This window comes from Solenopsis invicta, chromosome 16, assembly GCF_016802725.1.
Source record: "Solenopsis invicta isolate M01_SB chromosome 16, UNIL_Sinv_3.0, whole genome shotgun sequence".
NCBI classification, from domain to species: Eukaryota; Metazoa; Arthropoda; class Insecta; order Hymenoptera; family Formicidae; genus Solenopsis; species Solenopsis invicta.
The window spans coordinates 9547110-9619198 of NC_052679.1; the positions used below are offsets into that span (position 1 = coordinate 9547110).

At 37.9% G+C, this 72089-nt stretch overlaps 5 protein-coding genes and 2 pseudogenes across 5 annotated transcripts; 3 read left to right on the forward strand and 4 right to left on the reverse strand.

The window, feature by feature from the left end:
* Window positions 1-7376: 7376 nt before the first annotated feature.
* On the reverse strand, window positions 7377-11010 carry LOC105201272 (annotated as a pseudogene).
* Window positions 11011-14223: 3213 nt separating this feature from the next.
* LOC105201271 (farnesyl pyrophosphate synthase) lies at window positions 14224-16863 on the forward strand. Its single transcript, XM_039459203.1, has 4 exons — window positions 14224-14513; window positions 15506-15643; window positions 16312-16515; window positions 16611-16863. Exons 1-4 carry the CDS (start codon window positions 14376-14378, stop codon window positions 16782-16784), a joined length of 654 nt encoding a protein of 217 aa, XP_039315137.1. The 5' UTR covers window positions 14224-14375; the 3' UTR covers window positions 16785-16863.
* Window positions 16860-22481, forward strand: LOC113005236 (annotated as a pseudogene).
* Window positions 22482-22510: 29 nt separating this feature from the next.
* On the reverse strand, window positions 22511-28698 carry LOC105201267. Its single transcript, XM_039458367.1, has 5 exons — window positions 24434-28698; window positions 24219-24293; window positions 23744-24000; window positions 23516-23657; window positions 22511-23193 (listed from the first exon to the last, which is right to left on the reverse strand). The coding sequence occupies exons 1-5, from the start codon at window positions 24540-24542 to the stop codon at window positions 23126-23128; spliced, it is 651 nt and encodes a 216-aa protein (XP_039314301.1). The 5' UTR covers window positions 24543-28698; the 3' UTR covers window positions 22511-23125.
* Window positions 28699-31882: 3184 nt separating this feature from the next.
* On the reverse strand, window positions 31883-32638 carry LOC105201270 (uncharacterized protein K02A2.6-like). The gene has a single exon (XM_011169221.1). The coding sequence runs from the start codon at window positions 32636-32638 to the stop codon at window positions 31883-31885; it is 756 nt and encodes a 251-aa protein (XP_011167523.1).
* A 701-nt stretch (window positions 32639-33339) lies between these two features.
* Window positions 33340-34289, reverse strand: LOC105201269 (uncharacterized protein K02A2.6-like). The gene is made up of 2 exons (XM_011169220.2): window positions 34151-34289; window positions 33340-33923 (listed from the first exon to the last, which is right to left on the reverse strand). Exons 1-2 carry the CDS (start codon window positions 34287-34289, stop codon window positions 33340-33342), a joined length of 723 nt encoding a protein of 240 aa, XP_011167522.2.
* Window positions 34290-67799: 33510 nt separating this feature from the next.
* LOC120359706 (protein GVQW3-like) lies at window positions 67800-68849 on the forward strand. Its single transcript, XM_039458368.1, has one exon. It carries the CDS (start codon window positions 67800-67802, stop codon window positions 68847-68849), a length of 1050 nt encoding a protein of 349 aa, XP_039314302.1.
* Window positions 68850-72089: the final 3240 nt, after the last annotated feature.

Genomic DNA, 72089 nt, shown 5'->3' on the forward strand with positions numbered 1-72089 from the left:
TTTTTTTTATTTTGTCCATCGTGCCGATTTTCTTTCCTATTTCCGCACGTCTCGAAAACTACACAAGTCCTGTCACCGGTCGCCACAAATGTTAAAACTGTAAACATTGATACGTGCGGTTGCTGGCAATAGAATAATTACACGCGCTTTTGATTAATAGGACGAAGAAATAGGTTTATTATTACACAGTGTCTCTTTGTTACAATGGTTCTGCTTAATACAATACAAGTATGTGTTACGGGTGTGTGTGTTCAGCAGAAATCTCGGATCGGTGCCCACAGAGGGCGTTGACTCCAGCTTTGAATTATCATTTCTAACACAGTATCTTGTTATAAAATTGGTAAATTAAACGAACTTACCAAGTGAAGTTTGATTTGAATTATGCCGGGTGTCTCGTCCGGATGGATAATAATTGTAGTCTCGTCTCTGCGTGCGCTACGTCAATAGTTTTAGATCTGCCTAAAAAATTTTTAGAAAGGCAGAGGGGTTGCTTGTCACACGGCTCTGCGCCATGCGCCGACATCGGCGCCGTTCCTAGCGCTAGTTTCATTTAGTTTAGAACTGCAAATCACCTAAAAATGTTTTAGGGAGTGGGAGAAATGAGTGGGAAAAACGGTTTCTAACTGTAGGGCGGGAAGTCCGGACGAGACACCCGGCATAATTCAAATCGAACTTCACTTGGTAAGTTTGTTTGATTTATCAATTATGCCTAGAGTGTCTCGTCCGGATGGATAATAAGTGTAGATGTTTAGATCTTGGTGATTTGCAACTTATTAAACTATATTTCCCTGTTATAAATACTTTCGTAAACCTAATGGTACAAAATTTTTATTGCTAAGATGATTTGAGTATCACACAAGTTCTTATTGAATGAATTGCGTAAGAGCCGTTGAAATAATTTTATTGAACTAACACCGTATTTAAAAAATTCCTCGAAATTTATCAAAGGGCGGTTGTAAAAAGTGGCAAAAACGCATGATTGGCCTGGCAATCCTGCCGCGCGTTTAATAATTTCTAAAGATAGGCCCTTCTCTGCCTCTGATGAAGTGGAAACATGACAAGCATGCTATGCACTAAAAAGAAATCAGACCTCATTCCACACTTCTCTAAGCTCGACCTTGACCACCGACTAACTGTCTGATAATCTATTGTCTTATGCGGCATTGACCAGGAGATGAATAACTTGATACAAGAGAATGCATAAAGGCCTTTGTAGCTTCTAAAAAAAAATTAAAAACGCACAGGCTTTTATTATTCTTAAATGGAGAAAAGATGAACAGCAGATAAAACCGTTCTGGTGCAAACTTTTAATTTTGTCTAGCATCCTAATTATGAGTTTTTCATTAATGGAAATTTGTGAATATTTAATTGATGTGAGCGTGTGTACTAGATGGCTTGTACCTAGAGCAAAGAGGACTAATCTCTTTGGGATTACGTCTGAAGATAGTGTGTGTACTGGATGGATTCAAGACAATTTATACATGTGATAGCTGACGAATTATCTACTCTGAGGAGAATCTGACGATCTCTCTGATCTGATGCAAAGCACCAAAGGGCATAAAAAAACAGCTTTAAGGTCTAAAAAATTTAAGTGGAAAATTTTGTCTTTCTCTGACCACTATCCATGGGTATGGCAAATGTCTCACGAAGGTCTCCAACCTGGTAAAGATGTATTAGAGAAGATTTCTTTGGTCGCTACGTTTGATCAGATGTTTACTTCTCCTGGTTCTAAAAATATATTGTTCCACCAATCAAGTTTTTTATTTAAGTGTGTAATTTACCGACTTTCCGCGCGCGGATCAGCTCGTCGGATTCTCGGTGCTAGACCGTGAAAATGGCTCGATGCGGGAGAAAAGAAGGTTGGCGGGGCTGTTCGAGATACTTGACGCGAGATACGATTTTAAACGTATTGACATATATTTACTAGACGATATGTACACGGTAAGCTATTTATATATATATATATATATATATATATATATATATATATATATATATAAATATATATATATTGTGACGTGGCAGTTTTATCTGCCTCGCCACTTCGTCCTCCGCCTGAGCATAGCGCAAGGAGGCGCGTAAGACCGGGTCGGGCACTCAGCGAGAGAGCGAAATCTCCGGCGGGACTGCGGCGCGTATTGATTTCATTTATTTATTCGCGGCTTATTTCATGTATCCGCGGGCACCTCGACAAACATCGCCTGAGGGCCAGCAGCAGCGAGAAGGATGGGCAGCAGCAGGACAAGGAGAAGGCGATCGTCCAGGGCCGGCGCACGGAAAGCCGACGGCGGAGAGAAGGACGAGACTCGACGTGGTGACAGATATGCGCCACGCAAAAGAGGCTCGCAATTGGCGCAGCTCAGGGACAGGCCAGGGCGGACGAACGGCCAGGACAAGGGCTGTCGAATGCAGGCTGTCCGTCGAGAAGGGTAGCGGCGAAGAATCGTCGCGGGAAATCTCTGCTGCTGTCGTCCACGAGGACGACGAGAGCAGCGAGGATATCGGATGCCGACGGGGACCGCGCGACACCTGCGGAGACCCGACACTGCGCTGCCGTGACGTCACGGCTAGATAAGGGCGGCCGCTGATAGGCCGCGCCGCTAGGCGCAAGGATATCGCGCACCCTGTAGGAGGGGTAGCGCTCATCGATCGCGATCCTCTTGGCTTTTGCGTGCGACCCGGCGAACTGAGCGCGTGCGGGACGAATCCGAGCGAGTGCTATCGGCGAGCGAGCTACCGGATCGTGGATATCGGCGAGAGTGCCCGGCCTTGGCGAGCGTCGTCGGAGCGAGAGGACACCCGAGGACCCGGAGGAGGACCGTGCGGAAGTCGAGGTGACCCTCTAACCTTCGTGTAAAGCCACGAACTGTCGGTGTCGACCGGCTCGCGCTCTGAGGTGGAGCCATTGGGTTAGTGTGCCGGTGCGTCCGCCGCGTGGCGATAGAACGCACCTTTTTAGTGTTTGGTCGGCTCTCCACCTCAAGCGTGAGACCTTGTCGAGGCACCCAGCTGTCGGCTGCTGCGTGTACGTTGGCTGTCCCGCCGTAGAAGCACGCGGACGACCGGCTTCCCGGGAAGCCGCAAAGCCCTCGCGCACGTGCGCGAGTCGTGTTACGGCCGTGATCACACGACCGCTCGCGTTATCGGTGCGTTGTCGTGTCGCGCGTCTTCGAGAGAATTGTTCATTGTGACCGCGACGACGGCATTGCCGTTACCGGGTATCTTTGATTGTATTGCGTTTAAGTTAATTACTGTCCGTTAGCGAAAGTTCGACGAGTGTGTTCTCGCCGCGCTGTTCCGAGCGCGCGTGATTGGCTGTCTCGTTCCGCGCGGGACCAACCGCCGTTGTTCGCGCCGCTAGCGTAAACATTGTAGTATTTAAGAAAATTTTCGCGTTCCGCTTATTCGTTTCGTCAGCTCTCTTCATCGTTTCCGTTCTTTGCTTACTTCGACTGATAATTCCTTCGCGTTTGGTGCTACTCTGTCTCTGTCATATGCTACAATACATGTCATTTCTGCCTGTTATATCGGCCTGATCGTGCTTGATTTCTCGCCTACCCGTCTCCTCCAGTAAGAGAGCCGCTTCGTCCCTGTCTCCGCTATCCCGCCCCTCTACCGGTTAGAGGAGCTAGCTGGCCGCGTGCGAGCGACGATTTCGTGTTTCGTTCTGAGAAGCTATCGCGTGGTGTGCATCCGCGTCTAGCGTTAAATAGTGTACCCGGCGACGCGACCGGTATAATCGCATCTGGCGCCCAAATTCGCGATTGTGGTATCTATTGGTTATATCGTCGTTCACGCGTGTCTCGCGCGTAATTCCGGTGTTTGATCGCGTATTCCGCCGCTGCTCTCCGGCGTGGGATAAAAATACGTGACAATATACAGGGTGTCAAGTAACTACCGCCCGTGGTTTCGTGGATTGATAGATCAAGTAAAACTGAACAGAAAAGTCCTTTATCATTTTTTAATATTTGCCATAGTTAACGAAAAAAAAAATTAGTAAAGTCTGCGAATAAGCGCGTATCACCGCGTGCAAGGACCGCCCGCCGGTCGCCGAGACGTAGGCAGCCGCGGTTGTAGGCGCGGCGCTGTGCGGTGAGGAGGGAAAAGTAGTAGTAGCTGCGGCCTGCGAGCGGCGCGGCAAAGAGGAAGAGGTAGCAATACTCGCGAGCGGCGAGCGGTGCTAGATCGTCGCTCTTAGCTGCTCGTTCCCTCGTTTTTTTATGAAAATTACATTTTTTAATACAATATCTAAATATGCAAAGGTATCTTTTTTCATTACAAATGTGTATATACACACATACATGCATGAACAACGCGTGACAGATACGCGCGATTTAAGAATTAATGAAAAAAGATACATTTCCATATATAGATATTGTATTAAAAAATTTTATTTTCATAAGGAAACGAGGGAACGAGTAGCTCAGAGCGACGATCTAGCACCGCTCGCCACTCGCGAGTACCCATTGCTACTTCTCCCTCCTTGCCGCGCCGCTCGCAGGCCGCAGCTATTACTGCTTTTCCCTCCTCACTGCATAGCGCCGCGCCTACAGCCACGGCTGCCTACGTCTCGGCAACCGGCGGGCGGATCTTGCGCGCGGTGAAATGCGCTTATTTGCAGACTTTATTAAATTTGTTTCTAGTTAACTATGGCAAATATTAAAAAATAGTAAAGGACTTTTCTGCTCAGTTGTACCTGATCTATCAATCTACGAAACCACGGGCGGTAGTTACCTGACACCTTGTATGTACATATATATATATATATATATACACAGGGTGAGTCATTTTAGTCTATGGACCCGAATATCTTCCAAATAACGGTATTTACAAAAAAATGGTTTAGATAAAAGTTGACCAGGACAGAGGGGGTCATTCAATTGTACCATTGGTTTTGACTTTTGGGTCAATTTTGAAGGTTATTTTAAGGTCACGATGGTTTTTTTAAATAGGACACCCTATTTTTGCCTACGGATTTCGAAAGAGCGGAAAATTTTACACCAAACTTGTCTTTTGAAAAAATTGTTTTTGCGACCTTGGAAAGGTAAAAAATGAAGGTGAAATGCCTGAAAAACTATCTGGTGTACTTTTTCTGAAATGACGTGGTTTTCTGGGTAACACAAATGTGCATAATGCTTAAACAAAGTCAATAAATTGTAAAAGTGTTAATCACTTTGACTAGCTTGACCTTGAGGTCAATTTTCAAGGTTGTTTGAGGCTCATAACGCATTTTTTGATTAGTAAACCCTATTTTTGACCGTAGAACCTGTTTCCTGATAATGGGCTCTTAAACAATGGCACTTTTTACATGAGCATGGGGATTTTTTAGTTTTTCGACCTGACCTTTTGAAGGTCATATCAAGGTCAAAAGCACTTTCATCTTACTTTTAGCGTTACCCGGAAACAACGACGTGGACGTAGTAAGTTCTGTTTCCTTTAGGGTGCTTGATTATCGTGGGTCCCCTTACCTCTCACGTCGGGATGCTTGATTATCGTGAGTCCCCTTGCCTCTCACGTCGGGGTGCTTAATTATCGTGAGTCCCCTCGCTTCGCACTGACACTGTAATTTAAATGAATTACCCACGGAGTAATTGTTCAAAATTACCTCCGTTAGCTTCGAGGCATAACTGCAATCTGTTTTGAAAACTATCTACAGTTCTAAGCAGGGTAGCTCTAGGAATGGCTGCACAAGCTCTACAAATGCGGTCCATAAAATCATCTCTTGTGGTTGGTCGTTCAGCAAAAACAACATTTTTCAAGTATCCCCATAAAAAGAAATCAGGCGACGTCAAATCTGGTGAGCAAGGAGGCCATTCAACTGGATCCCTTCGTCCAATCCATTTGTCATTGTAACTGGCATTTAAAAAGGCACGTACAATGAGTGCATAATGCGGTGCAGCACCATCTTGTTGAAGCCACATTCTTGCTCTTGTTGCTAAGTCAACATTTTCTAATAAGCCTGGTAAGTGATCTCTTAGCAACGATAAGTAACTGTGTCTATCAACGTTCTCTTCAAAAAAATAAGGTCCAATCAAATAACCATTTACAATGCCGCTCCACACCATAATACTCCATCGATTTTGATGATCTATTGGCCTATACCCTAGTGGGGATTAACATCTGACCAATAATGGCAGTTGTGTCTATTAAGTTGTCCGTCACTGTAAAATTTAGCCTCATCTGAGAAAAGCACATACCTAAAAAAATTAGGATCATCGTGCAAAACCCACTGGCAAAAAGCAATACGCATCAGATGATGATTAGGCTGTAAAGCCTGCGTAAGAGTGATGTGGAAAGGGTGATAATTTAGAGCTCTTAAAATTCTAACAACAGTTCTTTGTGGTATACCTATTTCCCTTTCAATCTGGCGAGTATTAACATGAGGATTAAGGTGAAGTATTGCTAAAATAGTTACAGCTCGCGCATCATTTTCCTCATATTCATGATGTTGACGTTGACGAACAAGATGTCCATTGCGAGCTCTTTGGACTAAACTACGTATTGACATATCAGTTGGATGTCGCCTTTCAGGAAAACGTTCAGCATAAAGCCTTGATGCTGCATTGTAATTGCTATGACACTCCCCTAAAACTAATATAATATCAACAATCTTATTAGGACTATAATCAGCCATTCTGGAAAGGTAACTTGTGAATGTAATTACCTACATACCTTGTATGTATGTTTGGAATTTTTAAATTTAAGCAACTTTAAATAGTAAATTTTTCAATTATGCAGAAGTGAGTAAGAAAGAAAAGGAATAAAACTCTATTATAACAATAATTATAAATCTTAAATCAAACGTAATTGTTTAGTTTTTTTCAATCGTTGATTATTAGCATTAGGTATCGCAGTGCTGTCAGCTACGTGCAACTTTCGGCCGGATTCTTCGACGCACGCCTATTGCTCCCACCTTGATCCCTCCCACCGCTCGCGCCTTAGCAATGGCGCCGCCGGACGGCGTAACTAAGGAGCGCGATACATCGTCTCAGGACCGTGCGTTACGCCGTCCGGCGGCGCCGTTGCTAAGGCGCGAGCGGTGGGAGTGGAGCAATAGGCGTCGAAGAATCCGGCCGAAAGTTGCAAGTAGTAATGTTTAAGCATTATGCACATTTGTGTTACCCAGAAAACCACGTCATTTTAGAAAAAGTACACCAGATCGTTTTTCAGGCATTTCACCTTCATTTTTGACCTTTCCAAGGTCGCAAAAACAATTTTTTCATAAGACAAGTTTAATGTAAAATTTTCTGCTCTTTCGAAATCCGCAGTCCAAAATATGGTGTCCCATTTAAAAAAACCATCGTGACCTTGAAACCTTCAAAATTGACCTCAAAGTCAAAACCAATGGTACAATTGAATGACCCCCTCTGTCCTGATCAACTTTTATCTAAACCATTTTTTTGTAGATACCGTTATTTGGAAGATATTCGGGTCCATAGATTAAAATGACTTACCCTGTATATACAAGTATAGGTGCGTCCCGACGCTGGATTATACAGGAGTATATTGGCGCAATCCTGTGTGGGCGCGGCCCTCGGCCTGTGCCGCGTTCGGTGACGCGATAAGCGTGATCTGCGGTACGGTTCGCGGGCTAGCCGTGGCGACGCAATTATCGCGGGCGGGCCGGATTCCCGCACGGTATGGCGGTTTTTCGACGGAATCGTCGCAGGCATATCGGACACGTGGCACCCTTGTCAAGTACTTTGACCCGAGACCCTGAACACAGCAGTCGCAGTGGGTGTTGCGAGGCGAGGGAGGTGGCCTCCGAGCAGCCAGGGGCCGGCTCGCTGACCAAGGACCTTGGTCCCGAGCGGATCTCGACTTTCGAGTGGCCGTATGTTCAGGAAGGATCGGTGTCGGAAGGCGGAGTACCCTTTCGCCGCGGCCAAGCACTCTTCGACCGGTTTTTCCGACTGCTGGGAGCGGAATGTTATAAACGCAGCAGATCGGTACCGGGTAGCTGGCTGGTGACGGAGTCGCCGTTTCTCGTCGTGACGGCCCTATTTATACCGAGCGACTTTGCTCGCCTCCGTTATCTTTTTGGCGCTTGACAGCGGAGTCGTCGGGATAGGGAGGACCGCGTGTCCTCCGAGTGCGCGTGCGCGCCGACTCAGCGGTTGCGATGGCTCGGCGAGTCTCCTCTGGCGGTGTTTGTCGCCAGGCGGTATCGCGGTATTCTAAGTCTTTAAAAACCCGAGGTACCCCCGGTTATGGCCCAGCGGCTCCTCCGGCCGATGTTCGCCAGGACGATGCTTTATACGGGGTGCATCGTCACAAGTGATCTGGGATATATACATTATGACTGAGTAAATGTCGTCATAATTCGAATAAAACCAGAAATTTTGCTTTTACAAATTTTCTAATATGTAAGAAACCATATTAGACCGCTGGGCAAACTACAACCAGTGATTTGAGCATGCGTTACAAAATCGTGAATTTTACATTTTTGTTTCATCGATATTAATATATATAGATACTTGGGGCGCTCTAGAAAAAATCGCCATTGATTGACATGTTGAATCAAAGATAAAATTTAAGTATTTGCACTTTTGTGAAGATAAAAGTTGAGATTTAAGGCAGTTGAAGAAATCCAAGCGAGGATAGCAATTTCATTAAGGCATCTAAATTAACTGAACAATCTTTCTGTAAAAAGCCAGCCCATGATCCGGAAGTTATCTAAATAAATCCTTGAACAGTAGCCATTTTGTTCTTAAATATGCAACTGAAAGTAGAATTTTGTAAAAATGAATGAAACTGATAATGATCCAAAAAGCACCATTGGAAACGGAGAAAATCATGTAATTCCTAAGCTATGGAACTAGTAGTTAAGCGCCCTCTAAGTCAATTATACTCATGCATAAGTTCGGGATCATAAGTTGGACTACAGTGCGCCATTTTTCTTGCTAGAAGTACTTACTTCAGCGGTTTGTTCAGGACTGGGATCTAGAACAGTGACCTCGGCTGTGGTTCATTGGTTGCTTTACCCCTGTCCGGCGAGCCGGAGATGACGACTGTTACACAGGGGCATTGTGGTTTGACGGCATCTGCTGGAAATGCCATAGAGTTGCACGAAGCCCATGAGGATGAACAACAAATCGGTGGCGATAGTGGTGGTAATGGCAGTGCTAAGAACCACCGTGGTAAAATCAGCGCCCATCATGTGATTTGCACCGACCACTTTATTACTGACCATGTGGATCTGTGAACGTACTACGTGGTACACGTACTTGTAGCACCGACCTAGGTTGACGCAGACGACGATGTAGATGCACTGACAGATAAGCGGCAGAATTCTTGTCTCGTCCTGATAACAAAGCATATTTGTGGACACGTGCAAGGATATGCACAGTACAATATGCAATGTGGACAAAAGTACAAGCGTGATGGACGAGAAGATGCTGTTGTTAAGTGAGGTGCTTCTGAGCACCGGGCAAGGTACAACATCATAGGGACGAACGCGTGGATAGGAGCAGTGCTAGTAGATAAATCAGCACCCTGGACAATGACTTCAGTAGGAAATGTCCGAGAACGTAAGCGTCATGGAAAAAGTGGAAGCACCTCAGCGTGCCTATTGTGGTCAACAGCAGATGAACGACTAGGAAGTACAACTGCGTAAGTTGCGTTCGTTGCCTCATTGAAACGCACGATCTTATAGATTGAGTACAAGGCCATGAGCGTAATCGCCGCAAAGTACACGTGTAGCAACCGAACCATCCTTCACGTGGATTTGAGCGGATGTGTGTCAATGTGCGGTATCAAACAATCATCGTCCTCGTCGATATACGCTGGTCGCTTCGGCGTGCTGGCGGTTGGGGCTGCGGATATGGCAGTCTTTCCTGCTGCACTATCTTGATCCTGTCAGGCTTCAGGCCGTGCTCTTCTTGCTGGCCGGTTGTCAGGGCAAAAGGTACATTTGGCAGCAACAGACTCTTCGTAACGAAGGGTATCAGCAGAATGTTGGAGATCTCCGTTCTGCCGTTACTGCTTTTACTGCCGGATAAAATCCTAGAAATACTGGGGGAAGGAAAGGTCGCGAACGATCATTCGTGCCGTGCTATGAATTGGTCTTATTGGATTCAGCAGGCCTGTACTCTCTACTGTCGGGCACGTTTATCAGTTTCCTCGAGTGAGAATAATGCCTCTCCGGCACCTGAGAGGGACTTTAAGATAGATCCGGCGCTCGGTAACGTATTGGTTGGTTACTAACCTTAATCATTTTTGTTTGGGCAAAGGCAGACTTCGATATCTGTCGCCCAGCTTTTTTACACGTTTGAATTGCTTTTAATTCTTCTGCAAAGTTAGTTCCGAAGAGCCAATTCTAAATCTTGAAGAAATCCACTGCCGATTTGTCAACAAAAATTAGACACAGTTTTACATACGTTTGCCTAGCTAAAGATAACCAAAATTGTAAATTCGTCATAAAGTCGAGTTCCTCTGCTAATTTTGAAATAACATTTTTTAACTAGTCGTTCTAAAGAGTAGTTTGACGAAGCCTCAGAAGATCGATTATGCTAGAAAGCCGGACGTTCAAGCAGGCTTCTAACTGAATTTTTCTGTTAAATTGATATCATCTCTTTTTGGAAGAGATTGTTGCTTACCTTTAGCTCATTATAGATACCGGGGCGTATCCCACAGATTCCAGGAGGAAACGAGGCAGACGTGGGCGGCAGCGCGGCGGCGGCGGAAAGTCCACTCCGCGTGATGCAGAGCGACAAGCTTGCAGATTCCAAATAGATAATGCGAGGGCCACAAGATGAAAATCTTATCAGATCCGCATAATTACCTCCTATGCGAGAAGCCGTTTACAAAAAGTTGTTACATATGCGGCGGATAGCTGTCTTACTTATGTAATTTTCACAGGCCTAGATGCCTGTGCACGCGCGTGCGTGCTACACAATGCATGATTACATGGTGTACATAACCTTTAGTAACTAGAGAGGCTATCTCACTTTTCTCTAGGCTAGTTGCCTCCTGAAGACCTTCTGAGACAAAAAACAATTCTGTGATCATCTAGCACCAGAGCTTCTAGGAAGAAGAAAGAAAAGCTATTGAGATTTAGATGAGACAATCGGTTATAATTTCTCTTTGCCTTAACAAGAAAATACACCTGTTCCAACACCCTGGCTTCCGAAAGCCGTTTGCTCATCCATTCTCTATTTAAACTTTTGAGAAATGCTTTCCTCTGAGGAAAGGATAACCTCGACCACAAGCTGTGGTACAGGGAGGAGGAATCCTGTCCCCTTTAAGTCTGTCTCGTTTTACGTGGTATGATGTTTTATGAACGCCAGGATCACTCTCAGAATCTCAGTCAAAGTTTTGCCGACGCTACTTGCCGAGGAAACGACGACGATCGCTGGAAAGAGTCCCGTGCAGTGCTTCGTAGACGTGAGCTCGGAGATCTAACCTCAATCAGTCGAACTCGTGATTTCTTCTTATGCCTATGCTTTTTCGTATAAAGGAGATGGTCTGAGTGACGCCTATAATGATGTGAATGTTTTTCTTTTGACACTATGTGGAGAAATACCAAATCTAATTAACAAAACCGATAACTTAATGTTCGTACTGATGATTTGCGCAACAGAAACAGAATGAAACTAGCGCTAGGAGCGGCGCCGATGTTGGCGCATGGCGCAGGGCCACGTGACACGTGACCCCTCTGCCTTCCTAAAAATTTTTCAGGCAGATCTAAAACTGTTGGCGTAGTGTACGCAGAGACGGGACTACAATTATTAACCATCCGGACGAGACACTCTAGGAATTAATTATATATTTTTAATTTTCCATTGTTTAGAATTTTCCTGATTTAGAATTTTCCAGCGTTCAGAAATTTTTATTTAGAAATACCATTAGAAATTTCATTAAAAATATTATTTTATTCCTATTTAACAAGCATAAAATAATGTCTCTAATATTTCTAAATACCAATCTTTAGAATGACAATAAATTTATCAAAGAAATTTTTCAATATAAAAATTTTACTTAAAAAACCATATTAACAAAATTCCATGTTATTGTTCTGACTTTGCATAACTCGAAATGTGTACAACCAAATAAAAAGTTAAATAACAGAAAAACACTCGAATATATGTACTTTCGTGTAATAAAATACATTCGAGTTTAAGAATAATGAGGAAGTGTATGTAATTAAAGGTTAAAAGTATCTTGAAAATGTTTAGAAGTGCTCAAAAGTAAAAATACCTTATAACAATTGTCAGTCATTACGTATTCGCATATTAGCATCACTAAAAAACGGCAGGCTATTAATTGAATAACTCCATAACCAATTGTTAGAATAGGTCACCTAATAACGGAAATAATAGGGGTAGCTATATTGTCGACAGTAGCCATAATACCCTTTTTTTTTCTACCACTTATATTTTTAGATTTTCAAATACTGATTAATAAATACTAATTAATGATTTTTAATATTATATAATATTTAAAAATCGAATTAAATATTTAATCAACGTCAAATCAAATATAATCAAATCAAAAATAGATTTTTCAAATTAAAATATTTCAATCACAAGATATTTCATTGTGTACATTATTATACAAAAGTAACATTATTATTGTTTTCTAATGAAAAGAAATTTGCATTTGCATTACGAAAATCTAATGGTAGTTTCCTAACTTATAAAAAATGAAAAAGTTTTGTACTCTGTTCTCGAAAAATGACACTTCTAGCATTGGTACGATAATATATATACAATACAAAACATTTTATGGTAAATTTTAATAAACACAAATGTATATATATTATGAGATACAAGTTCTTTTTCATAATGTATGCCCGGTTTGTCTCTTTCTTTTTAGTGGCTTAACAGTTTGAAAGTCGATAAGTAAAATTTTTCATTCCGACATTTCAGTCTATTGCACTGCATGAGCAATCGCGCCATAAAAACATTGAACTTTACAAAACTCTACTGAAAACGAAACTGAATATTTCAATAAGTAGAGATGGGCAATAGTAGAAAATATAGAAATATTGATATTTCTACTGTATCGTTCAAATGATTCAATGACGTTCCTTCCGCGTCTACAAAGAGAAAAAAAAGAGAACGAGCAGTGTTCTATTATTATATTTAATTGTGTTACCTTTAATGTGCGTCATGCAAATATAATCATTGCAAATACCGTACAATTTATATACTATTCTTAGATTATTCCTAGAATTCCTAGATTACACAATTTTTGGCTTTAATGCGCTTTAATGTGTTAATGGTTTTTCACAAGATGCGGAAACGTTTGTCGCACAACAACAGGAAATTACATTCCTCATGTATTGAGAATTGTGAGTTTATTACAAAGGGATTACTTTTTGACCTCAGCCAGAATCCAAAATATATAAAAATGAATTGTTTGCTCGGAAAGTGTCAAAATTAGTATGTGAACGCGAAATATTGTATAATATTAATGTTTTCCTTCAAATCTATACAGCATAAAAGGCATCGCTTCTTACATTCGATAATCATTACCCGTCTTCGTTTGTGAAGTTTATGTTTATATGTCGTATAATAACTTGCGAATGTGTTTAAACACGAAAAATGCTCTCAAAAAATTTTTGATTTAAGTTGTAATATTATTTTTTCATCAAATTTACAAATAAATACTACAAAACGTGATGTTACATAAGAATCAAGAATAAACAAAAAATCAAACTTTTAAACCAATAAGAGAATTGTCTCAAACTTTGCATAGTTGCTCAAACATAATATATAAAACAATTTATGACATTTTAATATTTCTAGTAATGTTTGAATTCAAACAAATAATTTATTTAAAAAAATTATGTTGTTTAAAATTCAAACAATAGTATATATTGATTCAAGCATTAGTTTGTTTGGACTATTCTAAATAAATTTGTTAAGATACAATTTGTAGATAAAACAACAGACAATTTTTAAATAAAATTTACTAAAGTTATGTCATCTCAAAGCATTACTAAAAATATTAAACTTTCTTAAATTATTTTATTATTATGTTTGAGCATCTGTGTAAAAAGTGAGAACAATTCTCTTATCGATTTAAAAGTTGTTTGATTTTTTGTTTATTCTTGATTCTTACGTAAAATCGCATTTCGTAATACTTATTTGTAAATTTGATGAGAAAATAGCACATAACAAATTAAACCAAAAATTTTTTTAGAAGATTTTTTGTGTCTACCTTTTTATCTACCTTATCCAGTGAGAGTTGAAATTTTATTTGGCATAAATGAAAAAATATAAAAAATTATAAATTTGACAAAAAAAGCTTTTAATTTATTGCTTTTATTATTAAATAGTTAATTTGTGATTTATCACAATTTTATTCATAATACGACTGAATCATTGCTACCAATTGTTGATGTTTTAGAACACTGTAATACAACAAAAATGGCCTTTTCCTTAACTCAAACGTGGATGGAGGAGGAAACTCAGAATATGAGGGTAGTGTGGTCAGAAATTATTAATGATGTGACAAAACATGTCAGGAATTTAAACGTTCCTGATATTGATAAGTGGTTGGAAAAGGTAAGTCATTATGTACTGAGTAAATTATTATACGATAGCTAATGTGGAAAAAGAAAAACAATTACAAATCATTTCATAGATTGATCCATATGCATTACAATAAATTCTTTCAGAACAATTAACCCAGCGAATATGTGATGAAAAAAGATTACTTTAAGTATGTGGCGGAGTGTAACATACCCCAACACAGTAGTGTTTGTAAAATTTTGTTTACGCCAGAATCACGTCAAATAACAATTATAAAAAGAGATAATACAAAAAACAGCTTCAATAAAAAGCCAATAATATTAATTGTATTTTAATACAAATACTTGAAATAGCAATGGCACTGGTTTTTGATTACAAAAACTTATTATACTAAGATTAATAAGCTTTTACTTAAACTTAAAAAACTCTAGAAACATAAACAACATGAAATTTTAAACAAACTAAACATATAAAATCTTATTATATTACTCAGAAACATCTTAAGAACTGGAATTGAAATTAGTACAGTCTTTGCAAGAAACCCCATAAACGTTTACACGCGTGTATCGTGAGCGTCGGTTAACGTAACACTGCGATCTCGCCACTATCCCCTTCCACACTTCCTTAGTTTCAACTATTAGAAGTTGTTAAAATGTCGCAATAAAAAATAAAAAAATATACCAATGTAAACAATAGGTGGGGTATGTCACACCACGCCACGGACTCGCCGGGTTAATAACGTATATAAAATTTCTCAGAAAGCTATAAACAATACATCTAAAACATTTAATCAAGATTTTATTGATAGCAATAATGTAAAATTTTATAAAAACATTAAGCAGTTTAAAAAAAAAAAAAAATGTATAAATAAATAAGAATAGTAATATTTAAAAGAAAAAAAAACATTAAATGTTTAATAACATGTAAGTAAATCTATACTGATAGAATCAATGTAAAAGAAAAAAAACTTAATTTCCCATAAATTTGAATAAACATGAAAATTGATGCATCTTTATATAACACAGGTATTACAATATAATGTCTCAGAAAAAAATCTTCATGGCTTAATAGTAATTTATGCCTACAAGTCGATATCACCTAATGAACAACAGACAGAAAATAACATTCACTTAGCAAGGATTTTAGCATGGTGTATGGAAATGGTGCGTAATTCTTCTTTTCAAAATTTGAAATTTCTTTCATAAACAAATTTAAGTTAATTAAATATGGTTAAACACCATTAAACACGAGGTGTATTATTTTAATATACAGGGTGTCAGATAAAGTTTGCCCGTAGTCTCGTGGGTTGATAGAGCAAGTAAAACTGAACAAAAAAATTCTGTACCATTTTTCAATATTCGCAATAGTTACCGAAATAAAAATTAATAAATTTGGCAAATGAGCGCGTACATTCCCTGCCTTTCGCATGCGAGGACCGTCTGTCGGTCGCCAAACAATGGGCAGCCGTGGCAGGCAGCGCGGTAAGAAAGGTTAGGTTAGACAGCCATTGCTGCTTTTCCCTTCTCACCGCGCCGCCTGCCGCGTCAGCCAAAGGCCGACAGGCGGTCCCCGCGTGCGGTGGGTAGGAAATGTACGTGCTTATTTGCCGACTGTATTAATTTTTATTTCAGTAACTATTGCAAATATTGAAAAATGATACAGGATTTTACTGCTTAGTTTTACTTGCTCTATCAACCTACGAGACCACGGATAAACTTTATCTGACACCCTGTATAACATCTATTTAAATGAGAGTATAATGAGAGCGATTTTAATAAAAAATGTATATTATTGTGACTATATATTATGATATTAATACATTACTACATAGGCGATAGCCTATATAGTTACGCTCGACGACATTGTGGATCAGTCATTATTTCGCCGAGGCCAACCATGTTGGTATAGACGCAATGATACAGGTTTAATGGCAATCAATGATGGGTCATTAGTACAAAGCACTGTGTATTATTTAATTGAGAAACACTTTGAAGGAAAAGAATGTTATAATAATTTAGTGAAAACATTTCAACAGGTATGTATTATGTGCAGATATATATAATATATGCACAATGTCAGTATAATTTTTTTTTAATAATTGAAAAAAATTTTTTTTTAATATATTTGCAGGCTATATTTAAGACACAAATAGGCCAGTTTTTGGATTTGACCTCGACATTCAAGAAATGTAATCTGGACCAATTTACAATGGAACGATTTAATGCCATTGCTAAATGCAAAACAGAGCATGGGATATATTTCTTACCAACGCTTTTAGCAATGCATTTTGTAAGTTTACTTTAGTTTTTTTCTTTAAAAAGAACTGTTATTTTGAGATGATGAGAAATTGTGCTGTAGGCTGAAATAAAAAATCCAGAGATGTTCAAACAAGCAGAAACTATCTTGGTACAATTGGGATATTTTTATCAAGTTCAAGGTGATTATTAAGATTGTTTTGGAGATTTGAAAGTTCTTGGCAAAGATGATACTGACATAAAAGAAGGAAAATGTACCTGGCTATTTGTTAAAGCCCTTCAACGCGTCACGCCGGAGCAGCGTAATATTTTAAAAGTAAATATTGTTGATTAAATGTGTTTTTGTCGCTAAGGTTTACTCAAACAAATTTGCGTATGGTTACGTAGCTATGCAAGTTTGTCTGGATAGGTCCTTAATTTATTCTTATTTTTTCTTTTTGTTTTTACGCAGGAATGCTACGAAGTTTCAGATCCAGAAAAAACAATACGCGTAAAACAGCTCTACATTGATTTGGATTTACCAAACATTTATTTGAAAAACGAAAAAGAAACATATAATAATATAAAAGTAAAAATACAAGAAATATCATGTGGGTTTCCACAAGGTTTTTTCTTAGATTTGTTAAGAAAATCATATCGCAGACGGGAATGTCTTCATTAAAACATATCTTAAACAATGATTTAACTAAGCATTTATTTTAACATCCGCACATGTATACGTTTATAATAAAGCTATGTATTTATACATATCAAACCGATTCTCTTTATATATCCCAACAATATTGATCTCAATAGTTTAAATTTAAATAAATAAATGAGCATCTCTCCACTTTTAATCACACTGAAAAAGTTTATTAATAATAATTTAGCCTAAATGATGATTAGTAAAATATTAAATAATTTCAATAAAATATTCAATTAATATAATCGAAAATAAGTTAAATGCTAATTTTACTTTTCTAATTATTTATCAAACGGTTGGTTACTATTATCATGTTTAGTTATATTGTTGTGTCCGTTCGGCCAAGCTTGAGAAGCTGGCCGAAGGAAGATTTATCAATGAGACAGAAGAAGCGCGGCCAGCTTTTGTTCTGTTTCGGGACGCGGAACTGTCAAGCGATATTTGAATAATTCCGCTACCAATTAATTATATATAGTCATTTAATTAAAGTCAGTGTTCTTTTTTATAAAAGAAAGTGTCTAATTATTTTGTGCTGTGTGTTTGTTCTTTTCTTTGCGAGTGTTTTGTGTGCTCGTCTTGTCGAGTATAACATTTTGGGGGCTTGTCCGATTTCGGACCACGAAAGATCATAGATATCTCTGAAGATTTAATGACAGTGACTCCTGCGAGAGTGGAGGGACGTCCTTTTTGAAAGAGGATGCGTATTTGTACACCTGCTAGACCTTGACTCTCAACCAAGGCGAATTCTCTTCGGGCGGCCGCCGTAGAATTACATCAGCTTTGTGCTGAGAGGCAAAAGCAGCGGCAACGTGATAAGGAAATGCAAACGTTGCTTCAGGACCGTGACAAGAGACTACAGTGTCTAGAGAAGCGGCTACAACAATTTTCAGGCCAGTCGTTACCCTTTTTTTTTATCCTCCAGCTGTGGAGATTCCTCGGGATTTGAGAAACACGAGTTTCATTTTAAATTAAAGCCAGATATTTTTGACAGAAGTGTTACCCTGCGCGAATATTTTACACAATTTGAATTGATTGCGCAGGCGAGTAACTGGGAAGATTCTATGAAGGCAGTCGCGTTAGTTCCAAGTTTGCGGAGGAAAACGCGTTCAGTTCTAAACGGAATAACGGAATTAGAAGATAAATAATTTGGAAAGAGAGTTTAATTTTTCCAAAGAGGGGAAATAAAGAAGTAGAGAATGTTTCAGTTTAAGTTTTGTAATTTAAAATAGAGCATGTTGAAGAGAGTTACAGTTTTAGGTTTAAGATTTCTTCTTTTCAAAATTGAAATTTTGTCTCAAGGGGGAAGGGAGACGTTCTCTCGTTCCTTTTTCTTCCTGGAGGGCATTGGATTGGGAATAACACGGACAACGCTTGGTAACCGGTGGCAGGAGCCCGGGATAGAGCAGGAAGTCGTCGTGCTTCCCTGGAAGTCCACGCCTTGGAGGACGGATTCGAAGAATCATTCTTTCTTTGGAAACTGTGAAGGAGTTTTAATTCTTTTTTTAGAATTTCTTGAATTGACACAAGGGAATAGATTTGCAACAAACTGTTCAATTTCTCGAAGCAGAGGCCCGGGTGAGAACAGAAAATCGTTATTTTTGTTTGATATTGTTCGAGACGACGCTCGGTAACCTGTGGCAGGAGTCCAGGGTAGAGCAGAAAGACGTCGAGTGGATTGTGATTGCAGACGCAGACAACGCTCGGTAACCAGTAACAGGAGTCCAGAGTAAAGCAGTAGGTCGTCATTTTGGTCTGAATCGCGAAGGACGATGCTTGGTTACCCGTGGCAAAAGCTGGGAATGGAACGGTAGAGTCTAAGATTTCTTATTCTGCCAGAAAGGTGTTAGTTTGGGAGTGACGCTGGCGACGCTCGGTAACTTGTGGTAGGAGCCCGGGGTAGAGCAGGAAGTCGTCGAGTCTTCCTAGAAATCTTTGCCTTGGAGGATGAGTTCTAAAGATTGTTCTTTTGTCAGGAGCTGAGAGTGAAATTCGATTCTTTTTCTTCTGGATCGCAGAGGACGGACTTGGGACAAGAGCTCAGGGTAGAGCGGAAAGTCGTCAGATTTGAGTCTTTTGCGGAAAAATTTTATCTTAGAATTTTGTTTAAGATATAGGGGAAAAGAATTATTGATTTTAAAGTTTTTCTTTGCAAGGTTTTGTTATTTAGAATTGAGTATTCGTTGGATTTTGTTTTTTCGTTTCAGTTATAAGAATCTTTTGAGACGACGTTCTTCGTGCAGAGGATCGCTATAGTACTTTTTTTAAAGAAGATTGCCTTGCCCCTGGTTTTTGAGCCGTGGTTTTTTCCGTGTGACTGAAGGCAAATGCCAAGGCAGGAGCTTGGTGAGTCTTTCAAGACGTTGGGTCCACGGTAAATACCCCCACCTTGCTCGAAATTTTTGAAAAAAGAAGATTCCTCAAGAGTCAATTTTTTGGAGAGGATTTCTTTTATTTTATTTATTTTGTGTTTTACATTACATTTTATATTTGTTTTTATTTTAGATCAATAATTGAGCGATTCAATGTACGAAAAGCTACAGTCATAGACCTGTCAAGAACTGTGCGTCGTGTGGCAAAAGCATTTTGCAACTTATCGCCAAGATATATAGTATGGCCAACTAACGACAAAATACAAGATATTGTGAATGGATTTTCTTCAAAATGTGATTTTCCTGATACAATAGGAGCTATAGACGGTACCCATATATGCATTCCTGCGTCAACCGAAAATGCAGAGGCTTATGTTAACCGCAAAGGTCGTCACTCTATTCATCTGCAGGTAATAATATTGTGTTATTAGTTGTATTCAGCAATAATCAAAACGAGTCTCTGTCTAAAGAAGATGGAGGAAATACTTATATTAAAAAAAGCCACGTTCATATACATTCAACATTCTCATGACTTTTTTAAAACAAGAAGAATATACTTACATTGAAAAGTATACTCTTCGTTTGCTTTTCTTAATCGTGCTTGATTCTGACATCACTGCTTGTATTATTTATTACAAAATATTATTGTTTTTGTTCATGCGGATATATGTATATGAATGAACTGTCTCATAATTATAACTAAAAAATTAAAATTTTATCTAAATTTCTGCTAACTGTATATAATGCAGTACTTTTTGTTAGTAATAAATAATAGTTGAATAATTAATATACAAAGATTTGGTATTGCATTTTGCGGAGGCGGTATGCGATCATACAATGCAATTTACACACGTTTATGTGGGAAATGTGGGCTCAGTCCACGATGCTCGGATTTTTTGTTTATCAGCTTTTCAAGAATATATGAATGATCCGATAAAATTTCCAAATAATACTCATTTGATCGGAGACGCAGCGTATGGATTGCATCAACATCTTTTAGTTCCATATACGAGGTGTGTTCAAAAAGTATCGCGAATTTTGTGTTTTTTCAAAAATTATTTATTTATTCATGAATATCTATTTTGTCCCCTTCAAAGTAATCCCCATGAGATATTATACACTTGTGCCAGCGGTTTTTCCAATCTTCGAAGCACTTCAAAAAATCATTTTTTTTATCTTGTTCAGCTCCTCCTTCGATGCCGTCTTTATCTCGTCAAGCGTAGCGTAACGTCGTCCTTTCATGGGCCTCTTCAGTTTAGGGAACAAGAAAAAGTCACAGGGGGCCAGATCTGGGGAATACGGTGGCTGCGGCATCATTAGTGTGTTGTTTTTGGCCAAAAAGTCGCGCACAAGCAACGATGTGTGAGCAGGGGCGTTATCGTGGTGCAAAAGCCAATTTTTGTTCTTCCACACATCCGGGCGTTTCTGGCGGATTGCTTCGCGCAAATTGCGCATAACTTGCAGGTAATATTCCTTATTGACCGTTCTACCCTGTGGCAGGAACTCATGATGCACCACGCCCCTGCAATCGAAGAAAACTGTCAGCAAAACTTTCACATTCGACCGAACTTGGCGCGCTTTTTTCGGTCTTGGTTCGTGCGGCAGCTTCCATTGAGATGATTGAGCTTTGGTTTCCACGTCATAACCATAAACCCACGATTCGTCACCAGTTATGACCCTCTGGAGCAAATTTGGGTCGTCGCGGACAGAGTCCAACATCTCATTAGCAATGTTCATGCGATGCTGTTTTTGGTCGCAATTGAGCAATTTTGGTACGAATTTCGCGGCGACCCGTCTCATGCCCAAATCATTGATAAAAATCGAATGGCACGAGCCAATCGATATGTTTAGGTCCTCAGCAACTTCTCTAACGGTGATTCGACGATTGGCCAATACCATTTTCTCCATTTCATTAATTTTTTCGTCTGTTGTTGAAGTGCTCGGGCGTCCGGCATGCTCTTCGTCGTTCACATCTTCTCGGCCTTCTGAGAACATTTTGTACCACCGATAAACGTTGCTTCGGTCCAAGGTAGCTTCTCCGTATGCCACAGTCAACATTCGGAATGCATCCGCGCACTTAATTTCGTTTTTCACACAAAATTTGATACAGGTCCTTTGATCCATTTTTTTGAATAGGTAAAAATCGAAGACGATCCAAAACACGTGCAAGCAAAGCAGCTGTCAACAATTAAGAGAACATTCAAAATGGCCGAGCTTGTCGGCATAAGTGAGAGACATGAGTACCAACATAACGCCACAAAAAGATCGAAATTCGAATATACGTAACCCGCGAAAATTCAAAATTCGCGATACTTTTTGAACACACCTCGTACAGACAACGGACATCTCACAGAACGATAGAAGAATTGCAATTATTGCCTCTCTTCCACGAGAATGGTTATAGAGAGATCATTTGTTCTTCTAAAAGGACGCTGGAGGAGCTTATTGCACGTTCTAGCAATCAAACGTTTATTTTACATCATATCACATATTAGCATGCTGCGTGCTTCATAACATTTATTTGTTAAAAAAAGACGAATTGATATTAGAAAATGTCATTGTTCTTGATGTAGAAGACATAGAATTGAGAAGAGAAAGAATGAGACATAATGATAGAATCATAGCAGAAGCTAAAAGACTCAACATATTTAATAATTTATGTATAAGAAATATTCAAAATGTTCAGAACAGATAAAGGTTTTTTTAAATAACTCACATATAGAATGAAATGTTTATAAATCATTTTTATTTTTATTCTTGTATTTTTGTATCACATTGTAATTATATAAAAAGCTTCTTAGATATATGTAATAGTAATAACTATTGCTGTATTATAAATGTTAATCTTTACAAAACATCTTATTTTTCTATTCAGTCTTAAAAATTAGTTTATGCAGGCAACATATCGAGACTCGATAAACAGAAGCATTGAAATTCTAATATTGAACTTTACCGGTTCCGGCATAAGTTAATGGTTATTGCCCGCATAAACTAGTTTTAAATAATCTTAAGTAATTAACAAAAAAAATATTATTTTATAATATTAACATTTTTAATAATTTGCTTTAATCAATTTGACACAGCCCGAAAAACTAAATCATAACTCGTATATAATAATAAAAAGAAATTACAATGAAACTGTTAAATACTGTATTAATCTGTACCGCGGTATATAGAAAAAGAAATAAAATCCGTTAATAATTTAATAAAATAAATATTACCTTCAAAAAATTTATTAAAATTATTTGTATATTAATAAAATCTTATTGTTGAGAGCAAATAATTTTTAAACTATTTTTAATGATTTCAGAGTAATTTAACTTGTCAAACATTCATGGTTTACTTATCAGCAATTTTTTCAAGAATACTGAGCAATTTATCTTGACGAGACATCGCTTCTTCATTTTTTTTTGGTCAATGCTACTTTGTTCTGTAACAGCAACTATAGTTTATCCAACATAGATAATTTATTTGGGCCTGTAATTTTAATATCATAAAATGTCCATATTTTGTAAAAATTAATATACACTTTATTACAATGATTTATTATAATGAATTATAATAAATCATTGTAATACAGTGTATATTAATTTAGTAGTATAAATTAATAACTATTAATTCAGTAATAGTCACAAATACAATATAGTAACACCAATTGGTAATATTTTACATTGACTACAACAAAATAAGAATGTATTTGATGTTATGAAGTTCGGTAATAATACTTACGTGTAGAACGTTTTTTAGTTTTACATGAAGATCGTTCTTTATCTCCACTATCATTGTACTCTGAAGATGATGAAAGATTATTACTATCTAATGTACGAATTGGTGTTATCCACGGCTTTGTATTGAATATTTCGTCCATTACCTGTAACACAAAAAATTAATATTTTTATAATTTACACTTAATATAATTGATATATACGAAATATATTTTTTTTCTTGTATATTTACATCAAAATAGCGCCACGTTTTATGATCATTGCCACTTTTTGAATTATGATCTTTCACATTTTTATAGGTATTTTTCAGACCAGCCATTTTATTTTTACATTGAGAACTTGTAACGTTATATCCTTTTTGAAATAAATGTGAAGCAATCATGTTCCAAAATTTTTTCATAGTCATTTTTCGCAATTTGATTTCATTTTCGTGTTCTGTATACAATGTAAGTAATAAAAGAACTGCCTCGTGCGGCCAACGAAAGTTATCTATAAAAAATAACATACGGTTTATTGTACATATACTATATATTTTTTACATCCTTTACAGTCCAGTGTTTATACTAAATTCTTATTTTAAGATTGTCTTAAGTAATGTCTTAAGGTGTTAATGCAGTTCTCTGATTGTTTGACATCTTGAGATGGTACTTAACACAATCTTAAATATAAGAATCGAATACTAGTCTTGGATTTATTATTATATATACCTTTTCCTTGAAAATCTTCTTGAGTACACTCTTGACTTGATTGAGCTGTATCTTCCGATAAAGAATATGTATCATCTAGAAAAAATATGGAAAATTTTATAATGAACAAAATATATATAAAAATATAAAATTTGATTTAGACACAGACACACGCACTTACTCATGCGTTTATATGCGTATACGTGTGCATAAATCCTAAAAAAAAATAAATTTACCTGAATCAATGACTTGCAGATCTTCAGGGTCTTTGACAATTTCCATATTTTTGTCTTGTATTTTTTGATTATTTTTGTAAGCTTCTAATATTTTAGTTGAAAATAGCATCTATTACACAAAAAAATGTAAGACTACTTTACTTCTGTTTTTCTAAATTATAAAACAAAACTGCTTATAAATATAGAATTTATAGCGTTATTACCTTGATTAATCTTAATTACGTCCTCTTCGGAAACTTCGATATTATAAATACGTCCTGCACTTTTGTCATGAAGCCTTACAGCGGCATTATTTTTAATTTTCTCGATTCAATATACGAACAACACACGAACCAACACAGCACAGAAGATAGCAACGAAGTAATCGTGTGCGACAGTAAACTTAACCTGTACACAACAGGCGGCTTGTCATTATACTTTCCCGCGTTGTTCAAATAACGCTTCAATTGTACTATCTCTCCAAGCTGTAGCTTTGGAAGCGAGATGGAAAGGGAAATCTGTGACGTTTTAATGACGTCATAGATACTTTTGGGAGAGTTGGTAGTATCAAGTGGACCGGTTAAAACAACGCTCCAAATAATTCGAAACATTTGTAGCGCTAAGTGGACCGCACCCAATGAGACAGAAGAAGCACGGCCGGCTTTTGTCCTGTTTCGGAACGCGGAGCTGTCAAGCGATATTTGAATAATTCCGCTACCAATTAATTGTATATAGTCATTCAATTAAAGTCAGTGTTCTTTTTTCAGTAAAAGAGAGTATCTAATTATTTTGTGCTGTGTGTTTGTTCTTCTCTTCGTGAGTGTTTTGTGTGCTCGTCTCGTCGAGTATAACAATGTTTATAAAATGTTACATTATAGTATGCAAAATAAATTACTTTGGCAGTTATTACCAAAATTATCCTAGTATATTATAATTAAACAATCTTTTATCACTCTTTTACATTTTATAGATGAAAAGATATTACATTTTATTAAATGATCTCTGAACAGTAATTTAACATTTTTATAAATCGCATTTTATATGCAAATTATCATAATCCTCAATAATGCTATTTGCGCTTTGATTGATCTTACAAACATAACGTCACTTAATTATTTTTGAATCCACCAAGTGATTACGTGTGTAACTATGTACCACGTAATCCGAATAACTTGTAAAAATAATTCATTATCCGAGTGACACGTATCGTGCGTTCGAGCTCTTTTTCTGAGTCCTAAATCACACAACATTTCACGCATTACGACGACAATTAATACGCGATTGTGGCTACAGAAACGTAAGCGAGGTAATGGCGAGATGCAGATTTACCGTCGTCTTCGCGGCTGTCATTAAGACGCGTTATCATTTTTTTTTCCAGCAACGCGTGCGGAATCGCGAGGGACTTTGACAATACGACGCGACAAAGCTGCGAAGTCGTGCGTTGCAATTATTTCTTATAAATTGCATTTTTACTGCGCCTCTGACGGATTACGCGGCACCATTAGGCCCTTTGATGGATTTCAACTCGTACGCGGTTGCGTTTATGCAAATAACACGTACTGCCGCCGAGTATAATGCAGAGTCAATCCGTTATCGCTTTATTACTATTCCCTAATAGCACAAGACGTCCTCGAGATGATCCTGAATTCGTTCTGAATGTCCCGGGACAATAATGGGACGGACATAGGACATTATACTAGGATGAAAATTTGAGGACTTCCCAAAGAATGTTAAATAAACTAAAGGAATTCTATATATAGCCTACGTTATACCCACTGGACGTAGTTTTAAGTTGCCCACACAGCACACTGTATCCAAAGGACGTTCTCGGGACGTCTAAGTCCCAAGCCGAGCCTAAAGATGTCCTTAGATTATTCAAATCCTAAGTCGATCTTAAGGACGTCTTTTGACCGTCTCTCTGAGTCATATGGCACAAACTAAGAAAGTTAAGGGAAAATAGGAAAATTCACGGCTATAATCATTTTCCACATTCCTACATTATCAAATAACTAACTCCTTTAATGTTAAAACTTTTATTTAATAAAAATTTGAATTTGAGCAAAGAAATTTGAGAGATTAAGAATTTTGCTTCAAACAAAAAAGACCGAAACTGCCTACGGAGGGTTAATCCAAAATATATATAATATGCAAGTATGTATATAAAAAATTTAAGAAAGTTTTTATTATAAATCATTTTTATACATATTAAATTATTCTAATAAAAAAAAACGTTTGTATTGTATCAAGAAATTAAGTATATGTAGGATTTGTTTTTATTGCTGCATTGGACTGCATTAGCTTTTTCTTCTTGCTTTCATAAAATTTCAAACATATGTCTAAATATTATTTTTAACGCAGAATGTGCACTACTTTAGCAATAAAAAACAGGCCTATAATACATACAACTACTCTGAATCATAAAGATCAATAAAATTAAAATTATACATTGTTTTTAAATAATTAATCTCATATTTATCACATACTTAATCCCTTATGAATAAAAATAAAATAAAAAAATTTCTTTGACATATTATATAATATAATTAAATGTTAATTTTACAATTTCAAACATATAAAGATTTAGAAACGCTGCTCATATATCATCCAAAATTGGGTGCGTTTAGCGGAAAATACTGCTTTGCAATTGTTGTAAAATTCTTTAATATAAATGGTTATACATTCAGACAAGAAAAGTAAGGGCAAATATTAATCGTATCAAAGAATTTTACAACGGTATCGATAGACAAAATAGATCTATGAATGAAGAAACCTTAATCTACATCCCAATGAACAGACAATATTTTTTAAATGTTTTTTAAATGTTTTTTTAATAAAAATTTTTTTGCACTTAATTTAATTATTGTATTATATTGACATATTTTTTAGTTGCATTCTTATTTAAACAAATTGTTAAGGCACTTGCCGAATACGGCTCGGAATCGTATATTATTCGCGAGTTGGAATCGTATTATTTGCGAGCAAACAGCGCGTACTAAAGGCCGCATTCATTCGTAAACAAAGGCGCTTGCCTTCTTTCGCCTCCTTTTTTCCTATTTTCCTGGCCAAGCGGCAAAATTCAGCAGATTCGCTCGAGTGCTCGAAACGATAACACGCTATTTCTAAAACCGATTTTTCATTGCAAACCGTCGTGCGATCCGCTCCGAACGCGTACGTTACCATAGAGCGTCCGATGAACGCATTGTACAGTGCTTGTGGTAATAAAAAAAAAACTATAACTCTTATTAAGTACAGTGCTTTAGTGCTCCAATCAGTTATTCTCCCGCGCTCCTCATATCCTCTCCTCTCCACGCCCGCAAGTCGCGAGTCAGCAAGCCGTTAATTGTAACATTTCGCAATACTACAAACATTGGTCTTTTGAGCTGGTTGGAGGGAATGCAGCCTCGTGAGACAGTGGTGCTCCGTTCGCGAGGCTAGACGAAGCGCATTTTCTAGGCGAGAATTGCTCTCGCCCCGTGCACATTCTTTGGAACGCGCAGTGCCGTGACTTGGAACTCGTGCTCCCCGCCGTCTTCACACATTGGAGACGCCCCTCGCTCGACGAGCGTTACGCATTTTTTGCGCGTTGACTTCTTGTCTGCTTTTTGGCACGACTTTCTTGAACGCTTTCATCAATCCTGCCCTTATTTTCTTGTCGAACAGTGACGTGAGCCGGTTAGGATATCCTTGGTCGAGTCGGACACGAATTTGTTATGAGGGCGATCGTTTCGTTAATGCGTCTTCATGGAATGTGCCATTGTGCTGTGACTTTAATTTCGCGCCGTTTCTTCGGACAGTTTCTCGGACTGTTAACGAAGTATTAATTAAAACAGAGCGGTTTAGTAATTATGCATGGCGTTCTCACCTGCGTAGAAAAAGTTATTTCTGCGCAACGTTTATTTGCACACTAGCATATTTGGACAGTGAATTTTGTGTCACACGCCTACGTGCGATCTTCGACGCATTGAGTGCGCAAATCAATGCGACTTACTCGGGTTTCGTGAGTTTTTCGACCGTATCCGTGATCAGGTTTGCGCGCTCCATTTAACATGTCTAAGAAGGGTCCAAGTAACATGGAGCGGGAGTTTGAAATATTCAATTGGAATGCTCGCTTGATCGCTAACGCAACGCTAAATTATGGCAAACTGGGGCGAGAGAAATCCTTGCGATCATTCCAGGATGCATCCAGCTTCTCGACTTCTACTGAGAACGAGCTCAGGACTCAGCCGCTTGCCTCGAGAGAGGGACATCCCAGGAGGAACGCGAATCCATGCAGTACTTCACTGAAAACGTCTTTGACCTCTGCGAAGAGCAGTATTTTGTCAGCTACGATTTCTTCCAGGAGGAACTGGACGCCGCTCCTACCATGAATACGACAGTGGCATCCGACTCGAGTTTCAGCGTAAGTCCGTTCCAAATAGAACTATCGCCCATTCAGTTGCCGACATTTCCTGGCGAGGCAACCAAATGGGTTTCATTTCAAGATTTGTTCACCTTGTTGATAATTACCCCGATGCATTTATCCGATACACAACACCTTCATTACTTGCTAAATTGCGTCCGGGATGAGGCTACGAAACTCATTTCTTATATTCGAATAAACGATGCAAATTTCAAGGTCGCGTAGGACCTTCTTCTTACTCATTGTAAGTCAGTCAGTCAGTCTCTCTCTCTCTCTCTCTCTCTCTCTCTCTTTCTCTGATCATGTGAGTACCGATTGACGTGTTCTTGTATTGTTCCGTATTTCGATCACATTTTCTGCCATTTACTGCCTCTTGAGGCAGACTTCTTCCAGGATTCTTGTCAAGGGTTTTATAGCTTGACGCTTAGTTGTTTTGACAAGGACCTCCGCTGACCCATAGAGGTACTTTACGCAGTTTTTAGCTATCCGATAAAAACTTCTCGAACGATTGACAGCCGCCGGCCAGCGCGCATGTGCGGCTCGCCGTAACCAGGTACGCGTTCCCGAATCCCAGCGGCTGCCGCTTCACTGTTAATTTGGTGCTGCGCCGTGCGTTCCTAACGCATTGGTCACTGGCTTTTTTTCTGTTGGCCATCCCGATCCTCTGGTCCATCCTTTGAGTAGCTATGATGTTTTCGTGCGAAATTTGCAAACATTTTATTTTGGCTGCCAATGCGCTGCAGTACGAGGAAACCATTAAGCATTATTTTTACCAAGAATGCGTCTTCGCTTTCACCAGCTTGACCAGCAGTTCTCTGCCCGGCGCCTTTCACTGCACTGTGTGCAAGAGAGCCGCTCTCTTGAGGCAAACGGCCGGCTTGGTCCTTCCGAGGGAAGCAACGGCTCCTCCAACGTTTGAGGCTGAGTCCGTTAAGGGGATGGTGGCCAGTTTTCTAGGAAAGATGTCCGCCATCGAGGCGCAACTGTGGGATCTTCCTATAATTAGAATGCAACTCCAGGATCTCTTGACGATTATTCCGCAGCTGGCGTCATTTGAGTCTAAACTAATCGCTACATCGGAGACGCTCACCTCGTCTCTGACTGAGTTGAGAGGACAGCACGCCGCGCTTGACAGGCGTATCGCCGCTCTAGAGTCGGGACCTAAATCTAGAAATGCGCAAGTCAAGCTGAATAAACTTGCCTCGAAACTTTAGAGCGCGAAAAGCGCAGCTCGGAACTAATATTATTTGTAATAAAGGAAAATCCCTCCGAAAACTTAAAAAATGTTATATTAAAGATAGCGCGCGCTTTGGGCGTCGAGATCGGACTCGATCATATTGTTGCGTGCTTTCGAATACCGGCTAAAAGAGACCGTCCCCGCCTTTTAATAGTTAAGTTCTTCTCGATCAAGTTTAGGAATCGTCTGCTGGGGAAGGGGGGGGGGAAGCGTGCAAGTGGAACGCTCGACAGATTGTCGATTTTGGGTTTGCAGCCGGGAACCATCAAGATTAACGAACGTCTTGCGTCCTCCACTCGTGGAGTCTTTGCCGCGGCAAGAGGCGCGGCTAGAGAGGGACGTCTGAGCTGGGCTTGGGTCCGGAGCGGGCAAGTCAGAAGACACTCCGATACTTCGCCCATTCGACTACGCGGTAGCAAGCATCTCTCCACCTTGACTGCTCCCATTCCGGCGGTCTCTTTTGGACAATTTTCCGGTCACGCGCAAAAACATTGTGAAATACCCCACAGATTACCGACCTCTTGCTGACGGGGGAGAGAGGGGTGGGGTACTGGGAGCACTGCTCTCGCTGCGAGTTCGACTGATAACCGTTCAACTGAGGACCGCCCGGTAAACCACGGGCCCATCCCCAAAGTCTCCTCGAAGCGTCACAAGTGAAGTTTGGCCGCCACCCCTTCCTGCTTCAACGGAACTCTGCGTGGAACACGTCAACTGCCAGTCCCTCCTTCCACACCTCTCTGAATTTGTTAACTTTTTTGGTTGCAGAACATTTGACATTATTGCACTATCAAAAACTTGGCTTAAGTTTCACATTTTCGATATCATGATAAAATCTGGTATCCTTTCAGGATACCAGATTATCAAAAAAGACAGAGAGAGGAGAAGGGGGTGGCGTGGGCTTTGTAGTGTTTTTTTTCACTAAAGAAACAACTCAGGGTTTTTTACTGATGGTAATTGGTATATTTTAGTTCTCAAAATACAAAGGAATAAGCTGTTGACTGTTAAGCGTTACCGCAAGTGTGTCTTCAAAAAATCTCTCCTCTCTAACCTGACATGTGTGTCTATATCTCGATATCTCGATATCGAGATCTCTCGATCCAGTGACGCGCTAAGTCCCTAGATACTACATTTTCCTCCCTCTTTTATTTTGTGTACCTAAACCCATGTATTCCAAACGATCTAGAGAGTGTGTATTCCGCTTTGGACGTGAAGAATTCTCTGTTGCTTCAGCATTGGTACTAGGTTCTGGTTCCGTTTATTGTACCTCAATGATTCTTGGTTCCAACGAACTCGACAATTCCTCCGGATTAATAATAATATCACCTTTACTAGATAATCCCTGAACAATTGTCAAAATGATGTGCTCTACATGTCGTTTTAGAGTACGACTATCTACTTGAACAATATATGATCCTGGACCAACAGACTTCATAATGGTTCCAAGGCTCCATTTGGGATCGTTTTTTCCAAATGTTTGGACCTAAACTTTATCTCTTGGATTGAATTCACAAACGGGAATACTGTTATTGAACTGTTGTCGTTGCTTCTCTTGTTTGCTCCTCACTGTAGAGTTTACATTAGGATGTAGCAAGTCAAAACGACTTTTTAACTATCTTCTCATCATAAGCTCGGACGGCGAAGCACCTGTAGTTGCATGTACTGTGACCCGATAATTAAATAAGAAATTGCACAATTCAACATTATCTTTTTGTGCATTCTTACTAGTACCATTCTTGAACGTCCTGACAAATTGCTCAGCTTTCTCATTACTTCTAGGATGATAGGCACTTGATGTCGTATGGCGAATACCATTTTTCTTACAAAACTCCTCAAACTACTGTGACACGAATTGAGGACCATTATCGGAGACTATTGTATTTGGAATGCCATAACGTGCGATGCTTTCTTGAATGCCTTGGATCACATGAGCTGATAATAAATCTTTTCCAAGTTTATATATCTCTGGCCACTTACTGTATGCGTCAATCATTATTAACCACATATTGTTTAGGAAAGGACCCGCTAAATCAATATGCAAACGTTGCCAGGCTCTTTCAGGTATTGACCATGGATGTAATGGAGCCACAGCAGGATTATCACGATTGACAGTACATGATGTACACGATTTTACAAGTGAATCAATTCCGCTATCGATTCCTGGCCACCATACATGACTTCTTGCTAAGGATTTCATTCGGACGACTCCAGGATGTGTCTCATGCAATTGTATTAAAACTTGATCTCGTAATGACTTCGGTATTACAACTTGGACACCCCACGTGATTATTCCTTGTTCTATCGTTAACTCTTCACGATGAATGAAGGGTTTATCCGGTAACTGGGACTGTTTATTAAGCCAATCTTTCTTAATAAATTGTATAACACTAGACAATTCTGGATCTCGACTAGTTTTTTGTCTTACCCAGTTTGAAGTTATTGGATGTTCTTCTGCGATGGCTTTCACCTCGTCATCTACTACGGTGTCCACTGATTGATTATCTTCAAGAGGTAGACGTGATAACGCATCTGCATTACCATGACGATGAGTATTACGATATTTAATATTGTACAGGAAACTTGACAGGAACATAGCCTAACGATGTAATCTAGTTGCAGCAAGTGATGGTAAATCACGATTTGGTTCAAATATTGCTAGCAACAGATTACGGTCTGTAACTAATATGAAACAACGTCCATATAGGTACTGAATGAAACGTTTTACTCCAAATACGATGCTCAAAGCTTTTTTCTCAACTTGAGAATAGTTACGTTCTGCCGATGATAATATCTTAGAAGCAAACGCGATTGATTGTTCACTTTCATGTTCATAACGATGAAATAAGACTACTCCAACTCCAACTGAAGATGCGTCACATGCTATACCAACAGGAACAGACTGTTGATAATAAGCTAGTATCGGAGCGCTGGATACAGCTTTCTTGATCTTGTCAATACTTTTCTTACATTGGCTATTCCAGTTCCAATTAATTCCATCACGTGTTAATTCACGTGTTAATAATTTAGCGGTTTACAGAAATGTAATAAATTATTAATAAATTTGCTGTAAAAGTTAACTAATCCCAGGAAGGACTTCACTTTATTTTTATTCTTCGGTTCTTTCATGGACATGATCGACTCGACTTTACTGGGATCTGTGCAGATATCTTCCGTACATAAGATTTGTCCAAAGAATTTAATTGAAGGTTGCATAAAAATATATTTCTTTCTTGACAATTGAAAATTCTACTCTCTCATACGCTGAAGTACCAACTTCAAGTTTTGTAAATGACTCTAATCATTTTTTCCTGTAGAAATAGTGTCGTTTACGAATGATCCTGTCATTGGAATTTCCTTGAGCATTCGATCTATTAATTCTTGAAAAATCGCTGGCGATAATGCTATGCCCTCTGGTAATACATTGTACTGATAAAGGCCACGATGAGTATTTATGACTAAATACTTTTTGCATGATTCGTCTACTTCCACTTGATGAAATGCATCCAGACCATCCAATTTGGTAAAATTTTGACCTCCTGAAACTTTCTCGAATAATTCGTCAGTTCTTGCGAGAGGATACTGTTGAATATGTAACTGATTATTTATAGTGCGTTTAAAATCTCCAGTGATGCAAATGGATCCGTTGAGTTTCGGTACTACTACTAGCGGTGAAGCCCATTCTGATGTCTCAATACGGCTAATGGCACCAGATTTTTCCATTTTATCAAGCTCTTTATCGGCTTTATCCCGCAATGAAAATGGAATAGGTCGTGGCTTAAAAAAACAAGGAACTGCGTTTTCTTTAAGTACCAATTTAGCTTTGAATCCTCGGATGACTCCAACAGGTTGATCGAAAACATCACTGTATTCTTTCAATACTGATTTAATGATAATTCATTGGCAATACGACATACTTGAGAACATTGTTTCTTAATTGACGTCCAATCCATCTGAATCTTTCTCAATTGGTCACGACCAAAAAGACAAGATCCCTCTGAGACATGAATCGGATGTTTAACCGTTTGCTTATTGTATTCAGTAGTACAAAGAAACGTTCCTTTCGACTCAAATTTTTATCCTGTGTATGTTCAAAATTTTTTGTTACTTGGATGAAACTTGGGGCAACCTAATTTTCTCCATATATTAGGCGTAATAAAACTCGTGCTCGAAGCAGTGTCAAATTCCATATCCGTTGAACTTCCGTTTAGACAAACGATGATCATGATAGGACTATCATGTGGCATTTGCTTGATACTGTTAATTTGATTGGTTTTCTGTTTAGCTTCTCCTCCGCTTTTTGATTGTGATAGACATCGTGTAAAATAATGACGTGCAAATGCAGATTTTTGACAATTATGACAGACAACATTTTTATGTGGGCAATCCTTTTTTTGATGTTTTTCTCTGCATCCAGAACACGCTAAATTGCTCTGATTTGACTTATGAAAATTCTTGCTTGGATGCTGAGATGGTTTTGATGACGGCGACTTTATTAGTCTAATTAGTGGCAGTAACGAGACTACTACTATGTCGTATTAGCTGAGTACTACTATCTGCAGCTTCCTGACTCGCGGCAATCTTGACAGCATTGTCCAAGGTCAGACTATCATTTTCGAGAAACAGACGTTTTTGTTCTATTTCAGAACGAATATCTACAATGAGTTGGTCTCTTAATGACATATTTAAATCTGTAAACTTACATGTTACACCTATTTTGCAAAGCTCTGATAAATAAACGTTTATTGACTCCCCTGGCTGTTGGACACGTTTGAAGAATTTATATCTCTTTGCAATTGCCTTTGATGCAGGTTTATAATGACCCTTGAGCACTGTGATAAGCTCGTTGAACGTTTTCTCTTCAGGTTTAGCTGACGCAACAAGACTTTGGAGAAGGCTGTACGTGGACACGCCTATTGAAGATAGCAGGATTGCTATTGCCTTCTTTTTTGTAGCTGCGTCGTCTCTCGTACCATCGATGTCATTTGCGAGTAAATAATTTGTGAAAACGCTTGCCCACAACTCGAAATCCTCGGTATCCAGCTTGAATTCAGGTATTTTTCCGACCGGCATCGTGACGAACAAAGGATAACCTCACTTTTTAACAGTTCTCTGCACGCGAGTTTCTGTGCGATAAAAATACTCGTCGCCAAGCGTTTTCTTTCACTAAAGGAACAACTCAGGGTTTTTTACTCTGATAGTAATTGGTATATTTTAGTTTTCAAAATACAAAGGAATAAGCTGTTGACTGTTAGGCATTACCGCGAGTGTGTCCTCCAAAAATCTCTCCTCTCTAACCTAATATGTGTGTCTATATCTCGATATCTCGATATTGAGATCTCTTGATCTAGTGAGGCGCTAAGTCTCTAGATACTACAGGCGTTTTCGTGCCTTACGGGATCGGAACCGTAATTTTTGCATTGTCTTCGGCTGGGTACCGCGGTCAACCTAAGTATTTACTATTAAAAATCTCTCCAACAGGTACTTCTCCTTCTCGCAGTAGTCTATCGACTTCCTAAACTAGGACACCTCTTAATCTTCAGAACCGAATTCGAAAGATTGCACCCATCTTTCGCAGCTGCCGTTATACTCGGTGACTTCAACATCGATTTCAACTGGTCCACGCATGATACCGACTTTTTACTCAACGTCATCTCCTCACCTTTACTTAATGCCTTTCGCAGAAACGTATCACACCCCGCTATCTCACTCAAAGATCGACCACTGCTTAGTTAGTGACGCAAACCTCGTAAAATTTTGGCATCAACAGGCAGTTCCATTTCTTTCAAACCACGACTTGATAGAAGTGACTCTCGATTTTTTTGATAATAGAGCTCTACCCCGCACTATCCAAATTAGCGTTTAACTTTGATCAGGACGGTTTCTACTCTTCTCTACTTTCCCACGACTGGCTTGCTTTGGGCTGCGTCGATGACATTGATCATAAGATTGATTGTTTCTATCTCTTCTTAAATCTACTTATCGAATCCTTTTTTCCGTTTAAAGTCTTCGTCGCCAACAAGCCCCCGGCTCCCTGGCTTAACCATTTAATCAAAGCCCTGCTGCGCCATAGAAATGCCGCAAGAAAAGCCTTTCTTCCGCGTCTTTCTCCCGAATGTAGGGAGGCTTTTCGGGTATTGAAAAACGAGGCGAAGTCGCGCATCAAAGTTAGCAGAAATCTCTCTACAAAACCGACTAGGTGGCAGGATGAGCCCTGCCAGATTTTGGTCGGAGCTTCACTAATTTGGTCTGGCCAAGCAGAGATCCTCCGATCCGCTCTTCAACATCCTCCTAGACAAACTTAACGTCTTCTTTACCTCTATTCACCCTTTCTTCTCTTCCAGATCCTATTATCTTTCCGGAACCCCTCTCTCAATTTTCTACTGTTTTTTCTCCCTCGTCTTTTCCCGCGAGTGCAAGTCCTGACTCCACACTGTTTTACTTTCCGTACATTTTACCTACTGCTGAGGACTTTTACATCAAGCATCAAATTCTGGCGGTCCGGATGGTCTGAATCGTTGTCTCATTAACCTTTGTCTCTCCGTCATTTTTCCGATAGTCCTAGATCTTTTCAACGCTTCTTTTAGCTTCTCTACCTTCTCCTTAACCTGGAAACTATCTCACGTCCTTTCCCTCCCAAAAACTAACAATCTTACTTCTTTTCCTGATTTCTGACCCATCTCCATACTCTGTATCCTGTTCAAGATTCTTGAGCGAATCGCTTTCGATCATCTGTTTGATCATATTTCCCGACACAATCTTTTCGATCCTTTTCCAACAGGCTTTCAGAGAAACCATAGCACACAAACCGCTTTCATTAAAGTGGTTAATGATATTTGACAGGATATCGACAAGCGGAAGGTTAATCTTCTTGTTATGTTTAACTTCAGCAAGGCCTTCGATTTGGTCTTGCATGCTTTCCTGTTGCACAAAATGCGTGATTTTCACATTTTGCTTTCAGTGTTGGACTGGTTTAGCTCCTAATTATCGGAGAGATTCCAACGAGTCCGAAGGTCTGAGGGTACATTCTCTTCTTGGTCGTGCATCCGGGCTGAGGTACCTCAGAGTTCTGTTCTCGGTTGTCTACTGTTTTCCATGTTTGTTAATGATCTTAGGCGCTTGCTTCGGCATTTCAACCATCTGCTTTATGCAGATGACCTGCAAATCTACATTCAGTTTTCCTTTCACAACAAAAGGGCAATCGCAATAATCGGCGAGGATATCGTCGCGATTGAACGTTGGGTAGCCTTAAACGACCTACGGCTTAACGCAAAGAAACCCAAGGCCATGCTTCTTGGCAGCGCCAGATATGTTAATGCCATCTCAACAGCAAATATTGCACTCTATCTACACAACGCGCAAGTGAAGTTCACGGACACAGTTTGCAACTTAGGGCTGAACATCACCAGCAATCTTAATTGGACTGACCAAGTCCGTTCTATCTAGAATATGATTAACGGAGTTCTCTGGCGCCTAAAGTACTACAAAAAAACAATCTTTCGCGTTCTTTAAGGTTGGAGTTTCATGGATGCTGAACGTGCGCAATGCCGAATTGGCGGAACACTCGTGATTGTTCCGATCAGTTTTATGTCCATTCCGCCGAATTTTATCCGTAAGTTTTTATTTTATACGCAACGCTTGTCGGTTACGCCGGTTACTTGTTGTGTGTATTTGTGTATGTGTAATAAAAACAACCTTCAACAAAAATTCGTGAGAATAAAAATTATTAGAATTTTTAATGACACACACACACACACACACACACACACATACACATTTTTTTTTTTTCTTTGACACTAAGCATCATTTCTAGTGAGAACTGATAATAGAATTTTTAGTTAATTTGACGTTGATTCTATTATCATTCTCCCTAGGCTATTTCTAAACTGAACAATAAGTAAATTTTAATTATATTTCGTGCGAAAAGTTAACCTAAATAGGTTCGGGAATAATGTTTTGTTTAGCAATAATAGGTCCAACTAATGCCAATAGTGTTTCAAATAATTGATGTGGCATTCTAAAATAATCTATATATTTTTCTACGTCTTCGGCCACCATTTCCTTAACAAGATTGCTCCTTGTTGCAATCTCCATTTAGCGTTAAGTATAGGTCGCACCCAAAATTGTCGTTTTCTTTCATTTCTAATTGCAATGTTGTATATATATAATTTTGAAATCTTGCGGCGTAGCTCCTGCTCTTTAAACGCACACGTACATTTATTTAAAAAGTTTATTAATAAACCAATAATTAAATAAAACTTTTCAGACTTCATAATTAATAATAATTGTTTTTTTATGAAGTGTAAATTGACACGGTTATTTGCCGTAGTTATTTGTCAATTGTGATCGGTATATGATGGAGTTTTTCAACTTTGATGTGCGATTCCGATTCGCAGAAGTTTGAATCCCTATGCCCAATGCTACGGAAAATGCAGAAGCGTAATCTGCGCAAGCCAATAATATACACTGATTTTGATAGATACAACGGAAAGATCTATGGGAAAAATATTGCGATTGGCAGGTGACAATTACGCATCCGCGAGTTCCGCTCCATGGGACTCCAGCCTAAGAGTATGGCTCATCACTTCGTTCGCTTTCCTCCTCTTTGATTATTGCGCGGCCGTTCTAACGGATCTCACTAGACAATAAAAACTGAAACTTAAGCGCTTAATGAATGCATGCTTTCATTTCATACTTGATCTCCGTCGGGACGAGCATGTGTCCCCGTTCTACAAACGTCTCGGATGGCTGATCGCCGGTGATCGGAAAGAGCATTTAACCTGTACTCTAGTTTACACCATCATCCACTCGAGCTCTCCTCTTTTTCACCAGTAATTTCCAGCCTTCCCTCCGTTCCCTTTCCTCCGCTTCACCATCTCACCCATGGACCTCGCCTTACCTTCCTGTCGTACTTCCACTTTTCAACATTCATTCATTCACACCAGTTGCAAGTGGTGGAACTCCCTCCCACCTTGTGTTAGGGAGGCAAATTCATTAAAATCATTCAGGCGTCTTCTCTTTGGTTATCTGCGGAGGAGGGGTGTACCGGCCAATCTCAAACTCAAATACAACTCAATTAAGTAAAAACGCGATTACTGTAAAGCACTCGTTACTTACACTTATCCATTCAACGCTACTGAATCTTAAATCTTAATTTTGTATATTATTGTTTTTCTTTTTCTTTTCTTTAATTATGTCAACTTGTTTAATTCTGCATTACTCTCTATTCTTTCTTCTTTTCTTTCAATTATTGTACACATTGTTTTGTTCTGTTTTGTTTTACATTTTTATTTAAGGTAATTAATTACGTTATAGTTAAAAGTCTGCATCATTTTTCTATGCATTTTCATTATTGTACACACTATTCTGTTCTGTTTTATATTTTAAATTAAGTTTCTCTGTTAATTTTTTCTTGTATATCTTGTTTTTACTTTACTATATATATTCTTAGAGGGCAGATCCCTAGAATATTAATAAAGCCAAGTCAGTCAGTCAGTCAGTCAATCAGTCAGTCTCTCTCTCTCTCTCTCTCTCTCTCTCTCTCTCTTTCTTTCTCTCTCATTACGAAAAAAAATTAAATAATCCGCGTCACTTTTTTTGACAACGTATCATTAACGTTTTACATATTATAGTATAATGCACCTTTATTTCATAACTTCAAGCATTTAAAATTTACATAACATATAAGTCCCATATATACCCAATATAACTTGTAATCATAGAATTAAAAGCGAAGTAAAATAAAATTTTATCATGAGAAGCGTATCAAAATTTCTCCGAACCATTGTTATCACTATATTGCAGATTAGATATTTTTGTCACTTCTTTAAAATCGCATCTATTCACAGCAAAAAGCGATCAAAAAATTAAAAAAAAAAATTTATTATTTAAGAAATTCCATGAAGCAACGCCACGTATTTGTATTATTACATAAAAAATTAGCTTGCTACAGTGACGTAACTAGTGTTATTAAACACGTGCAATTATTAAATATTATTGATGCAACATTAATATCAGTTTTCACTGTTTTAACGTTTTATTCTATAATAAAGTTTTGTTTAATTGTCTCCTTGTTGCATTATTTTCAGTATTCCGTTTTTGGTGCTGATAATTTTGTTCTCTCTTTCTCTCTCTCTTTCTCTCTGTGTTAACTTTATTATTATTATTATTATTATTAAAATGGAAAAAAAGTAACTGTAAACAGTTTTTTGTTCAAGTTTAAACTAAGCTCTAAAGCAGTGGAAAAACAAGTTAAAAAATTAATGAAGCTTTCTTAGTGAAAAAAATTTCAATGAATTCAAAACTCTACCAAAAAAAATATTTCAAAACTTATTTTTATAGAAATACTTATTTTTTTAAATGTCTATGCAATAATATCATAAATAACAATTACTTTTAAATCAAAAAATTGATGAAAGTAGTGTTATAAAAATTTATAATATTTTAGGAAACAGTATAAAAATCTAAAAATCTTTTAAATTTGATTATCAACAAAATTTTAAGTCATAAAACATCAATTTATTTATAGAATACTACAATTATTTATAAAAAACTATGAAAATTTATCAAAATTGACTTATTATTATAAAACTATGGAATTTTGAAACCAGATCTATTTTTAGTTTTCCATACAAAATACTATAATTTTCTAAGTGTAGAAACAAAAACCGATTTGTTTTAATAAATTTAATTTTCTTGTAATTATTATTTTTTCTGCAATTGTATTTAAAATCCACGATGTACAAAAGAAAGAGAAAGAAAAAGAATGATGTCCAAGTTACATCACTGAGTGAGCAAATTTAATTAATATTACTTGAGATTCGATCTCACGATTACAATAACACAAATAAGTCATAATCCGCAAAGAATAATTTTTATCTCAAATGCTTCTATGCGAAAAACATTTTGCATCTCCTGTCGAACCTGTAATAGCGTACGTTATATATGAATGCGTTAAAAGATGGATCAACATGTATGCATGTCAACAAAGTTTTCCTTGTTTTTAAAAATTGGTCCCCAAGAGCCATATTTCTCATCTTTTCTTGATGATTCTTGCTGGCGATATTGTTGCTGCTGCTGCTGTTGTTGTCTTAGCGATATATGTGTTTCCTTCTTTTTCCTTAAACATTTATAAATAAGTATTACTATTTAATGTTTTCTACAGTTTATGTTTTATAATATATTTTCTAATATTCTCTCTCTCTTAATAAAACACATAATGTAAATTTTATATATTATAGGGGAGAAGGTTGTAATATGGTAGAGATAGGGCTAATATGACACCCATTTTTATTTTATTGACTAATTTTGTTAATAATTAATTCATTTTTAATTGAAACATTAACAAGTATATTTATTAAACTGTTTTTCAATAAATTCTAGATTCAAAGTTATGAAATATTGATTATTTAGAACGTTATTTATAAAAATGTAATGCACTGCTTAATCGGTAGAAAAGGGAAAAGAGTGATAATACTCAGTAAAGAAGCTTGTAACAATCATATTTTTCGTGCACGTATGAGTTTATCAGGGCGGAGAGAAGTAGTTCGTGCAAAAAAGAAGGAAGAATTGCGAATGTGAGTGCGGTTTAATTGAAAATAGTTATTTTATTAATAAACTAGAGTACTTAATACATTTGTGGTAGTGTGAAATAATGCAAGAAAAGAAATAATTTGGCTATTTATAATGCAAATAACGTGAGAACATTTGATATATGGCGCAAGATTCGATATTCATAAGATCGGATATAAGACGCAGTATATGTATGAAGCGGTATTGACAATATGCCTTTTTGCACGCGTTTCTAACGCGATATTGCCATGTCGTGGGAGCAGTGCTAGTCATGCAATGCGCGCGTGTCTCTTGGTTAGTCCGAATCGATCCCTGGCTCGATGAGTAGGATGAATTACACTCGACCTAGCCCAAAATGCTCGATAAGCGGATAATTTAATTGTTGGATCTGAAATGGTGCTATGCGCAAGTAAGCGGATATTCGCAGTGGCTATTCAGAACTCTAGCAGGTAACCTCGGCGATTATCACTTTGATGTAAATACGGGATGTTTGAGCGGAGTGGAAGATCTTAAGAGATGGAGGGGGCTCAAGACTGCTGAGATACAGCTAACTGTAAGACTCTTGGACTGTGTGTTTCCGTTTGTCAGAATTAAAAAGTCGAAACGAAGCGGAGGCTTGATCAAAAGGTTAAAACTTAACGGAATGAATTCCGGCATGCAAATTCTGTGTATTTATATTTGGTAATTAACAGGCTTACATTTCTTCGGTAAGATCCGGGATTGCTTAAATCGGATTGTTATTTGTTAAATATCGTATTAAGTCGATAGAGAAATTTAGCTATCGTACTAAAGAGAAATAGCATGCAATCCAGAAGTTGCTCCAGACTGCAAGTGATTCGCATGATGCATGAAGCTCCTGCATGGTACGCGATTGATTAGATTAGAGCTCGCAACGATCTGCACATTTCGGGCCGATTCCTGAAGCGACGCCCACTGCCCCCCCTCCCCCCCCGCCCACTACCGCTCGAGGCTCGTCGGCCGAGCTACCGATCGCGCGCCGAGCGCTGTGGCCTCAGGGGTGTCCCCATCTCAGAAGTATGTTGAATATATGCCCTTCTACTAAAGTACCTCAAGGTAATGTAGAAAGCTATTGTTTAAATTCTAATTACCGTACATTATTTTTATTATAAAAATTAAGTTAAAAAAATTTTTTTTCTTGAAAAGTACGCTACTAGCGTATTTTTAACTTAGGGACGCTCCTGAGGCAGAGCGCCGCTCGTATGTTCGCGAGCTCGACCTTTGAACGGCGAGCGGTAGCGAGGGGAGAAGTGGGCGTCGCTTCAGGAATTGGCCCGAAATGTGCAGATCGTTGCGAGCTCTGGATTAGATCACAAGCCCACGATCCTTTGATCATGCGCCGGTGTGATCGATGAGAAATCTATACTGACGTGGCCCATCTATCCCGGCGCTGTGGCTAGTTTTCCAAAAAGCATAGGGTCGCGATCTCTCTTTCTCTCTCTCTCTTTCGCTATATCGATGCAAGGCAGACCGGTCTGGATGCTTGCGACCGTGCCTTGGAGGCACGACCTTCTGATGGCCTCGGCACGTCTGCGAGTCACCTTGAGGAGCGTCTCGAGGCTCTTGAGCGCGCTAAGCTCAACTCCGAGCTTATCATGTTTGGCGTAAGGGAGCTCCCCTCCGAGGATATTTGCGTCGTCACTGCTGGCATCGCCTCCGCGCTGGGGGTCGCGGTTTCGCCTGCCGAGATTGCGTCTTGTGTATGGATCCCATCTAGGGGGGACTGTCCGCGCCCCATCATCGTCAGGTTGTCCTCCAATGACGCTCGTAATCGGTGGATTGACGGGAAGATGGCCAAGGGGGTTCTCGAGAGCGCCGAGGTGTCCGCGGAGCTTTCTGGTTCAAGGATTGACATCAACGAGAGGCTGCCGGCTGCTGCGAGGTCCACCCTCAGCGAGGCAAGACGTGCGGTTCGAGATGGCAAGTTTCATCGGGCCTGGGTCCGTAACGGCCTCATCTTTGTTAGGCGCCACTCTGACACTTCGCCCATCAGAGTACGACATCGGGAGCATCTGAACAGCCTCACCGCCGGCCCCCGCCTCTGATCTCTGCGCCGGCCACCAGTACCCCTGGAGCCTCTACCTCCGCGACGACCTCGACCGACTTCGCGCACGTTGCCGTACCCGCACTCTTATCAACTTAGTCAACGGGTGCCGCCTCTGCGACGACTGGCCTCCAGCGGGCGCCTATAGTCAGACCCCGTGCGCCCCCTGCTGCATCCTTCGGTGCCCCCGAAGCCGGCCATGCGACAGTTGCCCGCTCCTCATCTGCTGGCGGAGCCTGACTCTCATCGGTCTCCCTCCTCTCTGCCCCCTCGAGTCCACTAAGACTATGCCATGTGAACTGTCAGTCCCTTCTCCCCCACTTTGATGAATTCGCTCATTATTTCTCCGGCCGCGGCTATGACCTAGTTGCCATGTCTGAGACGTGGCTCAAGCCTGCAGTGCAGACAGGGTAGGCAAAGGGGGAGGAGGAATTGGCGTTTATGTTCGCGACGAACTATCCGCTAAGTTACTTGCTACCTCGCTTGCACAGTATTGCAGCCAACCAGAATATACGAGGTGTGTTCAAAAAGTATCGCGAATTTTGAATTTTCGCGGGTTACGTATATTCGAATTTCGATCTTTTTGTGGCGTTATGTTGGTACTCATGTCTCTCACTTATGCCGACAAGCTCGGCCATTTTGAATGTTCACTTAATTGTTGACAGCTGCTTTGCTTGCACGTGTTTTGGATCGTCTTCGATTTTTACCTATTCAAAAAAATGGATCAAAGAACCTGTATCAAATTTTGTGTGAAAAACGAAATTAAGTGCGCGGATGCATTCCGAATGTTGACTGTGGCATACGGAGAAGCTACCTTGGACCGAAGCAACGTTTATCGGTGGTACAAAATGTTCTCAGAAGGCCGAGAAGATGTGAACGACGAAGAGCGTGCCGGACGCCCGAGCACTTCAACAACAGACGAAAAAATTAATGAAGTGGAGAAAATGGTATTGGCCAATCGTCGAATCACCGTTAGAGAAGTTGCTGAGGACCTAAACATATCGATTGGCTCGTGCCATTCGATTTTTATCAATGATTTGGGCATGAGACGGGTCGCCGCGAAATTCGTACCAAACGCCCCTGCTCACACATCGTTGCTTGTGCGCGACTTTTTGGCCAAAAACAACACACTAATGATGCCGCAGCCACCGTATTCCCCAGATCTGGCCCCTTGTGACTTTTTCTTGTTCCCTAAACTGAAGAGGCCCATGAAAGGACGACGTTACGCTACGCTTGACGAGATAAAGACGGCATCGAAGGAGGAGCTGAACAAGATAAAAAAAAATGATTTTTTGAAGTGCTTCGAAGATTGGAAAAACCGTTGGCACAAGTGTATAATATCTCATGGGGATTACTTTGAAGGGGACAAAATAGATATTCATGAATAAATAAATAATTTTTGAAAAAACACAAAATTCGCGATACTTTTTGAACACACCTCGTATGCTTGTAAGCATCTCCGCGACGAGACGCAGGCCTTTTCTACTGGCCAGCATTTATCGTCCTCCCAAATTAGGTCATCTTGCCTTGTTTCAAGTAGACTTTGAAAAGCTACTACCCTCCTTCCCGTCTGCCGTGATAATAGGCGACTTCAACATAGATCTAAATCGCCAGTCCTTTGACGCTTCTTCGCTGCGAGATTTTTGCGACAGTAATCGTCTCCACATTGTCCCGTTTTCTGACACACACCACACAGCCACCTCGCACACCCGCATAGATCATTGCTTGGTCAGTAATAGTGCCTTTGTGCTGTCCCAGCTTGTGCTGCCCCGCTGTCCCCCCTCATCGCCAATGTGCTCTATCCTTCCTCTCATCACACGATCTTATTAAGGTCACTCTTAATAGTCACTTTAATTGCCTCCCGCCTCGTCTTATCTCCGCTCGCGATTTCTCCAAATATAGCCTCGAGACACTACATAGTCATCTAGCCACTCTCGACTGGACCACCATATACCACTCCGTCTCGATCGACGATAAGATCGCTACCTTCACTAACCTTCCGCACTCAACTTTTGACGCTCTGGCCCCGCGCCGCACTTTCTCCGCTAGAAGGCCGCCTGCCCCGTGGATTCGGCGTGAACTGCGCTTAGCCATGCGCGAAAGAGACTCGGCCAGAAGAGCCTTTCGCAGGCGTTCTTCTTCCTCCACCCTAGTCACTTTTCGCATACTGCGTAACAAGGTGAACATCCTATTGGACAGGGCCAACGATTACCTCGCGCAGCGTCTCGACTCTGCCTCTTCTCCCGCTCAGCTCTGGTCCGAGCTTCGATCAATGGGACTTGCTAAGTCTCGCTCGCCCACCTTGTCTTCCAATACATCTCTTGATCAGCTCAACCTTTTCTTCACGGCAAGACATTACTCCCAGCCACCTCCCTCACTGTCCTCACCCTTCCTTACTACTCCCTCCTTCCCTGTACCAACCACAGATCCTTGCTTTTCTTCCTTCTACTTCAAGCATGTCACAACTGATATTCTCTCGACAACTCTCGCTAGGCGGTCATTCAACGCCTCTGGCCCCAATGACCTCAATCGTCGCTTCATATTTGACTGCCTTCCCTACGTGTTTCATATCATTCTCGACCTCCTAAACCTCTCTCTTAACTCCTCTACCTTTCCTATCCTGTGGAAGCGCTCCCACGTGATCCCTCTTCTTAAAATTAAAGCCCCTTCCTCTCCTTCAGACTACCGACCTATCTCACTCTTATGCTTCCTTTCCAAGATCCTTGAGCGCATCGTTTATGATCAACTATCCTCTCACCTCTCCTCTCATCATCTCCTCGATCCTCTACAGTATGGTTTTCGGCGCGGTTACAGTCGCAGACTGCGCTCGTGAAGCTGGCGGACGACGTAAGGCGGGCCATTGATCAGAGAATGGTCACCCTGCTCATCCTATTTGACTTCTCCAAAGCTTTTGACTCCGTCTGCCACAACCTACTCCTGAGCAAGCTTGCCAACTTCGGCATCTCCTCTCCTGTGCTTGGCTGGTTTAAGTCGTATCTCTCTAACAGAACACAGCGTGTTCGTGAGCACTGCGACTTCTCCTCATGGTCCACTGTCCAGGCGGGAGTCCCTCAGGGTTCCGTTCTTGGCCCCTTGCTCTTTTCCTTTTTCATAAACGACCTAAGAGCAGTTTTCCGTCATTGCCATCACATACTATATGCCGATGACCTGCAAATTTATCTACATTTCCGTCCATCCGACCTTGCTGACGCCCTTGGAAAAATCAGCGAGGATATTTCTGCTATCGAGAGGTGGGCAAACAACAACCGCCTCATGCTGAATGCCTCCAAAACCAAGGCTATTCTCATGGGTAGTGCCCGCTACATTAACGCCATCAACACTAACCATGCCATAGTCCTTACGCTCAATGGCACACCCATAGAAATAACTGATCGCGTAACCAACCTCGGCTTGACCTTTACTAGCGTGCTCAGCTGGAATGAACAGGTTAAGACAATCTCCCTGCGGGTAAACGGAGTGCTCTGGCGTCTAAAATATTACAAGCACTGCCTGTCGCGTCCTCTGCAAGTGCGTCTGGTATCCTCCCTGATTTTCCCTTTTTTTGATTATTGTTCTGCTGTCCTAACTGATCTAACTGGTCAGCAAAGTCTTAAGCTCAGGCGACTGATGAATGCTTGCGTGCGCTTCATTTTCGACCTTCGCTGGGACGATCATGTTTCCCATCACTATCCTCAACTCGGCTGGCTGAGCGCGGAGAACAGGAGGTCTTATCTCCTCGGCTGCCTGATCTACTCTGTCAGCAGTACCGGGACACCCCCCTACCTTGCATCCTCTCTTGTATCCTCGCTCCCAATCACGCGCTGCCTCTAGGACTTCTCCTCTTGACCTCACCGTTCCCACTAGTCGTACAGCAACTTTCCAGCGTTCTTTTTCTGTAGCTGCACCAACGCTTTGGAACTCACTTCCCGCACCCATTCGCGGTGCAGTTTCCATTGGCGCCTTTAAGCGTGATCTTCATAGTTTTCTGCTTCATAGTGACGCTTCTCATTCCCAGGCCTAACTGCGTTCTAGCTTATGTCTAATTGAATTGTCACCTTCTTTTACCTTTCTAGCTCTCGTTCTAGTTTTCTTTGCTTAGCATATAAATACTCTTTCTGTTAGTACTATATAAAGATATATCATATTTCTTGTTCTGTTTTATTTTACTATTATGTCTATATATTATATTCACTGTACGTTTGCGCTAGTCAAATTATTAGGCACGTTTTCATTTTCGTTTTCATCTCTATTCTAATTATTGTTTTCATTTATTTTTTACTATTATTTTTATCTGTTGTTACTAGTTTTAAGTTGAACCGCTCTCAGACCTGTATCATTTGTATATTCTTTCTGTCCTTTGAGGGTTTACCCTAGGACAGTAATAAACGTCCAGTCAATCAATCAATCTCTCTCTCTCCCCCTCTCTCTCTGAATCTAAGTGAATGCCATGCAGAAATAGTTCAGAGTAATCACAATCCTTCTGAGATATCAAAATCTCAATCGCGTTTGCGACCATGACACTGCACGTGACAAGATTTTCGTCTATGCGGTGAAGATATCCGATCTCGCTGGATCGAGCGAAAATTTATTTATTAGAAGATTTTTGTCTGCGACTGTACCAGCAGTATAAGAGTCACGGCTCAAGATGTCCGTTCGAGTCATACTTTCATACGCTCTGGCTATGGTATATTAAGATAAAATTTTGTACTTCTCCATTGTTTCAATTTTCTCACTTTAATAAAGCTTAACATTTATTTGAATTTACAATCATTTCACTGAATTTAATAAGCACCTCCGCAATCATTTTTTCCTACTCCAATCGGAGTAAAATGAGCCATTCTCGTAACACTATTACTTTAACTTGGATTTTGGGTGTTTTCGGTTTTCGGTCGGATAATCTGGTTCCTATATTCCCTATACGGAGTGCGTGTTGTGTTTTCTCTAACGGCTGGGCGGGCCGTTAGGCAATGTTTTTTTTGGGACAGATTAAAAGTAGCACACTACACCATTTTTATTCTTTTAGTTGGGCTAGTTTCTGGTTGATGTTTGTCAGAAACAATACATACTTTTTTTGAGGATGCATTGTTACATCACCCCCCCCTCTTTTTGGTAAATGCATTTTGAAGCATTTACTTCCACATTTTGACAAAATTTATCAAATCTTGTTAAAACTTGGAACAAATGCCACCTCTTTACACTTGCGAGACACATGAATGGAGAAGGGCGGGATCACGATAATATAACCTCGTCCTATTTTGACTGGTATCAGGAGTAACAAAAGCGAGTCTATTACTTATGCCAATTCCAGCGTTGGCCTTGATGGCTTTAGTTGCAATGGAGGCAGTCGATGTTGCAGCCTTATTTTTGGAGGTTTTATTAACCACTCTATTTTGGCACTGGTCTAGACGGTTGAACAATTTGGTTTTTCAGATGTCTGACAATGGGGACCGTCGACAGCCTTTCCATGGTTGCAGTCGTTGGCGGTGGCATGGCTGATCTGGAAGTTGTGATCTTAGCTAAACTTTGAAAAATGTCTCATATGAGATTTTTCCCGGAGTCGTATTGTTTCTTTGGCTCATCTAAGATAGCGTTGATTATATGATATTGTTATGATATCGTTCTCCACGATTTCCATCTTTTACAGTTGGTTTGCACGTGACGCACTTCATGACTTTTTACCCTGCTACAGGTTATTTTCACGTTTCTGTTACTTGTCGTTTGGTCGTTGTCGTATTTTTCCCCAGTCTTATACGGATACTTGATATTGATGTCCAATTCATTGTTTATTTTCCTCCTCCTGTCATTTGATGCGCGGTGCCGATTTTAAATTTTCTTCATGGACGTGACGGACCCATTTTCCGCGTCGTTGCTTACATTGACATTCATTGGCGATATTATTTTGTGTACCTTGAGGAGGCCTCGGAATTTCAATACGTTAAATACATTGGCCTTGAAGAGCGAGTATTTGTGTTTTCATACTCACTCTTTCACCTGTGACAGTCAGATTTGTTAACATAAATAAATCGTAATTATTAAAAAAATGTTCGTGTACGTTACTTCTATTCGAATCATTTAAATTTAATCAGTTACTCATAGAATTATTAGGAGTACAAATTGAAAACTGCCGTTTTCTAGTAGATGGCGCCAGCGGTAAATGCTGGCGCCAAACGTTAGATCAAAATATTTAAATGTAAGGTTGGGCATCTGGCAACAATTCCTTATCATTGCAGTTGTGAATTTTTATCGGCGTTATATATTTTTTTGTGATCGAAAATGTCGAAATTTGTGCCCAATAAGCGTCATTTGCGGGAAGTTTTGCTTTTTGCCTTCAATTCGAAAAAATCTGCGGCTGAGGCGCGTCGAATGATTGTAAAAACTTATGGTGAGGCTTCCTTAGTGAAAGAACGTGTCGAGAATGGTTCCAACGCTTCAAAAGTGGTGATTTCAGCGTAGAAGACAAGGAGCGTCCCGGACAGGTGAAAAAGTTTGAAGACGCACAATTGGAAACGTTACTGAATGAAAATTCATCTCAAACGCAATAGGAGCTTGCAGATTCATTGGGCGTGACTCAACAAGCTATTTCACATCGTTTGAAAATCATAGGAATGATCCAAAAGCATGGACACTGGGTGCTATACGAATTAAAGCCGAGAGACGTCGAACGGCGTTTTTTCGCGTGCGAACAGCTGCTCCAACGGCAAAAACGGAAGGGTTTTCTGCATCGTATTGTAACCGGCGATGAAAAGTGGATCCATTATGATAATCCAAAGCAAAAAAATCGTGGGGCTACCGCGGCCATGCATCAACATCGACGGCCAAGCCAAACATCCATGGCTCGAAGCTCATGCTGTGTATTTGGTGGGACCAGCTCGGCGTGATTTATTATGAGCTGTTGCAACCGGGTGAAACCATCACAGGAGCTCGCTACCGAACACAACTAATGCGTTTGAGCCGAGCATTGCAGGAGAAACGGCCACAATACGAGCAAAGATACGAAAAAGTGATGTTGCTGCACGACAACGCTCGGCCACATGTTGCTCAGATCGTTAAAACCTATCTGGAAACATTGAAATGGGACGTCTTACCTCATCCGCCGTATTCTCCTGACATCGCCCTTTCAGATTACCACTTGTTCCGATCAATGGCGCATGGCCTGGATGAGCAGCACTTCCATTATTACGAAGAGGCCAAAAACTGGGTCGATTCGTGGATCGCCGCAAAAGACGAGCAGTTTTTTCGACGCGGGATTCGTGTGCCCGAATGCTGCCCGAAAGGTGGGAGAAAGTAGTGGCCAGCGATGGACAATACTTTCAAGAATAAGTATGTAACCATTTTTCAACAATCAATCCTCAAATTTTGACAAAAAACGGCGGTTTTCAATTTGTACTCCTAATATTTTATTTTGATTTTCCGTGATTTCCGTTCGTTAAATAAATTCACCATGATTTGAAATCCTTGTAAATTTAACAAGAAACCTTTCGGAAGAATCCGTCTCAGGTTTAGACGAGCTTTTAATAAATTGTAGTACAGATAAAAATGAGGAACACGTATTTTTTTATACGTGCTCAATCTCACTTTTGGGGGGTAAAACACCCCTTTGAAGAAAATCGGTTTTTTCTCGAAGCCTATATCGTCGAAACTATAAAAAAGATAAAGAAAAATGTTCTAAATAGAAGTTAAATGTGTTATTTATTAAATGTATAAGAAGTTATAGCTAAAATAATACACTTGATTTTTTCAGTGTATGCACTACACGCAGTGCGGCGAATTTAGACCGTCATGCCAATTCAGACAACGACGCGTCACCTTTCCCGCCGCGCGTCGCTGTCTACGAGCAAGGCGCGATGGCGCGGCGTCACCGCACATTGGCTCAGACGTTTTATTTTATAACTTGATAATTATAGCGAATATTGCAAAATGTTATAAAACTTTATTGTCCCTTTTCATCTCCTCTATGTCCTCAAAGCGGTAGGTTTCCTAGTTCTTGAACACTCTGTATATTGTGATAAAAAGTGTATCTTTATTAGGAACCTGTCTAAGTTGCTGCTGTCTCATGAGTTCCAACTCTTTGGGCAAAAGTAAATCGCGAACAAATATATTTAGTGTTGTGCTTTCCACATACCAACTTGGGCATAACAATTTTCCTCCACCACCTATTTATTTTTTTCAAAACTTATTTTTTTTTTATAAGGAAAATAAAGCTTATTTGATTACAAATTAGCAGACAGGCACGCGCTACGCGCGCGATACACACCTTTTATAATTTACAAATTATAAATTTACTCGGTACATACATTAACCCTTGATACATATAATTGTCAAAATCTCCGCAATGACAGTAGCACACAAAGTGAGCATAGCGGAAGAACCAATCAGCATTACGAAAAAGCGTCAAGAATAAACTTCAAAAGATGTAACTATCGATTTAACATAGACTTTTTCAGGTAAGATTGTGAACCGATCCTGCATGGTGAGGAGCTTAGAACGTATAATACTGAAAGGAGTATAAACCTATTAGCTTCGTGCATTTGCTTGTCTGAGAGTAGATTAACAAGGATGGAGAGATGAAATAATCCTAACTTGTAATGTGCATGCTTTATACAAACAGATGCGTGTGCAGTGGACGTTCAAGCTAACATGAGCATGCGGATTACAAGTTATTGGATGTACAATTTAGTTTGGTCTGTTTTTAAAAGATGGCTCTAGGTATAAATCTGCTATAAATGATTGACGGCGACAGCTGACTTTTGCTGTATCGTGAAGTGTCAACATCTGTCAACTAAATATTGTTTACAAGCCTTTGAGTTTTGCACAATAAGTTTAATTTTTACTGCGTTGGAAATGTCGAGTTTTATTCCACATAAGCACCATTTGCGGGAAGTTTTGAATTTCTGTTTCAATTGGAAGAAAAGTGCAGCTGAAGCATCAAATGTTTGTGGAAGTGTATAATGAATCTGCACCATTGTATAAATCTTGCAGAGAATGGTTTTGACGATTTAAAAGTGGTAATTTTAGTGATAAAGATAAAGTTTGGGTCAACCAAAAAAGTTTGAAGATAAAGAATTAGAAACATTACTCGATGAAGATTCGTGTCAAACGCAAGAAGAGCTCGCAAAAACATTAGAAATTACTCAACAAGCTATTTTGAAACAATTCAAAGCCGCGGGATACATTTAAAAGCAAAGAAATTGGGTCCTATACGAATTGAAAACGAGAGACATCGGACGATTTTGCATGTCCAAAATGTTGCTTGAACGGTACAAAAAGAAGTCTTTTATGCATTTAATCATTACTAGGGACGAAAAATGGATTCACTACGACAACCCAAAACGCAAAAAATCGTACGTAAAGCCCGGCCAACCGGGAACATCAACGCCGAAGCCGAATATCCATGGTGTCAAGGTAATGCTTTGTAATTGGAGGGAGCAGAAGAGTGTAATCAACAATAAGCTGCTAAAACCTAGCCAATCATCACGGGAGACTTCTACAGGCAACAATTGATCCGTTTAAAGCGAGCTATAGCCAAAAAACGTCGAGAATATGCGACCAGACACAAGTCCATAATCTTTTACCATGGAAACGCTCGGCCTTATGTTGCTATTTTGGTTAAAAACTATTTGGAAAATAGCGGATGGAAAGTTCTGGCTCACCCACCTTATAGCCCTTGTTCCTTCCGACTACCATTTGTTTCGATCGATGCAAAACGTTGACTGGAATACGCTTCACTTCAGAACAGAATATCACAAATTGGCTTAATTCATTCTTAGCTTCAAAAAATGAATGCTTCTTCCGCGGAATTCATAAATTGTCAGAAAGATGGGAAAAAGTAGTGGCTAACGATGGACAATACTTTAAATAAGGTATTAATTTATTTTATCGTTCAAATAAATGGGTTTTTCAAGCAAAAGAAAAAAAACGGATCGAATTAAGTTGTACACCCAATAGGATCATTTCATCTTTTCATCTTTGTCAATCTACTCGCCGATACTTTCAAGAGACTATGCTCCTTCTAATATTATATGTTTTAAGGTGATGAGTTACGTGTGGTAACTGTGTTTTGAACGCGAGAACGGACCGATTAGATCAAGTGGCATTTGTTGCAACGGAACAGTCATGTTGGTGGCATAGAGGGTGTCCGTTTTGTTTGTGAAATTTTATGTTTTAGACCGATATTTATAGCCAATTTTTATTTTAAAATCGTCTTAAATCGTCCTAACGCCTTAAGATGTTCTTTAATTGGTTGATAACGTCTTAAGATGATATTTAAGATGCTCTTAAATATATGAATTGACTGTGAATATTGGACATAGACAATTTGCGCAATTTTATACATATTTGAGGTTCTCGCGCAACATGCCCGGCCAGTAAGTGTTACGCAATTCTAGCAATAGTTTTCACGATTCCAAGATGACCGGCGGTAAAGTTGTCGTAATTTCGGCGGAGAAATTTTAGACATTCAGATTTCGGTACGTAGCGTTTCCATTGTCGATTCACCAATACTTTATTAAAACCGAGATTATACAGGAAGTGTCTACATAATTGTCGCGCATAGTGCAGTCGGGATACGTGGTCGGATCGTTTCACACGGCAATTATGCGATATATCATGTCTCGTGTGGTTTTCCTGTGGCGGCAGCGGCGACTGTGTGTCGACATAAAGCATCTGCGACGCAGTTCATGGTCTCTACATGGTATTTTATTTTGATATTAAATTGCTGCACCTTGAATCTTAGCGCTCTAATCGTCTGGGTGATGTATAAAGTTATTTTAAAGATTGGTGATTGATAACGATAATGAAGAGGTATCCTAATTACGCATTTTTTATGACAGTCCCATAGACAAACTCGGTTGTGCTGTAATTTCTTTCTATCCAATTAAGCATACAGCTAGCACGTACGATAATGCGATTTCTTTTTGAAAAATATTGAGTTAATACGGCCCCGTATGTGCCCTGCCGAAAAAATGTGATTAAAACCGATTAAAAAAAAAAAGTAATTCAAATTGATCAAAATTTCTGCGCCAAAAATATAGTATCAAAACCAATTGAAAATAGCAAAATCGAACTTAATACGTTTTAGACGGATTAAGAGGGGAAATATATTTAGAAGGTTAGAAAAAAAGTAATTTTTAAGAATTTTTTAAATTAAAACTATTTAATCGATTGTTTTAAAATTTGGTATATTTGTTACTCTAACTTTTTACATAAAAAATACATAAAAATACATAAAAAATTTTTTTGTTAGAAAATATAAAAATTGTAGCGCTGCAAACAAGAGAGGTAGCGATGTGAGTTGTTAATTAGCGTACAACCTAGCTCCTGTTGTATTGATTTTAGATAGAAAATTTTTTAAGTTAATAACATGTATACGCTCTATTTGATCAGGAAAAATGGGGAAAAAAAGAAGATTGGAAAAATAGCGCATGTTTGAAAATAAAATTTAAATTTTTCACGAAATTTTTGTTGAATTTTGCAGTAAAAAGTACTTTTTGTTTATAATTTTCATAAACAATTTTAATGAAATAGAAGGTACATGTATAGATAAGATGTGTGTAAAATTTGAAGAGAATCGATTGAGTAGTTTTTGAACAATCTTGTACGCTAATATTGAAAATGACGTTTCGAGAAAAACGCGTTTAAAGTTGCGGCGCGCTATGCCGCTGAGCGAAGGTAAGTCACGTTTATAGGCTCTAACTTTGAAAATACTTGGAATTTTGCTCTAAAATTTCGGGTACATATTCTTGAGATGTTGTACTTTTATTTTATTATATAAAATAAAAAAATTTCACATTTTTTGAAGGTTCTAAATGTATTTCCTCCTTAATATCAAAAGAACTCAATCTAAAATTCTATAATTTTGCAGGTGACATTTAATCGGTTTTAATACATTGTTAATAGGATTTTATCCTGAGCAGTAAAAATAATCTGTTTCAATATGTCACAATTATGCGTGATGAGGCTGAAATATATATCGGATATAATATGATGTTTATTAATATCGTATTAAAACCGATTTAATTATAATTTATGAAATCGAATTTAATTTTGGACTAAGGTGGATTATTGCTTGAAATGTATTATACTAAATCCATTTTGACTACTTTTATTCGGTTTTGATAATACTTTCCAGAATCTGGATCAAATCGGATTACTTTTAAAAAATTTTTTAAATTTTAAAAAGATTATTGTAAAATTCATAAAAATACATTTTAAAAAACTAAAAATTTTTACATTTAAACAAGAAACAAAAACAGATTGGGTTTTTAAATTAATTATCTTTGAATTAACAAAAAATAGTGCGATATAAATCGTTTTAAAAGATTTAATTATTTGAAGTATCAAAAATCGATTTAATTTTAAGAAATCAACGAATGATTTTATAATAAGCAAAATTTTATTATTTAAACAATATAAAATGATGGTTAAAAGGTTATAATGAATATTATGTATAATATGTATAATTATGAACCTCTTAATCGAGTTTATTTCATTTTTAAACAAGCCCTTTTTACAAGTCAAAAGCATTTTACAATTTAACTACGATCCTCCTATTTTAAAAACGTATCTTTTTTTTTCTTCTTTAGAAATTGTACATTACATTCGTTCTATATACTCAACGAATTTCTACTTACAATATCAGTAAGAATCTATGGCTATAACAATTTGTATTCATAATTATGTCGTCTTAATATTTATTGAGTTATTGAAAAATAATTTTATCATCTTCTATTCTCTAACTTTATAATTGGTAAGGCTCGATAACTATTTTTTTAAATTTGCTTTGAATTTTCGTTTAGTTTCCGTATTGCTTAATTTAGTTTCTTACATGTGTAACGACCTTGCTTTATCGTGCACGGACGTAGCTCGTTATGATTCCAGGGCACGATCGGAATCCAAGAGAATTAGACGAGCGAATTGGCATACCTTGCCGAAAATGTACAATCAAAACATGTAACAATACACTCCCGCATCGTTTCCTATAGGATCGATAAACCGCCCCTTGTTCGGTCGAACACTTACCGGACAGACGAACAGGCGCTACGATAAACGTTTTTCATAATCGCGTTCAAACACGCAAACGCGCTATAACCGTGCCGACTTCGCGCGCATGCGCCATAAGCCACATTTGCCTGGCGTTGGAGCAATCGAGAGTGAACGTGCGAGCGAGAGCACGATACCGATTACCAACTCAATCTCAGAAGCGGGGATGCTGTGGTCCGAGAAGGTCCAAACTCCACTCGAACATCCCCGATTCTCCGAGATCGAGATATACAGGGTGTCCCAGAAAGCTCGCATCCCATTTTAAGAACGGATTCTTTGGAAAATTCTAAGAAAAAAATCCTAATACAAAAATGTCGAGGGTATAATGGTTTTCAAATTATTTACGATTAAAATTTACGAATCACTAAGCTGACATTTCGCGCGCTCAGGCATGATGACATGACAAAGGTACCACAAGGGTACCTCTTGATACTGAGATTGTCATATAAATACGAAGTGACATTTATATTAAGAAATTACTACTATAGGAAACATATTTGTACATTACATATGCACAATTAATGTTTTCAACAAAATATCAATTTAATAACAAGATGTTACGATAACCGTTGGGTCAGCTGTCAAAATAAATTTATTACCATGTTCATATGATAAGAACTTTTATGGTAACATATTGATAATATCGATAATTTATGCGATGATATGAAAAAGATTGAATATGTTGATAAAGTAGAATTCAAACATATCAAATTATGTCTATTTGACATTATCGCGTTTATATCAATAAAATTACCGATTTACATTTTTAATAGTTAAAAATGTAAATAAATTATTGATATTATCGATATGTTACCATAAAAGTTCTTATCATATGAACATGGTAATGAATTTATTTTGACAGCTAACCCAACGGCTATCGTAACATCTTGTTATTGAATTGATATTTTGTTGAAAACATTAATTGTGCATATGTAATGTACAAATATGTGTCCTATAGTAGTAATTTCTTAATATAAATGTCACTGCGTATTTATATGACAATCTTAATATCAAGAGGTACCCTTGTGGTACCTTTGTCATGTCACCATGCCTGAGCGCGCAAAATGTCAGCTCAGTGATTCGTAAATTTTAATCGCGAATAATTTGAAAACCATTATACCCTCGACATTTTTGTATTAGGATTTTTTTCTTAGAATTTTCCAAAGAATCTGCTCTTAAAATGGGATGGGAGCTTTCTGGGACACCATGTATAAAGGGATCTCGCAGAGAGATCGACCCTTCTTTTCTCGATCCAGTTGCCGAAACCAGACCGAGAAAAAGCGGTAGAGTGAGGTTTGCCACTGCCGAATAATCGCGACAAATCCGATCCTCCCCGAGTCAGATAAACATGGTGAAGAAGCACTCCGTCACGATCGAGAGATCTTGATAAGACCTCCGATTCTTCCCTAGGTTGGAAAAACCACGGGGTGGAGAGAACTTTGCCTCGACCGAGCAATCTCAACAGCCACTCAGCTCCATAGAAACACCGACGGTTCTCGACGATGGCTGTCCAGGGAGTAGGCATATCTCTGCCTCTACCAAGAAATCTCGAAATAGCCGCCGTTAACCCGGAGGATACACGAAGCACAGGATTTCCCTACTAAGGGAATTCCTGCGGAATCCACCTGCTGCGAATTCGCGCTACGAACCGGCCAATTCCGCAAAATACGTCGACGAGCCAACGTTCCGCGCTCATCGTGATCCGCGCCACGAACCTCGCATTGGCGAGATAAACACGTCGCGAGAACACAATAGAAAAGCGTGCGTGAGAGACGGCGATACCGCACCGCTTGAACATATAGACTGAGCGCGTTATACATACGAAACTGTAAATACCGCGAATAGATATATTTTCTAGAATTGTAAGCCTTTCTTATTTTTATAATAAATCTATATTTTACTGTACATTATTTCAGAATTAATCATCCCGCAACCTAATTTCGAGTTCTGGCGATACCATGAGCTGTCCGCGCTCGGATAACACAGGGTGTTACAAACAGAATTTTTTAAAATTGATTTTAAGCTGTTATTGTAGCCGATTTTAATCGATTCAATCCACAAGCAAATTAAAAAGTAATCGGTTTTAATTCTATACGAATCGTAATTGATTTTAATATCGTTTCTGCAAATTATTTCTAATCCGAAGTAAATGCATTCTAATCCATATTGTTGTCAATACAAATAAATTTGAATGGATGGATATATAATCCAAAATAATCTACTTAATTTCAAATGAAAAACAAAAGTTTTATTTATTTTATAATATTTTATACTATACTCTTACACACACACACACATATATATATATACCGGGTGACCCATTTTAAAGTATTCCTTAGAATATTTCGAAAACTAAGCATTTCCAGCAAAAATGTTTCAGACAAAAGTTATATGGTTTTGAGGGGGACATAAGATGGTGTTATTGATTTGACCTTGAATAGTTGCTTGAAGGCCACGTGAAGGTCACTTTCAATTTTTTAAATAGAATGGCCTACTTTTTATTACATATTCTTGTAGCTTATCTCGAGACGTTTCCAAAACATTATAAATAAACGTTTTTTTGTTAAGTATTTTTTGAGTTATAAGGCTTGAAAGTTAATTTTTCAAGAAATACACTTTAGATCAAAAAATTAAAAAAAATCAGGTGTTTGATATTTTTTTTAATGCTATGTAATAATGGTTATATTTTCTTCATCATACTGCCGGCTTTAGCGTTACCCGATATACACCGCGAGGAGGTAGCACGGATTTTGTACATCATGTAGCCCTTAAAAGGGCTGATGTTATAATTGATCTTTTTAAGCAATAAGATGCTCAAAAGTGGTACCGTCAACTTGTTGACAAAGCTGGATTCGGGGTTGAAAATGAGTAACAGTATGCAATAGAGTATCGCGTGTGATATTATTGCATGCTATTCGAATTCTTTCTATCATATTGGCTCTGGTGGTTGGTCTTTCTCGATAGACATAATCTTTGAGGAAGTCCCACAAGTAGAAGTCAGGAGCAGTTAAATCTGGTAACCTTGATGGCCACTTGGTGGACCTCCTCTGTCTATCCACTTTTCAGGATACATTTCGTTAAGATAGTTTCTTACGACGTGTGCAAAATGTGGAGGGCTACATGATGTACAAAATCCGACCGTGCTACCTCCTCGCGGTGTACATCGGGTAACGCTAAACCCGGAGGTATGATGAAGAAAATATAGCCATTATTACATAGAATTAAAAAAAATATCAAACACCTGTTTTTTTTAATTTTTTGATCTAAAGTGTATTTCTTGAAAAGTAACTTTCAAGCCTCACAACTCGAAAAATACTTCACAAAAAAACGTTTGTTTATAGTGTTTTGGAAACGTCTCGAGATAAGCTACAAGAATATGTAATAAAAAGTAGGCCGTTCTATTTAAAAAATTGAAAGTGACCTTCACGTGACCTTCAAGTAACTATTCAAGGTCAAATTAATAACAACTATTTATGTCCCCCTCGAAACCATATAACTTTTGTCTGAACCTTTTTCGCTTAAAATGCTTAGTTTTCAAAATATTCTAGGGGATACTTTAAAATGGGTCACCCAGTGTATATATATATATATATAAGATTATCACAACACTCATTTATACCAAACTTTTGCACAACTTCAAATAATCATAACTTTGTTAAAAATTATTGTATTTGAAAGAATTTTTTTTTCATTTTAAAGTTTCAAATCTCTACTTTAAGATGCATTTGGTCAATTTTGAATTTTTGCTTTCTCCTTCCGCCGTTTCTTTAAAAGTAAGAACGTGTTCTGTTTCCAAACATTTGCCATAGTTTGACGCACTTCACGGGGTAGGATAAATTTTTTTTGTAAATGTCACGATAGGCCATCGTAAAATTTGGAGTTTTCTCTGCAAATTGAAAAAAAATCAGGTTTGTACGACTTTTTTTTGAGGAGTTAGGAAGTATCAAAGTTATTTATGCATTTTTGTCAATTACCGCCAGTATTACCCGGATTTCGATTTGTCTCATTGATGATAAAGCGATCTTTTCTAGCTGACATTATTTGTCTTCGACCTTGTCCTCTTCTTTGACGAAATCCGCCTGTTTATTGATAACGAACTAAAACTCGAAAGATAGAATATCGATGAATACCTATTCTTTTTGTAACATAACTTTGATACAATTCTTCCAAAAAAGCAATGATTTGCGCATATTGAATTTTGTTCAAACTAGGCAATGTTACAACTTAATCGTTTGCTTCTTGCATGATACAGTAAAGAATACACTAAGATAGAGTTCTGGTGTTTACAGCATGATTCAGATAAATGCTGTGAAATGTAGCGATTTACATTGATTCTCACAAAAACTGTAAACACCAAAACTCTATATAAGCGTAAACTTATTCTTTACTGTATCACTCAAGAAGCAAACGATAAAGTCATAACCTAGTTTGAACAAAATTCCAAGTGCGCAAATCATTGCTCTTTTGGAAGGATTGTATCAAAGTTATGTTGCAAGGAGAATAGGTGTCCATCGATCTTTTATCTTTCGAGTTTGGGCTCGTTATCAAGAAACAGGCGGATTTCGTCAAAGAACAAGACAAAGTCGAAAAAAAATAACGTCAGCTAGAGAAGATCGCCTCATCATCAGTGAGACAAATCAAAATCCGGGTAATGCTGGCGGTAACTGACAAAAATGCATACATAACTTTGATACATCCTACTTTTGATACATCCTACCCTTTGATAACTCCTCGAAAAAAATTGTACAAACTTGATTTTTTTTTCAATTTGCAGGGAAAAGTCTAAATTTTACGATGGTTTCGGTGACATTTGCAAAAAAAATTTATCCTACCCCGTGGATTGCATCAAATTATGCAAATGTTTGGAAACAAAACACATCCTTACTTTTAAAGAAGCGGCGAAAGGCGGAAAACAGATTTTCAAAATTGATCAAATGCACTTTAAAGTAAAGACTGTAAGCTTTAAAATAGAAGAAAAACTTTCAAGTACAATAATTTTTAACGAAGTTATGATTATTTGAATTTGTGTGAAATTTTGGTATAAATAAAAGTTGCGATAATTTTGTTGCTTATTGTATATTCATACGTTTATAATTTAAATAAATTATAATGCATATAAACGTTATGTAAATAACGTTATAATGCATATGAACGTTATGTAAATAACGTTTTAACGCATATGAACGTTATGTAAATAACGTTATAATGCATATGAAAGTTATGTGAATAACGTTTTAACGCATATGAACGTTATGTAAATAACGTTTTTCTTTAATAATACATTTTTACTATTTATTTTAATTGTTATTACAAATTAAATTGTTATTACAAATTAAAAATATACTGACAAAGATTTCAGTTTTTTTATGTAAACGTTAATATATTTTAATCAGGATGTTTTGTTCATGATGACATGTGCAAAGCTTCATTATGATTCTGTACTCACTTGTGTTGTAAGAGATAAAATAACTTCGTTTATTAACAGAACAGCTGATATTTGCACTAAAATATCACATAAATTATCTTGAATGCTTAAAATACTGTTACATTTCGGAGGATTCCATGATTTCTCTTTTCGCATTTCTCGTGTAAAATACAAAAACAAAATAAAACGAAGAGATTGTCCTTAAGATTTATAACACTCAATCATCACATCCAAAGAATCCCACGATTTTCCTCTTTACAATAACGCCGTCCCTTGTTTATTATAAGAAAAAAATCGAAACATATCATGCTCAAATATCGCATCCGGAGCAATAAGTCGGCTAAATAGAAGCACAAAGAGGAAATCGTGCGATGACAAAATTACGAGCAATATTTGCTCATTCTAACATAGTAATTCATAAGAACGAACAAAGCCGGAACGAAAAGAAAAAACCGAAATGATATTTAAGTCTGACGACAGCAAACGATAACATTGAGTCGCGACGCCGGACGTAAACTATAAAACTATAAAATCTATAACCCCGGCTTCGTTCGTCCAAATGCACGTTTCATCACGAACCGAAACATGATTTATATGAAAAACAAATCCTGAATCAACGGACTCGTTAATACAAGGAATCGGCATCAAACGTTTCAGAAAGGGGGAAATTGTAGATAACAAGCGATTGGACGACGCAACCGTCCGCCCCTCTAAAAATTAAGAAAATCTAGAAGAAGATGGAAAATTAGCCAACGAGAGATCATCCGAAAAAATGATTGGTAGTAAACGTTGGTGAAATATCCAACAAGCAAACCCAAAATTTCAACAGCAAATAATTTACGAAAGATCAGAGAAATCTCAAAATGTTTCATTCAATCAAATCTCTATCTTACTCTACTTGATCATCTCCACGCTCTTTTCCTAAGCCTTATAAAATGTGCAACTTCCGAGCACCTGATTCATTCATTCATTCACATTCACGTTCATTCATATTTGTATACACGTTTTGCATCTTCACCTAACAAGTTTAGAAGCTGTGCGGCTATTTTAAAAACGACTTAAACTTAGAATCTGTGGGCAAGACGCAAACCGTCTAGTTTCAAGATCGTTCTCCATCAGCAACCTCCAAAGATTAGAAAACGTCATTTCTCTGCTACCATAAGTAAGTTTTCACTTTTTTTCCGGTTATTGTTCAATTTTTCATTCAACTTGCCAGGAATCAATCGTTAATGAGCAATCACAGACGTTTGTGTTCCAACTCTTCGCTCCCATTATTATTATTATTTTTATTATTATTATTGGTATCAGAATTTCCTCTTCGGATTAATACAATTTCTATTTAAAACAATTTTTAATTTTCTCTCTAAATATTCCTTAAATACTTACGTAAATATAAAATTTTGTTTCTATGCTTAAATCTCAAGTCCCAATTTGATTTAATAGTTAAGTTCGTAAATATAAATCTCAACGTATAATTATGAATTTATTAAGAAATAAACTAATTCTATCTCCTCCTGTAATACACATGTTAAGTAACGCGTATAATTTAAGTTTTATAAATTATTAAGTTATTCTGTAATTATTAATGTAAATTTAGTACACATAATTTTGAATAACTTTCTAAATCAATTATTCTATAATTCTTGATGTAAATATTGCATATAATATTTTGAATATACTAATGTTATAGCTTAACTTTCTCAATTAAACATTTTGTACTTCTTTTAATAATAAATAATGTACACTAATTGTAATTTTTCGAATAGTCGTAATTAATTGCTTGTATTCTTGATAACCATAACTAATCATGTATTACGCTGTGTTTCTCAGTGTTTTCCAAACAATCTCAAAAATAATAATGTCTATAATTTAATTTTTCTTAATTAACTTAATATTTCCTACCGATAATAAATAATGTACTTTACCTTTTAAATTTCTAAATAATCATTACACAACTGCTTTATATTCTAAATATAGCTAACTGATTATGTACTCTAGTTTAACTTCTCTAATTAATAATGACCATTTAATCACTTGTATTTCTTTTATTTTATATAACGAAAAACGGTATATTTTATTCTAATTCTCATAGTATAATATTAAACGGTCAAATTAACGAGCCAAATTGATTTAATTCAAGATTTAAATTACAATAATATAGTAGACAAATAATTAGGAACGTTTTGGCTTTACTTAGCCTTCATCAGCCTATTAAATTTAAATATAATACAGTTAAAAGTTTATTTCTTTACAAAAGAATTTCTTTCCCCTCTTTGTTTTGAATATCTAAAGATAACAATTTTCCCTAAACTATCTTTTAAAATTATTGTGTGTGTGTCGCATACCGTCTGTGATTTTCTTGATGGCAAACGGGCAATCTCATGCATCAGATGTTGTGTGTGTGTGTGTGTGCGTGTGCGTGCGTGCGTGCGTTTGTGCGTTTGTGCGTTTGTGCGTGGTGCGTGCGTGCGCGCGCGCGCGCAAGTGTTGAGTCCTCCAAGCAGTACAACTTTTTTTCTCCTTACATGATGAAGAACTCACGACATCACTCACGGCTTCATAGGCAGGTTTATTTTACAAGCGTAGTATTTGCCACGCTTGTTCTTTGTGTGTTGACGATGGAGTTATTGTTTTATATGAATTGTAAATTTTTTTGCCGTAGATAAATTAAAAGGCTTACTTGAAAAAGTATTCAAACAGATATTATATAGACGTTTGCCATCGTTGACGGTCTTGTTGCCGAGACGGAGTACAAGTGAGGCAGAACCGTTGGAGCAGAAGTCAGTAATGTATATTTGTGTTATCTTTAAGCGAGTCAAGTAAACAGAAATAAAAATCATGAAGGAGGTCTGTGTCATTTTGTGAGTTTAGTCCGTTTGTTTGTTGTTTTAGATGTATCATTTCCGAAATTAATTTGGTAATTTTCTTTGGTGTCAAGAATTTTTATTTCCTTCCAATTGAAGGAATGGTCAAAAAATATTCTATGGTTTGTTATGACTGAGTGATTTGAAAGATCAAGTTTTATATTATTAATATGCTTTTTTGCTTTAGTCCTCAACTGTCTCTTCGTCTGCCCTATGTGGCATCGCAATTGTTACAAAAGATCTTATAAACGACATTGCTACTGCAGTCTCTCTCCGGTTTGTTTTTATGTACTTTGATGAAATTGTTAATTTTGTTTATGCATCTGTAGCCAATTGTAAATATGTTTTTGTCTAACAGAGATGTTGTTTTTTTCAGAAATATTTCGAATGTAAGGGACGACAATGAATTTTTTGTGTTCTCATCTTTTTTGTCTAGTCTTGATCATTTGTGTCGTTGATGATGATGGGTGTCATTTTTGTATTGAATAAATTTTTTATTCTTGGTCCCATATATTTGAAAATAAATTCCAGAGGATATTCATTTTTTAAAAGTTGTCCAATAATAAATTCCAAATTTTTTTGTTGGAAAGTAGGGTGAGATAGCATTGGCGCTCTATCCACCATATTATAGATTGTTCCAATTTTGTGGCATATTGCGTGGTAAGAAAAAAATGATAAATAGAGAAAGTTTTTTTATGGAACCAATCAGTGATGATTGTATTGTCGATTATTTTTAATGAAACGTCCAAAAAACTTGGGCTACGGTCTTGTTCTAATTCAATGGTGTATTGCAATCTAATATGAAAACTGTTAAATGTCTTAAAAATAAAATTGAGTGAGTTCGCAGGTGCTGCCATAACAATGTCGTCGACATAATGATAGTAAAACGGTATTTCTAAATTTATTGACTTTAACGCTTTTTCTTCTAAATCGTGCAACACAATATTCGCTATAATGGGTGATAAGGGCGATCCCATTAGTGTACCAAAAGTCTGTTTGTAAAAAACGTTATTAAAAGTAAAGAACGTGAAAAACAGTATAAATTTTAAAGCAAATATAAATTCATCAAATGGAATCTTTGTATTATTCTCTATTGACGGCCATCTCCAGCAAATACTGTCCATTGCCAAATCCAGAGGAACATTTGTAAACAGGGATTTTGCATCTAAAGATACTAAATAATATTCTTCCCTAATTTTCATTCCCGATAGAGACCTCGAGATATCGAGAGACAGTTGAGGACTAAAGCAAAAGAGCATATTAATAATATAAAACTTAATCTTTCAAAACACTCAGTCATAACAAACCATAGAATATTTTTTAACCATTCCTTCAATTGGAAGGAAATAAAAATTCTTGACACCAAAGAAAATTACCAAAAAAGATTAATTTCGGTAATGATACATATAAAACAACAAATAAACGGATTAAACTCACAGAATGACACAGACCTCCTTCATGATTCTTATTTCTGTTTACTTGACTCGTTTAAAGATAACACGAATATATGTTACTGACTTCTGCTCCAACGGTTCTGCCTCACTTGTGCTCCGTCTGTCTCGGCAACAAGACCGTCAACGATGGCAAACGTCTATATAATTTCTGTTTGAATACTTTTTCAAGTAAGCTTTTTAATTTACCTACGGAAAAAAAATTTACAATTTATATAAAACAATAACTTCATCGTCAACATACAGAGAACAAGAGTGGCAAATACTACACTTGTAAAATAAACTGGCATATGAAGCCGTGAATGATGTCGTGAATTCTTCATCATGTAATGAGAAAAAAAGTTATGCTGCTTGGAGAACTCAACACTTGCGCGCGCGCAAACACACACACACACACACGCGCACGCACACGCACACGCACACGCACACGCACACGCACACGCACACGCACACGCACACGCACACGCACAATATCTGATGCATGAGATTGCCCGTTCGCCATCAAGAAAATCATTGACGTTATGCGATACACACACAATAATTTTAAAAGATAGTTTAGGGAAAATTGTTATCTTTAGATATTCAAAACAAAGAAAGAAAACAATTCTTTTGTAAAAAATAAACTTTTAACTGTATTATATTTCAATTTAATAGGTTGATGAAGGCTAACAAGGAGAATACCCCAACTGCCAACCGAGTTTTTTAATGAGCTTTGGTGTGGTGGTAGATTAGGAAAATATAAGATTACGCCTCCAATATTAGCCGTATATGCGCAGCCGTTTTCGAGAATGTGAGGGTTGAAATTAGGCGAGCAGGTTATCTACCTTAAATTTAAAGGTTCAATCGTAGCATTTCGTTAGCCGCGCGACGAATGCACTGGACTCACAACCCAAAGATCATGCGTTCGAGCCTCGGTACTGCTCTTTTTTTTTATTTAAATTACTTTTTATTCTAAACGTCAATTATTTTAATTATTAATAATTAATTATTAACATTGTTTATTACCTAAAATAAAAGAAATAATTAAATTCGTTTAAAAATGTATATATTAAAAATTTAGGAAACTATTTGGAGAAATAATTCATGTTTACAAATAAAATACATTTTATATTGTGACCTCGATTATAATATTGTAAAATCATATATTATACATGGTGCGTTCCATAAGTAATGCGACCAATTTTTTCCTGACGCGACGATACACCGCAGCGTGTTCTAACCTGTTGGGAAAGGTGGAGGGGAGTGTTAGCTTCAAAATGCGCCCGGTCTCGGTCGCTTCCGAGCAGCAGGAGAGTCAGGACGTGCATTCCCGTGAACCGCGTTTGAGGTTAACGTAACACGGCGCGATGGATCGTACTGTGGAGCAACGTTACGCTATCAAATTCTGCGTTAAACTTGGAAAGTCCGCCACCGAAACGTTGCCATTAATTCAGCAGGCCTTTGGGAGTGATTGCTTGTCAAAATCACAAGTTTTCCGATGGCACAAGTCGTTCAAGGAGGGCCGAGAGGAAGTCACCGACGAACCCCGCATTGGACGTCCATCAACCTCCCGAATTGACGAAAATGTGACGCGTGTGCGTGATTGTTTAAATTTTGACAGACGGTTGAGCCTTCAATTGATAGCAGAAACTCTTAACATTACGAAAACAACAGTTTTTCGTATTGTAACCGACGATTTAAACATGAAAAAGGTGTGCGCCAAACTGGTCCCTAAAGTGTTGACCGACGAACAAAAGAACATGCGAGTGCTTCGATGCCAAGAACTCTTGGAAATGTGTGAAAATGATCCTAATTTTTTAAACTCAGTTATCACCGGTGATGAGTCGTGGATTTTTGAGTACGACCCGGAGACAAAAAGACAGAGTTCAGAGTGGCACACTCCATCGTCGCCCCGCCCCAAGAAGGCACGCATGAGCAAATCCAGAATCAAAACCATGCTCATTGTCTTCTTTGACGTCAGAGGCATTGTTCACCATGAATTCGTACCTACAGGGACCACTGTGAACGCAGCTTTCTACTTGGAAGTGCTAAAAAAATTGAAAAAAAGGATCACACGTTGCCGAAGCGACATCAAGAACGCGTGGAAGCTGCATCATGACAACGCGCCAAGCCACAGCGCCTTCGTTGTCAACGATTTCCTGGCCAAGACCCACACCCCATTGGTTTCCCAGCCTCCCTACAGTCCCGACCTGGCACCCGCAGACTTTTTTTTGTTTCCTCGTTTAAAACAAGGCCTGAAAGGAAAACATTGGGGCACAATTACAAACATCCAGGCACATGTGACATCGGCTCTAAAGGACATCCCGGAGAAGGCCTTTCAGGATGCCTTCCAGGCCTGGAAGCATCGCCTCCAAAAATGTATCGATGCGGGAGGGTGCTATTTTGAAGATTTCTAACCATTGGTACAAATATATTCAATAAATAGTTTTTTATGAATTTGGTCGCATTACTTATGGAACGCACCATGTATTATATTGTTTTACAATTAGTAAATTACTACAAACATTATGCTCGCAATAACACAAATTATTACATTTCTTATTTTTTATTACAAGTACTTGGATGGTATTCATCATAAAAACAATTAAATGTTTGAAATTTTATTTGTAAACATGAATTATTTCTCCAAATAATTTCCTAAATTTTTAATATATTTTTAAACGAATTTAATTATTTCTTTTATTTTAGGTAATAAACAATGTTAATAATTAATTATTAATAAGTAAAATAATTAACGTTTAGAATAAAAAGTAATTTAAATAAAAAAAAAAAGAATAGTACCGAGGTTCGAACGCATGATCTTTGGGTTGTGAGTCCAGTGCGTTCGTCGCGCGGCTAACGAAATGCTACGATTGAACCTTTAAATTTAAGGTAGATAACGTGCTCGCCTAATTTTGACCCTCACATTCTCGAAAACGGCTACGTATATACGGCTAATATTGGAGGCGTAATCTTATATTTTCCTAATCTACCACTACACCAAAGCTCATTAAAAAACTCGGTTGGCAGTTGGGGTATTCTCCTTGTAAGTAAAGCCAAAACGTTCTTAATTATTTGTCTACTATATTATTGTAATTTAAATCCTGAATTAAATCTATTTGGCTCGTTAATTTGACCGTTTAATATTATACTCTGTGTTTATTTACAATACGAGCGTTGCCCTATGCTTTTTATTATTATTCTAATTCTTTCAAATAACTTGGTATAACAATAGTGTATCCAAACTTCAATTATCAAAATAAATGTTTTTTTTTTTAAAGGTGACTTTAATGTAAATAATTCTATTGATTAATCCATCTCGTCACTCTTCCTCCTAAAAAAAAAAAGATCGCACTCGGTCCAATCCCGAGTTAAAGAGATTGAATTCTTTGACTCTAATTAGGATCAACGATTGCACAATTCTGAAAAGGCGTTAAAGCGTGTTATTACACGCTGACGCATAATTTCGGAATCGTCAAAATGCGTTTGGCTCGTGCCGCACATCCCTCTAGTGTAAACACGAGAATAAAAAGGTTTTTGTTGCATCCTTCCCTGCCTTTCTCAAATTGCAGGCATCTTTTCGAAAGAAAGCCTTCCTTTCCTTAAGGCTGGATGTAACAGTACATACACAAAAATAGTTAAGTTTAAATTATTTCTTAACTGTATTTTTATTAGAGAACATTTCTGTTCTTAAAATAATTTTTTTTTGTGCAGAAAATTGCTGAAAAACTTTACATCTGTCAAACTGTATGGGAATGAACGAGCATAAAATATTAAATGAAAGCAATGTAAATAAGCTGTGTGTAAATCACTCACAATCATTCATCTAATGTTAATGTATCCCTGCCTGCATCAAACGAAACAAGCACGTCATTGTGACGTGCTAACTCATCGCAGGTTAGGTCTCAGCAATGTCTCAACTGGTGTTCAACATGTGATTGACATATCGTTAACACGTATCTAACATTCAAATTTCTAGTGACAGCGATGTAGTAATGACGTGTATTTTGTGACATATGCGACGGATTGAGCACTAATTGCGACCTGAATTGTCACTAATTTGGAAAAATTAAGATTGGTTTTTATTGCATTATATACAATACATAAAATACTTGCTAGATAAAATGTATAAATTATACAGTATAATACACTGACGAGGAGTGGGCACGAACTGAAAATGGCAAATAAAATGAATCATAGCTCATTCGAAAGTGGGGGAACAGATACATTAAAAGTGTAAAAGGGTTAGCGTGAATGGGCCTTACTTTTTATGAAAATTGTAGTTAAAGTTTAATATTGAGACGTTTGAACATTAAGTACTAGAATCTTGAACCACTATCCAAGAAAGCGTCGTAAGAAGACTATGTGCTAGCGTTACATTCTTTCCTCCGCGGCGGACCGGATTTGAATCTCCGCAGCAGCAAATGTCTTTTTTTTTTTAGTCTTTTGCTATTATATTTTCTAATTGCATTATCTTTATTATTTTTGAAATTAATAATAATGTACTTATATCTAATAATACATTAAGCAATTTTTTATTAATAACGAATTAATAAAGGTATTTAATAAATTATTTATTATAATAAAATTATTTATAAAGGTAAATAATTAGGCCTTAACGAGCAGATTTACAAAACCATTGGTTTTGTGTACTACTATACGCAGAGAAAAAAGTATGTGATATTTGTGGTAATATAACTGCATGGTTAAGAAAATAATTATTTGGGATGTATCGGATAGTGATTTTTATCGAGTAGCCGGATACCGCAATAGTATTGCCCAACATATTGTAATACATTATTCTACGTAATCTCTTTGCGATGTCACAGTTACGTGTTAAATTTAATTACATTAAAGAAAAAATATCATTCTTTAAAAAGTAAAATATTATTTGTCTTCAAAATTTAAATCATAATACAAAAAAAAATTCAACAAACAGTTAATTAATTGAAACATTCAAATTATTTAGTTACGTCGCAACGACGTGCAAAAGACGTATCATATTTTCTGCGACTTTGTGACCAAAACAGCACATCTCTGTTTCGTCCGGTGCAAGGAGAGATATTTCACGCTAGTTCATTCTCATGCATTTTGACAGGTTTAAGGTTATCCCAGTGAGCATTATTGAGAGAAAAAGTTCTTTCAGAGTTTTTTTTAAAGACCTCATTAATTTTTCTTCAAAATGACATCAATAAATTATCTTTTACCAAGATGTCTTTCAAAAAAGTTCTTTATGATGTCTATCTACAGATGTCTCTAGAGTCTCAGAAGGAAGAGTTCTTTAAGAGGACTTTTTGAAGATCTCATTAGATTCTCTTAAAAATGATATATCTTTTCATAAAACAGAACTTCTCACAAAACCTAATTTGATCACACATGTGGTAAATATTATTAGAGCAAAAGGATTTACAGCGTTAATATTTTATTGTGGAGAAAGATTTGTGGGAGTCAAGGAAATGGTACAATAGAAAACAGGATACGAATAAGTTTTAAGTACATTAAATATGTAATTTAAAAATCAAATTGAATATATTTAAAAATTATAAATGATTATAAACGAAAGACTAGTGTTCGGGCAGTACTCATGACGCAACTTCATTCGTATTTAAATCAGCCTTACTTTAAATATAACTTTTTATTAAAAATATTACAAGTGT

Excerpts from the sequence above, each read along its gene's own strand:
- LOC105201271 (XM_039459203.1), top strand. The coding sequence starts at position 14,376 with ATGGCCTTTTCCTTAACTCAAACGTGGATGGAGGAGGAAACTCAGAAT. Across the intron at positions 15,644-16,311 it reads TAGCATGGTGTATGGAAATG|GCGATAGCCTATATAGTTAC; the intron begins GTGCGTAATTCT and ends ATTACTACATAG. Across the intron at positions 16,516-16,610 it reads TAGTGAAAACATTTCAACAG|GCTATATTTAAGACACAAAT; the intron begins GTATGTATTATG and ends ATATATTTGCAG.
- LOC105201267 (XM_039458367.1), bottom strand. The coding sequence starts at position 24,542 with ATGCTATTTTCAACTAAAATATTAGAAGCTTACAAAAATAATCAAAAA. Across the intron at positions 23,658-23,743 it reads AAACGTGGCGCTATTTTGAT|GTAATGGACGAAATATTCAA; the intron begins GTAAATATACAA and ends TTTGTGTTACAG. Across the intron at positions 23,194-23,515 it reads AACTAAAAAACGTTCTACAC|AAAATGAAGAAGCGATGTCT; the intron begins GTAAGTATTATT and ends ATTGACCAAAAA.
- LOC105201270 (XM_011169221.1), bottom strand. The coding sequence starts at position 32,638 with ATGTTCCTGTCAAGTTTCCTGTACAATATTAAATATCGTAATACTCAT.
- LOC105201269 (XM_011169220.2), bottom strand. The coding sequence starts at position 34,289 with ATGCCACATGATAGTCCTATCATGATCATCGTTTGTCTAAACGGAAGT. Across the intron at positions 33,924-34,150 it reads TTGCCCCAAGTTTCATCCAA|TATTGAAAGAATACAGTGAT; the intron begins GTAACAAAAAAT and ends TCATTAAATCAG.
- LOC120359706 (XM_039458368.1), top strand. The coding sequence starts at position 67,800 with ATGGATCGTACTGTGGAGCAACGTTACGCTATCAAATTCTGCGTTAAA.